The sequence below is a fragment of the Rhipicephalus microplus genome, chromosome 10, assembly GCF_043290135.1.
Source record: "Rhipicephalus microplus isolate Deutch F79 chromosome 10, USDA_Rmic, whole genome shotgun sequence".
In the NCBI taxonomy this organism is placed as follows: Eukaryota; Metazoa; Arthropoda; class Arachnida; order Ixodida; family Ixodidae; genus Rhipicephalus; species Rhipicephalus microplus.
Genome location: NC_134709.1, coordinates 54,369,349 through 54,441,437, shown reverse-complemented (window position 1 = coordinate 54,441,437; position 72,089 = coordinate 54,369,349). Strand labels below are relative to the sequence as shown.

General features: G+C 44.7%; 1 long non-coding RNA gene across 1 annotated transcript; it reads right to left on the bottom strand.

Moving 5' to 3' along the window:
- Positions 1-18,019: 18,019 nt before the first annotated feature.
- LOC119181209 (uncharacterized) lies at positions 18,020-34,457 on the bottom strand. Its single transcript, XR_005111166.2, has 3 exons — positions 34,350-34,457; positions 29,282-29,363; positions 18,020-18,185 (listed from the first exon to the last, which is right to left on the bottom strand). It is a non-coding gene; the product is annotated as an uncharacterized LOC119181209 (long non-coding RNA).
- Between the last annotated feature and the right edge of the window lie 37,632 nt (positions 34,458-72,089).

The following is a 72,089-nucleotide window of genomic DNA, read 5'->3' as shown; positions in this document are numbered from 1 at the left end:
AATAGACAAGGACGAATCAAGTGGTGCAATGGCTCCATTTTCACAACAAGAGTGGGAAAGGGCTGAGAAAAGGGTTCCTAGTAGTACATCAACAGGCCCAGATGGCATTTCAATTAGGCTGATAAAGACGTTAGGTTCGAAGTCTAAGCAGGCTTTGAGAGAGGCAGTGAGCACAATAATAATCGATGGTGAAGTTCTCGATGGATGGAAACTTAGCAGGATGACCATGATCTATTAAGGAAAGGGGGACAAAGCTGACATAAACAACTACCGTCCTATAACAGTGACATCAGTGGTCTACAGGCTGGCGATGCAGATTATAAAGGAAAGACTGCAGGCGTGGATAGAGGATGAGGGGGTGCTGGGGGAACTGCAGAATGGGTTTCGGAAACACAGGAGGTTGGAAGACATTCTGTTCTCACTGACGCAGTGCATCGAAACAGCAGAAAAGAAACACAGGCGCCTGTGGCTAGCATTTTTGGATATCAAGGGAGCGTACGATAGCGTGGTTCAAGAAGAATTGTGGGGAATACTGGACACACTAGGCGTGGAACATGTAGTCACTAATCTTTTAAAGGGTATCTATAAAGGTAAAGAGGCAGTTATAAAGTGGGAAAACAGGTATCTAAGCCTGCAGAGGTAAAACGGGGGCTTAGGCAGGGGTGTCCCCTGTCACCCTTACTAGTCATGATGTACCTACAAGGATTAGAGGCGAAATTAGAGGGAAGTGGACTGGGCTTCAACCTCTCTTTAGTCAAACAAGGAAAACTTATTGATCAGGCACTACCAGCATTAATGTACGCAGATTATATAGTGCTAATGGCCGACAACAAGGAAGATTTGCAGAGATTGATGGACATCTGCGGTAATGAGGGAGATAGGTTAGATTTTAGATTCAGTAAGGAAAAATCAGCAGTCATGATTTTCAATGACAACGAAGGTAGTGAGCTTAGAATACAGGAAGTCACGTTAGAGATAACAGATAAATACAGATATCTGGGCGTATGGATAAGCAATGGAACCGAGTATCTGAGGGAACACGAAATATACGTGACGACTAAAAGTAACAGGAATGTAGCAGTCATGAAAAATAGGGCACTGTAGAATTACAATAGGTATGATGTTGTGAGAAGAATATGAAAAGGGGTCATGGTTCCTGGGCTGACGTTTGGGAATGTGGTCTTGTGCATGAGATCAGAAGTTCAAGCAAGATTAGAAATTAAGCAACGTGGAATAGGTAGGCTTGCTTCAAGAGCTCACGGGAATACACCAAATCAGGGAGTACAAGGTGATATGGGATGGACATCATTTGAGGGCAGGGAAGCTAGCAGCAAGATAAAATTTGAGAAGCGATTGAGAGAAATGGGGGAAGAGCGTGGGGCTAGGAAGGTTTTCAGCTACTTGTACATGAAGAATGTCGATGCAAAATGGAGGAAGCGAACCAGGAAGTTGACTGGTAAATACTTAGAAAACAGCAGTTGGCCAAACCAAAAATAACTATCGGTTAAGAAGAAAGTGAAGGAAACGGAGACTGACATGTGGAGAATGGGCACGATTAAAAAGTCCGCGCTAGAGATCTATCGAACTTTTAAGCAGAAAATTGCCAAGGAAAGAATCTATGATAATACTCGGGGTAGTTCTCTACTGTTTAGGCCAGGACGGGAGTACTGCGAACCAAGACATATCGGGCCAAATACGAAGTGGTAGACACGGTATGTAGTGTGTGTGGAGAGGAAGAAGAAACTGCCGAACATTTGATAACGTTCTGCAAAAGCATTCACCCTATAGTTCAGGATGATGGCGCAGAGTTTTTCAAAGCAGTGGTGTTTAGGGACCGCGAGGGCAAAATAAACTTTAAGCGGGTAGACTTAACTAGAAGGAAGTTATCTGATTGGTGGCTAAAGTCAAGGCGCGAGTGAAAATTAAACTCTTCACTGCAAAGTACGAAACTTCAAACTCACTTTTTATGAAAAAAAAATATAGTTTTTGGTTCATTAGGTATTATGGCTTGGTGGCGCTAGCCACCACCCGATCTAAAGAGTTCAGCCATATCCATCCATCCATCCATCCATCCATGAGGATAGTTCAGTTCAGACTGGCACGGTGAATGAACCTATTTTTAGCGCACTCTATCAACTGCGCAGATAAGTGGTTTTGCGTGTTTTGAGCTTGCCGTTAAATGAATAAGGCAGAAGTTAAAATTTTTGTAGCACTTATGACACTGTACGGCTTTTCCGGGGGTCAGTCACCAGGTGTTTTCTAGTTTGTGCTCGTGTGTGTGTTTGTTTCTTTGTGTTTTTTCTTGCCCCACCATGGGGGAGATGCACGTACATTGAACATACAAACTTTTGTAGTAGAGCTTAGACTTACTCTTTTTCGTATGTCAAGGATCGTGTTTTGTAATTATCGAGTGATACAAGTCATAAGGACAATTGTTGTCATAAAGACATGATTAAAAGGCTGCAAAGTGTTCAGGATGCGGGGTGAGTTCGAAAATGGACCCAAGGGCAGAAACAAATTGAGAGGAGGCTGGCGCCAAGTGCATGCAATGTGAGGTCGAGGAAAAAAGGGAGAAAATGATGTTTGCCCAGAGTGAACTGCTGATGAGAATCACCAAGCTGGAGACTGCATTGGCGACAGAGCAACAGAAAACGAGGACTATGGGAGAAACGCTGAAGTCCGCCGAGGAGACACTAGTGAAGGTGAACAAAGAAGCGGCAGATGGAGAGAACAGTAGGGCACCAGTAACCAGAACGGTGGAGAAAAAAGAGCTAGCAAGTTTGAAAAAAAAACAGGTTCAGATGGTTCAATGGTCGCCAGATCCAGCTTCAGCGAAGTAGTGGTGGGGCAAAAGAGGACAAAGTGGCCGGCGTCACAGGTGCAAGTAACCCCTAGGTGCAAGACACTAAGGCTGAAAAGCCACAGCACGTGATATTTGCGGGAACTCGAATTTAAATCGATGCGCAGAAACAATCAAAATAAGGGTAACAGGTGACGCGAAGGTTGCAGTAGGAACGTTCCTAGGACGCAAGCTTGAAGCAGTCATGAAACAAGTGAGCGCAAAACTCAAAACCACAGCTGATGTATGAAACTGCGTGATAATTCAGGCGTTAAACGATGTCTTAATTTAATTAAAGAAACGGCAGCACTAGCGACCACACTGGCGAAAGGGGTTGATGACATGCGCGCCAGTTCTCCTAAGGTACAGGTAGGGATATGCACTATACCGGAAGTACCAGTGCGTGATGGCAACCTGTAAAGAGCGGTTGTAAACGCAAACCAAGAGATATGGCGGATGAGTCGAGAGAAAGCCTTTAGGTGGTGGAAATAAACAGAGAGGTGCATAGGTTGGGTGGTTTTCAACGAGACAGAATTCACTTCGATGGGCGGCTAAGTCATGGGGTGTGTTGGCGACTTGCAGGAAGCTCAGTATCTTTTTAGGGGGCACGCGGGCCCTTCGGGGAGCAGGATAGCTAGTAAAGAGGAAAACAACCAGGGACACTTTTTGACAGGTAGCATGGACAGATGCGATTCCAAAGTGGCACCAATATCTAAGACAGGAAGAGTCCGGGGCAAAAATAGACGTAGCCACGAGGGCCGAGCCAATTCAGATGTAGAGTACATTAAAATTTAAAATGCAGGGTGGCAGGAACAGGCTAAAGTAGGAAGAGATACAAGACCAGCTAAGAGAGGAGAGGTCGATGGAATACGGTTTTTGAGAAACGCATCTTAGGGACATGGAGCAACATTCTAATATTCCGGGCTACGCGTGGGAATGTTGTAATAGAATAGAAGGCAGCTGAAAGGGGGGAAGTATTGGGGCATTCCTTCATAAAAGTACAGACTGGCAAAAGGTCAAGCAGGAGTGCAAGGAACATATATGGCTAAAAGGGAAAGTGGCAGGCCAAATGGCACTCCTTGGTTTTGTGTACTTGTGGACGGGAGCAAAGGCCAGAGAGGAAAAGCAGGCAATGGTGGAGTGTATATCAAAAGACTTTGAGAAATTAGGAGGAAAAAGCGAGATAATTATACTAGGAGATATGAATGCGCATATAGATGATATAGATGGTATACCAACCCAACAAACAAAGCGATCGTGGACATGTGTGAAAGGTATGATTTGATCATTTGCAATATCACTGAGAAGTGTGAAGGGCAAATAACATGGGATGTAGGAAGGCTGCAAGTGACAATAGATTACGCACTGATGTCGCAAAGGATGTTTGATAGGCTCAGGGGAATGCACATAGATGAATGTGGCTCCAGAAATCTGTGTAGTAATCACAGACGTATCAAGCTAAGTTTTGAAAGGGCAGTGAAAGTAGGAAGAAGACAAGGTGAGCAACTACAGAAAAATTTTTATTCAGAAATGCAAACAGAAATAGCTACAATCAAATTTAAAAATAATCACTGAGGATAATAAAACAGTAGGGACGTACAAGAATCTAATTAGAGTGTTTGAGCTAGAGCTTGCTAAGGCATATGACAAGTCACCCCGGAAACGATGACACAAACCCAATAGTTGTTTGGATGAGGAAGTTAAGAGAGCCATAGCGAAATGGCAAGAAGCCTCCAGGGAACACAGGCATGGCAATTAGCGAGGTTAACCAACAGATGATGTTGAAAAAAATGGGACATATTTCTAAGCTGCAGAAGGAAAGCATCCCTTCTGATCAATGAAAAGATTAGAAGAGAGGGGCTCAGTGGCTGGCAGAAGTACATAGAAAGGCAACTGCGAAATTTTGGAACCATCTAAACTGCTTAAGAAATCAGACGAGCCTTTAGCAGAGGTTTATAAATACAGCTCAAGGTGCAAGGCTAGAAGGAGACGAAGCTATTGAACACATAAGAAAAAGGGTGACAGCAATATTTCAATAAAGAAGTGCCTTATGCACCACAATAGACAAGCATGAATCAAGTGGCGCAATGGCTTCATTTTCACAAAGAGAGTGGGAAAGAGTTGAAAAGAGGGTTTTTAGTAGTACACCAAGAGACCCAAATGGCATTCCAATTATGCTGATAAAGACATTGGGTCTGAAGTCTAAACAGACTTTGAGAGAGGTGGTGAGCAAAACGATAATCGATGGTGAAGTCCCCGACGAATGCAAACTTAGCAAGATTAGCATAATCTCTAAAGAAAAGGGAGACAAAGCTGACACAAACAACTACCGTACTATAACGGTGACGTCAGTGGTCTACAGGGTGGTGATGCAGATCATAAAGGAAATACTGCAGGCATGAATTAAGGATGAGGTGGTTCTGAGGGAACTGCAGAATGGGCTTCGGAAACACAGGAGGTTGGAAGACAATCTGTTGTCACTGAAGCAGTGCATCGAAATAGCTGAAAAGGAACACAGGCCCCTGTGGCTAGCATTTATGGATACCAAGAGAGCGTACGATAGCGTGGTTCAAGTGGGCTTGTGGATAATATAGGACACACTAGGTGTTGAAGATGGAGTCACTAATCTTTTAGAGGATATCTATAAAAGTAACAATGTAGTTATAAAGTAGTAAAAGATGTATTCGAGCCCACAGAGGTAAAACGGGGATTAGGCAGGGGTTTCCTCTGTCACCCTTCTTATTTATGATGTACCTCCAAATATTGGAGGCCAAATTAAAGGGAAGTGGACTTGGCTTCAACCTCTCTCTCGTCAAACAAGGAAAACTCAAGGAACGGGTACTACCAGCATTGATGTACACAGAAGATATAATGGTAATGGCCGACAACAAGGAAGATTTGAAGAGATTGGTGGACATATGCGGTAATGAGGGAGATAAGTTAGATTTCAGATTCAGTAAGGAAAAGTCAGCAGTCATAATTTTCTATGATATTGAAGGTAGTGAGCTTACAATACGAGATGTCACGATAGAGATAACAGATAAATACAAATATCTGAGCGCATGGATAAGCAATAGGACCGAGTACCTAAGAGAATACCAAATATACGTGACGACTAAAGATGACAGGAATACAGCAGTGGTGAAAAGTAGGGCACTGTGGAATTACAATAGGTATGATGTTGTTGAGAGGAATATAGAAAGAGGTCATAGTTTCTAGTTTGACGTTCGGCAATGCCGTCTTGTGCATGGGATTAGAACTTCAAGCAAGATTAGAAATTAAGCAACGTGGAAGAGGTAGGCTTGCTTTAGGAGTTCACGGGAATACACTAAATCAGGGAGTACAAGCTGACATGGGATGGACATCATTTGAAGGCAGGGAAGCTAGCAGCAAGATAAAAGTTGAGAAGTGATTGAGAGAAATGGGGGAGGAGCGTTGGGCTAGGAAGGTTTTCAGCTACTTGTACATGAAGAATGTCGATACAAAATGGAGGAAGTGAACCAGGAAATTCAAGGGTAAATATTTAGAAAACAGCAGGGGGCCAAACCCAAAAAAACCATCGGTTAAGAAGAAGGTGAAGGAAACGAAGACGGACATGTGCAGAATCGGCATGATTAAAAAGTCCGGTTTAGAGATCTATCAAACTTTTAAACAGGAACTTGCTAAAGGAAAGGATCTGTTATGATACTCAGGGTTGTTATCGAGTGTTTGAGGCCAGGACGGGAGTATTGCGAACCAAGACATATCGGGCCGAATACGAAGGGTACACATGGTATGCAGTGTGTGTTGAGAGGAGGGGGAAACTGCCGAACACTTGATAATGGTCTGTAAAGGGCCTCACCCTATAGTTCAGGATGATGGCGCAGAGTTTTTCAAAGCTCTGAGGTTTAGGGACAGGGAGGGCAAAATAGACTTCAAGCGGGTAGAATTAACTAGAAGGAGGTTGTCTGATTGGTGGATAAATCAAGGTACGAGTGAAAATAAATCCTTTACTGCAAAGTACCAGTCGTCAACTTCACTATTAAAAGGAAAAAAATAATTCTAGTTGTTGGTTCACTAAGTATTATGGCTAGGTTGCATTAGCCGCCGCCTGATCTTAAGGGCACAGCCACATCAATCAATCCATCCATCCATTGTAAGTGTTAATGTATATCACGGAGGAAGGAAAGATAGGAAAGGGCATGCCCAGCCGCCGCGCTACGTGAAAAGTGTTGAGAAAATGACATCATGGCGGCCATATTTACTGGGAACAATGGCGCCGTTGCTATGGTTACGTGTTGCGTAGTGGAGCTGGTCTAGCAGTAAGCAGCCGCGGGGGGCGGTGGCATGTGTGCCTCCCCAGGTCTTCTATCCGTGCTCTGCGCCACGATATTGGTTACGCATTGTTCTCCTGGTAGTTTCTGTATCTAAGCAACGCTTAAAAATTCTTTTGTCCATGACGGGGCATCAACAGTGCGTAGAACGAGTGCATATTGATGTGTCGTGTGGCGGATGCCCGGATGAAGCAATTAGTGTTCACCGAAACTGCGTTGGGCACCATGACGAAGCGAAACGACGACGAACGCCTTGCAGCTCAGTGACGGTTGGGCAGTGCTCCTGCTTGTGACAACGGACGATGCTGTTGAGCCCAGCAAGACGCAATGAGGACCATGTGCACATACGTAGTTTCGTGTTGTGTGTGTACAGTAACAACTTGCATTGGCGTATTAAAACACCTTTTTGTTCCGCTTCGTAAGCTCTCCCCCAGCATTGCATGTAATCTCACCGTAACAGCAACCACGTTCAAGTGTCCCTTGCACTATGCTCAAAGTCACCACGGTCGCAGAATGCTGACGCTGGTGAGTTTCACGCGGAACACGCACACAGTGGCTGGACGCTGCGTCGCCCACGTGGCGGAATGCAACCGTAGAAGGTGCACCACCGATCGTGTTGCCTGTACAGTTGCTGAATTAATGACGTAAAAACACTCGCCCTTCTCCGTGCATCTAGCGCGCGTCCCCTTGTACTTGCTTCGTTGTCGGTGAGCTGTTACTGCGCTGTTAATACTCGGATGAAATGGTTACGCCAATGGTGTCGTGTTGTGCTCCGTTCCATTAGTTTCGGTTTGTCACGACACGAGCGCTGCGCAGCTCACGTGCTTTCCGAGCTGAAGAGAGAGCCGTGCCTTCTGCTTTACATTCGGATGCAAAGAAGAGGAGAGAATTAGCCCAGTCAATATGGCCGACTTCCGGCTTCAATGTGGTTTCACAACGAGTGACGTCAGAACCTCTCCTACCTTTCCTTCCTCCGTGATATATTTGCTCCCTACAGGAGCAGAGTTGCGCATAGGTCCGACTATATGGCTGTTACGTGAAGGCACCTGTCACGCACGCAGGAAAAAAATGCGGCGCGGTGGTGTGGCGCGGGTGGCGTGCCGCAGACTTATTCGCGCACGCTGAACAAGATTGCACGGTTGCAGAGGCAGTATGTGTCTATAGGTAGCGAAAATGCTTGAGGCCTGTGTGCTTAAATTAGGTGCACGGTAATGGACCACAGGCAGTCGAAATTTCCAGAGCCCTCTACTACGGCGTCTTTCATTAAAATATGATGGTTTCAGTAAGTCAAACTCGACAATTGACTGATGTGAAATGATTCAAAAGCGTAACTCATTCGTGATAATGCCGCATCGCGGTTTATACACCAGACATACCATGCACAATGTTTCTGCGAAAATAATTTTGTGATCAACTGGTTTCTTTTGCAACCGCTAGATGGCGCTACCTATCCAGTCTGCCTAAGGCCTCTGCATTTTTCGAAGGTAGCGCAAACCGTTGTACAAAAAGCGGAGGAGAATTTCCTCCCCGCCCTCTACGTCTCTCTTCACTCCGGCGCGCGTTTCTGCTACCCTATTGGACCAGGTGTGACAAGTGACAAATGAACCTTGTTGGACCCTCGGCTCCACCGCGCAGCGACGCCATGAGTGAGCGCACTGCATCTCGCTCCCACGTGTGTTGCCTTTAGCCAGGCGGCCTCGGATGCAGCGCAATGCCGACCTGGTGTGCCGTTGGCTGCTCCAGCAGCATTGCAAAAGGCGACAAGCTTTTTGTGGTTCTACGAGGGAAAAATAATGAGGAGCGGAGAGCGGTATGGCTGCATCGCATCGGCAGGAAAAACTTCGATTGCCACCGAGGGAGGCTTTGCGAGGTAAGCACTCACTACAGAACTTCTTCGCGTAGACATGCCTCCGGAATGCTTTCAGATAAAGCTCATCCTTGGTTCAGGTTCATGTTAAACAAAAGCAGCTTGAAGTTTCCGTCGACGCTTTCTCGCACGATTTGAATTACGATGACAGCTCGATCGTTTTTAGCTTGCTCGAATATTCGAATACGGCCACAACATAATTACTGTTGAATGCTTGGCGTTCGCGATTTGCTTTCTAAATGGAACCATTTGCAGCGGAAACAATTATGCTTCTCCAGAGAACAACCACGTCTTTGATCGTTTTTCCTTTTTTTTTCGCTCGAACTTTGATTACCTGTAGGCAAAATGTCGGCGTTTATTGTTGTATTGTGGTTATTTGTGTTCTCAGTTTGTATTTTTTCATATTTATCTCACTTTTGCGCACTTCCATGACCGAATTTTTTGCATGCGTGTACAGCTAATATAAGAGAGTGTAGGGTAAATATAATGCTGTATAGTTGTTTATTTGTGAAATGCATAGATACTTTCGTTCAAATTTCGAACATACTTGCGAAGTTGTACACTTTCGAGTAACAAAGAGAAAGGCATCTACTAAATGCAAGAAAATCATCTGGCTTTTGTGGCTGTTTGCATTTTTAACGTAAGAAGCAAAATATTTTGCTTCGGCAATATCGCATCAGCCAAACTGCAAAAATGCGATAGAGGATGTCGGTATTTTTCAGAAACACATCACGATGGATCAGTATGAGCCAGCAATTCTGGCACAAACTGGGATCAAGAAACTCAAGCCAAATGCGGTTCCTTCTATATTTGCGCATCGGCCTCTTCCGAAAGAGCGCAAGCCACCCCGCAAAAGGGGGAATGAAACGGTTCCTGTTGAGGCCCCTATGTAGTTTCTATTCCTCTCTTGTGTTGTGAATGCGATTATGTTTTGGGGTTTATATGACAATACAGTGTGTTTGGATCGCTGGCAGATAGCATAGTTGCTGCATTTATCTTTATGACCTGTGAACCTGATTAATTCGGCATCCAATTCTGTCTTACTGTGGCAGCAAACATCCCCACCCCTACACTGTACTTGCTCAACTCTTGCTTACAGCTGTATCCTTGGATGAGCCAGAAGCGTGAGTGGGAAGGGTCCTGGACGCTGAACCAGTGGGCAGTTTATTTTGTGAGTTGGCTGCGCTGTGATGACAAATACTCGCACCTTTAGACTGTGTACTTACGCAATTCATGCTTACAGCTGCCTCCTCGGACAACACAGCAACGTCAATAGACCACGACCCTCAACCAATGGGCAGCCCATTTTGTGAGTTAGCTGCACTGTGATGGCAAATGTTCACGCCTCTAGCCTCTGTATTTACAATTCATGTTTATAGCTGCCTCCTGGCAGCTGTAAGCATGAATTGCATTATGCATCAAATCAGAGGCTATCTCTGATCAGATTGATAGCGAAATTGTTTCACCCTGTCGTCGCTCTACTGTAATGTTTTGCAGCGTTCGTGATCATTCGATGCTTCCCGCATTTTATTTGCGCACTCAATAAAATCTACCTTCATCCCACTAAACGTTTGTGGTATTTTATGGATGAATCATTTACACACGTCCCATTATGGAAGCAGGCATGCATGTTACAAATTTCAGTAGGGCTCTGTTGTTCCTGTACAAACTCGAGCTCTAAGAGCACTCATATTAACTTTTCAACGTAAGGCCTCTAGGGGCCTTACTTCAACGCGCCGCGCGACAAAACGAAACCGTCCGGCGGCGCACTCCGCGTGAGTCGCTCCTTCATGGCGGCTGAGAGAGGCGGGCGAGAAGGAAACGGCGTGGGGAAGAGAGTTTGCGCTACCTTTGAAAAATACAGGGGCCTTAAGTCTGCCGGAACCTCACAAGTGTGCGGCTTTGATGTTCTAACCATTTTAGCTTTGGTATTGCGGCTGAAACAGTTTAATCGCTATTGGCGCTCATGCATCAGCTTATTTTGACTGATGCCTGGAGTCACCGCAATGCGGATAACGCGAGTTTCTGCGAACGAAGGTGGATTTGCGAAACAGCGCCGTTTACGTAAAGCCTACCTGTTAGGTAATTTACGTTACGTGAACGTTTACGTTCCCTATTTGATTTATATATGGGGTTTAACGTCCCAAAACCACCATATGATTATGAGAGACGCCGTAGTGGAGGGGTCCGGAAATTTCGACCACCTCGGGTTCTTTAACGTGCACCCTAATCTGAGCACACGGGCCTACAACATTTCCGCCTCCATCGGAAATGCAGCCGCCGCAGCCGGGATTTGAACCCGCGACCTGCGGGTCAGCAGCCGAGTACCTTAGCCACTAGACCACCGCGGTGGGGCGTTTACGTTGCTTAAAGACCCGCGCATCCGCAGATTCTATTCGGTAACAAGGTAACGCAAATCATACACCTACAAAGAAAAACCTTTATGACAGTCACGATGAGGCTGAAGTCTGTGCTGGCAGAGAACGTGTGAGTTCCGCGCCATCGTGCACGTAAAGTTGGCTTGGCCACGTGAATTTGAAAAGTTAACGTCACTTCGCACCACGTGACAGCGCTCGCGGGATAGCGGTGCGAGCGGCGGAAGGAAAATGTATGCGAAACCCTGCTACCTAAAGGTTGAATATACAGTATCTCTGCAAGACGTTAGGGTTCCTCGATGCGCGCGCCCCTTGGAGGGAGGAACCACTCCTTGAAAGGGTAAGTGCCACTTTTCTATGCCGCCATTCGGCTCCCCTCGTCTTGTCACGGCTGGTTGAGCGAGACACGTGCACGGCGTTTTCTCGGGCAAAATATTCTCGTGTTGCATGCCATAGTGCACAAACCACTCGCGAAATAATTACAGAATGTTCAGATTCCCGAACGATCCGGAAAAGGCGACTCTTGTGGCTTGTAAAGATCGAGCGCGACAAGTGGCGACCCACGGACCGTTGGTGTTTGTGCAGCGTAAGTCATGCCATTTCGGCATTTTTAAAGCTATACCTTAAAGCGCTGTCACACGGGCAGTTTCAATCGCGATCAAGCCTGATGTGATTCACTCTCTTACGCCAGCTGCAGAAGGGCGCCAATCACTGTTAAGAAATTTGATCCCGATATGGCTCTACTGCGATCACCAGAGCACCAGGTGCAATACACGTTCGTCTGCATGCTGTCGACATGTGTATTTAACTCGTTAATTTTGGATACCACGAAATGCGTTGTTCTTATTCACTTGTTGTACGCAAGCTGCGATTGCGCGAAGATGTGCGCCTACGTTGTGCGCTTGTTGCTACCGGCGCCTTCAACTGCTTCTAATAGGAATAAAGCCCCTTACGCTATGAGTCGTATGTCCCATGTCGTCGTATTCGTAGAACCAGTGGCATTGCATTGCATGTCAATAAAACAGTGTCACAGCTTATCCACGGGGTGAATGATGATGAGTGGGTAAAAGCGTCCGCCAGTCCGTTCTTCCGTGTGTCCATCTGTCCATCCGTGCGTCTGTCCGTCCGCCTGCGTTCCGTTCGTCCACCCATCCGTCCGTGCGTCCGTCCATCCATCTTTGCGTACGTCCCTGCGTTCATCCGTGCGTCTTTGCGTCCGTCCATCATTCCGTTCGACCGTGCGTCCGTCCGACCGTTCATGCATCTATCCCTGCATTTATCCGTGCGTCTGTCCATCCGTGCATTCTTCTGTGCATCCGTCCGCCGTCCATCCGACCATCCGTGCGTCCATCCATTCATGCGCCTCTCCGTCCATCTATCCCTGCGTCCGACCGTCACTGCGTTTGTCCGTCCGTTCGTCAATGCGTCCACCCATGCGTTTGTCCGTCCGCGCGTCCATCTGTGCGTCCACCAGTCCGTTCGTCTGTGCGTGGAACGCAAAGTTGGAGCGGTGTGCTGCAAAGTGGTGGCCGCTTTAAACACGAATAAACGAAATAGCTTGAAACTTCGAAGCCAGCAGAGAGTCATCGCGTCCGGCACTCACAAAAGGTTTCCGACGATAGCGGAGTACGTCTGTTCCTAAACACCTATGAATGGGACGCACAACAGGAAAGCAGCTACAAACAGGGGAAGAAGCAGGTGGTGCCCTTTGCAATGTTAAGATGCCAAAGGTAAGAAATACTGGGTGGGGTCTGAAGAGGACGTGCTGAATAGAGATTTGCAGCACACTGATCCAACTTTGCGTGTTTTTTTTCTTCTTTTCGTTTCCTTTTTCGACCCACCCTCAGAGAACAATTTCTATCACTGCCACCCAACTACAAACGAAGCAAGGACTGCACTTTCCTGCTTTATAGTTTTTTTTCTTTTCAGGCGTTGATTATCCACAGGTACACGCGCCACCACCAGAAGAGGACGTCAGTACTAATTCCTTTAAATCTAACACGCCAGGAATGGCATGGTGCCTTTGAGAAAGATAGGTCGTCCTATCGAAGCGTTGGCTAGCTTGTCTGAGGCACTTCCGCTGTTCACTTTGTTAATCGCACTGCACTCTGTATCTGTAATTCAAAACAAAGTATTTCTTCATATACGAGATCAATATTCTGGCATGGTATTTGCAGGTACTCTTTGAGCACATGCAGAAGGCCTGCGAAATCAATGCAGGAAACAAACCAAAACTTTTACCTCTCCTAAGACTGCGAAATCTAAACCCGAACCGCTTAGAGAATAGTAACGTGGTATCAGCGCATGCCCTTTGACGCCATGCCACTGGCGCTACCTTGAGGTACCTTTTGCAGAAAGGCCAACAGTCAGAAGATTCACATACAACGGCATTTTTCTTTGAAGAAGTGTTTTAGTAAATTCCCTATATTGACATCTAGAACCAGTAAAACGGCTTTAAGTGACCTAAATTCACACAAGATAGATGAAGCGAAAGCATTCTTCAACAACTTCATTGTCATGTTCAGCGGGTTCAGGATCACTGGAAAAGAAAAGAAAATCATATCGCAAGCGAGCTGTGCTCTGGACATAATGTGCCGTAAAGTTGAGGCAGCCCTATATTGTTGAACTGAACTTCAAATTTCTGATGTTGAGCAGGCTGAGCCAAGATGCGCTAAAAAACTTGTTTAGCACAAGAAAGCTCAAAACACCCATTCCACGTGCAAGGTAGTTTAAGTTCACCTTCAGAGTAATTGTTTTTGTTCAATTTTCACCACCTAGTCGCAGTGGTTCGTATGCCATTGGTCACTCACATGACTTGCTGTCTTTTCTCATCAAAAATAAAGAACTTGTGAAGGAGTCAACAGTTGACGATGTCATAGAAACGAGCTTTGATGCTTTCTTTGAACCTTGCGAGGAAGAGGAGGAGAGTCTAGAATACTTTACGAGGTATTTGTCACGTGCTTTGAGGCACAAACACATACTTTGCAGTCTCTGTCACAGCTGCATCATTGATGATACAAAGCAAGTTCTGAATCTGTACCACTAAGGTGCTACATAAGGCAAGGGGAAAATCTCTTAATGGTCCCTTCAGACAGCCTTGTCGAGCTCCTTCATTTTTGTGAGCAACGTTTCCGCATCAATCAGACCGTCTGCTTGACTCTAAATGCACCTTGGAGAACCTTAAGAATGCTGCTCACGAAAAGTGTGGTGCATTAGGTAAAATTCAATCGCACCGTAGTGTCACTCAAAAGGATGTATGGCACTTCTTCCTCTGTAGGCTTCGCTTTGTCTTGAGCTGGCGAGCTGCCCATCTTATGGCAAAGCAACGTCAAGCTGGCAAATTGGAATGTAAGAGCATTGGAATGCGTGTTGTGTCCTTTGAGAACGAAATGTGTCTGCCCGTGGAATGAAAATGTTTCCTGCAATCAATTGAGATTGCAGGATATGTATCATGGTTTAGTTACTGCTGTTTTGTCTGGTTAAGAGTCGACTGTATATACCATGAAGGGCGGAAATTTACATTTGTTCCTCATTAGCACACCACAAACCTTAGTGCCCAAAACCTGCTTTATCAATTTTGTTCGCCTGATGGTGTCTTCAACTTTTGGTTGTTCTTTGAGTTGATTGAAGATGCATAGAAAGCAGAATTATCACGTTAACTTCAGCCGTGTGCGGATAATTTTTATCAAGCATTATGTACTATTATGATTGCAGTAAAAATGGCCTGTTGTACTTTTAGTAGTTACCAGTTGGCCTTAACGATTCCTTAGACTACCGTCTTCCAAGACCCGGCATTTTTCACTACTGCCAGCAGCTATTGGCCATTCATACTGTTTATACCATTGAAGAAATAAAGTTTTATTGAGAAGCTTCTGTGTCTCTGTCTGTTCCACAGCATTAATTAAGAATCTTAGTTGACATGGATCTTTATTGCATGTTAAGATGATGGCAATAGCCAGCATGAATTGCCATAAAAAATAGCTGTGGTGTTTGTTATGTTCTCAGTTTTTTTATTTGATACTTGAGTCGCCTTCAATTAACTTTCTTTTACCTTATACGCTATGCTTGTATGCATTGTTTTCTTAATTATCTTATTGTTAATTTGCTATAATTTATGTTCTTAGCTTTAGTAATTCCTTCGGAATCGTTTTACTGCAGTTAGACAACATTTAGTTCATATTCGATGTATTTTATGACGTAATTCGAGTATTGGTAGTACTGGTGTTGTTGCCAAAAGATGGGCTTTTGCCTTGATTACTACAATGTGTACTGCAAAAAATGCGCTGTTTACGTGGACTTTGAATGATTTTCAAATGACTTTGAAATGATTTTCTGGGTCAGTTTTTCGAACAGTGCAGCAGTTATGAATGATAGTTAATGACGGTTTGTCAGTGGTCGCCAGCGTAACCGTATGCACAATGATATTTCATCAACGGCCGCCGATCAGCGGGCATCAGCGGCCAAAATGCATTCTGATGGTGGAGCAAAAGTGCGTGAATTTTCTCCAAAGGCCCTTCAAAACTACTATTTATTGCCTTCCGGCCAAAACAGAAAAGAATGCGTGTATGCTGAAAGTAATCGCACCTTTTTTCGTCGCAAATTACTGTTCAGAAAAATGAACTTTTGAGCTGTGCGATCGTACCATGCATCTGAAAGCGGTTGTGGTGGAATCTGCTCACCACTGCAAAACTGCCGTTTACCGCGTCGTTTAGTTCTTAGACGTAATTCGTTAGAACCTATATCAATATATCTTCTCGCTGAAAGCGTGCAATCTTGCTGAGTGCGTGCGAATAAGTCCTCGGCACGTTGCCCACGCCGGAACATCGCGCTGTATGACGAGTGGCTTCATTGCTCAGCAGTTGCTCATAATAGTGGACCTATGCGCAACTCTGCCCCCGTAGGGAGCATATACAGTAACTCTAGTCTTAGTGAGCCACGTAGACACAAGTAATGGTGATATGTTTCCAGCTTTCTTGTCTGGAATTTCACAAAGGATCAGATTGTACTTGGAGCATCACTCTTGTTTTTTTTTAAACGACAGTGTGCTAACATCTCGCCTCCCTTTCCCTCCCCCCCCCCCCTTGCTGGGGCGCTACATAAAAAAGGTGCTTGGTCATGCCATATAAAAAGTGGTTCACCAAACAAGGGGATGCTGCAAACTGCGTGAATTCCTGATTTTGTTCAGCACTGCCTCGCATTTGCGATGCTTATAATTAAGGGCCGAATTCGAGTCTCTTCCTCTAAACAGTGCACATGTAAGCCTGTACTGAACAAAATTGAAGTTTCGGGCAGGAGCCAGAAAAAAATGGCATGCAATTTACATCAATCTTTTTCACATTGAAAGGAATGGCGATGCATGTTGCAGTGATAGCTCTTTGGCGTTGCTCAGGTTGGAAAAAAGTATTTCCTGCAATTTTCTTGTAATATTGAGTGAATATTAATGGCGAAGATTCCATAGCAACTATAGAATAGTTTATTGTATTTCGCAGTTCTTTAAAGAGATTGTAACATGCCAAAGTGACCACCTAGTTGTAATTACTTGAGCATCACGTTAATGAATAACAGTTGGCAGTGTAGCCGCTACTTCTCTTCTTCTAGGTTTCCTGGGCTCGTTCTTCTTTGAGTGGTATATTTTCTCGATACAATGCACTAACTACACCAACAAAGACTGTTTTATAGGGCATCTTAACAGGCTCCCAAAATACAAAAAAGAGCGCAATATTTTTTCCTGATATACTTCTCGTCCTTCTTGGCGCACTACTGTGACGAAAACAGTAATTCCCCTGGAGTCTACAGCGTACAAGCTCTCTATTTCTTGATATAGGTGAAATATCACATGAGGTTTGTCTCCGGCACTGCTTTGTCATGCAGCCACCCATCTGTTCTTCTGTGTCTCGCATGAACACCGTGCACAATAAAGCGATCAAGCCCCGCCGCGGTGGTCTAGTGGCTAAAGTACTCAGCTGCTGACCCGCAGGGCGCGGGTTCGAATCCCGGCTGTGGCAGCTGCATTTCCGATGGAGGCGGAAATGTTGTAGGCCCATCTGCTCAGATTTGGGTGCACGTTAAAGAACCCCCAGGTGGTCTAAATTTCCGGAGCCCTCCACTACGGCGTCCCTCATAATCATATAGTGGTTTTGGGACGTTAAACCCCACATATCAATCATCAATCAATAAACCGATCAAACTTCTGTTTTTGTGTTTACAACTGGGCAAGCGATAACAGCGTGCAGCCGAGAAGTGCAAAATCCTGATAGGCTCAAGCGCTTAGTGCAGATAATGTTCACGTGCATTCAAGAACTAAGGGGCAAGGAGGATGCATCGTGTGTATGAAGGAAAGGAGAAAACCAACCCCTCGTCTTCAAACGCGGGTTGGTGAGTGGCCCGTCAAGAATATCTTCAGTTTCGTATTAAGGAACACTATTCTTTGTAATGTGAGCGAATTATATTGTTTTAACAGGAAGTCATACTAAAGTATTAAAGACTACTGTAATTTTCCTCAACAAATATTGATTCTTGCATGCACAACTAATTCCCAATTGTGGTTCTTGGCTACTTGTCGCATCTACACTTAAGTCAACTCACAGTGCTTCTAGAGACAGAAATAAGGTATACCAGTGACCACTTAATGTTCAGAATGTTTATTTTACAATTCATTTCGTAATGAACTACCACCTCTACCTCGTTTTTCTACATTCATAAAATGTTCTAATATAACCATGGACGACTCGGTCACATTGGCAGTGGGGATACGGGCATTTAGAAGAATCCCCATGATTGCATTGTGGGCTCTGAAAGAGATGTAAGAGCATCACATCATGTGACATCCTTCATCCTTCAAGAATATATATATATATATATATATATATATATATATATATATATATATATATATATATATATATATATATATATATATATATATATATATATATATATGTGTGTGTGTGTGTGTGTGTGTGTGTGTGTGTGAGTGAGTGTGTGTGTGCAACGCTACGGCCAGTCAACCACCTTGCCTTCCTATATATATATATATATATATATATATCTATATATATATATATATATATATATTTATATATATATATATATTTAAGGGAAGAAGTGTATACCTAAGGGCTCGTTTTTCTGTGTTTTAACACATTATTAATGAGATCTGACAGTAATGCCAAGGAATGTACAGGGGAAGTTATTAGAACCAATGGAGTGTAAAATAAGAAGAAAGAAAAGTGGATGAAAAAATACCCAGCCGTGAGCAGGAATCGAACTTACGTCCTTCGAATAACGCGTTCGATGCTCTAACCACTGAACTACCACAGCTTCCTTCCCTCCATCCACTTTTTTGGGTTTATATGTGAATTTAGAAGTAGGAGTGACAGTCAGCGCCATCTATAAGCCAAGCGACGAGTGTTCACACTCGTCGCTTGGCTTTCATGCTACACAAACACACGCGTCATGTATACATGCTTCATAACGTAACATAAAATTTCGCAGTAATAATTCGTGGTCAAATGTTCATTGCCAACGGGCGTCAGAATATGTGATAATCATAATGACTTCAAAAGGCCCACACGCTATTGCGCCTACTTCCTTAAGGCCACGTAGTTGGTGCATAGTCAATTCGAAAAGGTTTCATGCACTATGAACAGGACGTCACTATCGCATTGAACTCCTAAAGGTGCAGCTTTAGCGTCCCCTGATTTTTTCTTTTATTGTCTGCCACAAGCTCACCCTTTAATGAATAGATATTTATAAGCCACCTGAATTGAGTGCTACAATATTCTAATTTCTTGATATCGCATTCATGGTTTGGCACTTGCAGTCATACTGACTTTCTTTAGCTAAGATTCTGCTAAAACCAGACTCGGAGTAACAGAGGGCTGAGCCAGTTTGTAAGAAACCTTCTAATAAAAGAGGGCGTGAAAACAGGAACACAATAAGTAAGTCAGGACCCCACAAACGCCTACTAACAACCGAAGAAGCCTTCAATGGCGGAAAGGAACGATGGCTGAAAACCTTATCTGCGCGTGCTCATGCAATATGCGAACCTCTAAATCTAGCACCCGTGAAGGTCTACGTGAAGGATAACTCTTAATGTATTTATTTGCATACTTATCAAGTTTTTGGGTGGTTGGCTCACGCATGACTGAATTATCAAACGCATTACTTCAGTCCTATGCTGCTACGAAACTGCGTACTGATCCAACATTAGCTGGTTCTTACATTCTCGACCATGTAAAGAAAATTAGGTGAGCCTCTGGTTAATAATCTCTGGCGTTCCAATATTTTCTGGTTAATGCAACGTTCTGTATGTTCAACGTACATGTGGTGGCAGCCAAAAGGGACTCTATTTGTTGCTGTGTTTAAGAAACAACTATCGATATTCTTCATGTCTTTTACTCGCTCATTCTTTTTCTGCACTGTGGCAGAAATCTTACTTAGCTTATTGGTAGTCGCGAAAACAACATAAACGTCCTATCTACTTCTTCTTTTCTTTAGCCTCAAGAGAGAGAGAATAAAATGAGGGAAAGGCAGAGAAGTTAACCAGAAAATGGAGCATCCGGTTTGTTACCCTGCACTAGGGGAATGGGGAAGAAAGATTGGAAAGAAAGCGAAGAGGGAAATAGACGCGCGCGAAAAAAAAAGGGGGGGGGAGCTGGGGTGCTACAGTCTATACAATAGGCCGCTGCCACGCAAAAAGGCCTTCACTGATTTTCTGTGAGCACACAAATCATGTCGTCTTTCCAGCACTGATTGTTCAGACAAAGGTCTGTCGTCAAGGCGAGCTAACGCAGCAGCTAGTTGCCGTCTTTGCACGCTGTAACGAGGGCAGTGACAGAGAACGTGCTCTATAGTTTCATCGCTGCCGCAATGACCGCAAGCAGCACTGTCTTCCATGCCGATTCGGAAGGCGAAAGCTTTGGTGAAGGCGACACCAAGCCATAGTCGGCAAAGCAGCGTTGTCTCGAGTCGAGAGAGTCCAGACGGAGGCCGGAGTTGACGAGACGTGTCCAGTCTACGCAGTCGTGTGTGCCGTAAGCACTCGGTGTTCCACAGGGATTTTAATTCTGCATTAGCGATTTTTCGGATGGTCATTGCAGCATCAGTCCTTGAAAATGGTATAGATTTTTCTTCACCATTTTTGTGTGCTGATCGGGCAGCTGCATCGGCATGTTCATTGCCCAATATGCCGCAGTGACTTGGAAGCCACTGAAACGTGATTCTGTGTCCTTCGTCGAAGAGGTGGTGAAGCAGCTCTCTAATTTCCAGCACTAGTTGTTCATGAGATCCCCGGCGTAAGGCGAATATCAAACACTGTAGTGCTGCCTTAGAGTCCGTGAACACGCTCCATTTCTTGGCTTCTTGGTGTTTAATAACTTGAATTGCGCTACGTAGAGCAGCAAGTTCCGCAGCTGTCGATGATGTCTGGTGGGATAAACGAAACTTCACCGTTGTCGCTGTTGCAGGAAAGATCACCGACCCTGCAGACTGATCCACTTTAGTTGAAGCGTCAGTATATAGATGAGTATGCTCACTGTATTTCTCATATAACAAGAGAAGAGAAAGCTGCTTTAGCGCAGGAGACGAGAGCCGGGCTTTTGGCCTTATGCCTGGAACCGTGAGTTCAACATTTGCATAGGTCATACTCCATGGGGGAGTTGAAATCCTCGATGGAGTTGTATATCCCGTAGGAATGCGTGTGCGATATGACAAGACTGTCTGGCAAAATGAGGCACGAGGTCGGGCTTCTGGCAGTGAAGCTAGATGATGGGCAAGGGCACGAGTAAGATGCCTCACGTGTGCTCTGAGCACTTCCATCATGATATGCGTCTTTAGCGGGTAGTCATTAGCGATCTCGATTGTCTCCGCTGTTGATGAACATCGCGGTAGCCCCAGACAAACTCGCAGAGCCATAGCCTGGATGCTGTCGAGATTCCGCATGTTGGTTTGACAGGTGTTGGTCAACACAGGCAAACTGTAGCGCAAATAGCCAAGAAAAAGCGTCTTGTACAATTGCATCATTGCATGTACTGAAATCCCCCAGGTTTTTCCTCCGAGATACTTGAATAAGTTAGCAATTTCTGTTAGCCTTTTCTTCAAGTGGGCCACATGTGGGCCTCAGCAGAGGTCTCTATCAATGAATACGCCTAGAAATCTGTGCATCCTGACATATGGTATGACTTGGTCATCGATTGATATAGCGTATGGTCTCATTAGCTTTCGACTAAAAGCAATCAATGCGCATTTCGCTGGCGAGATTTTCAGACCCTGGTCCTTGGGGTACCCTGATACCAACGTCACAGCTTTCTGAAGTCTTGCGTGTACCTGAGGTCTTGTCACGCCGAATGTCCAGACGCAGATGTCGTCAGCGTACATGCATAACTTGACCACACTTGGTAGTCGTTCTACAAGACCAATGAGAACGAGGTTGAAGAAGGTTGGACTCAAGACGCCACCTTGCGGGACTCCACGATGCGTTGGGTGTTGGGAGGTTGGACCATCTGCAGTGTTCACAAACAAGGTCCGCGCTTGTAAATAACTGCGTGTCCAACAATACAGTTGCCCGCATAGGCCCACTGACTCAATGGCTTCGAGGATGGCGACATGTAGAACGTTGTCGTATGCTCCTTTTACGTCAAGGAACATGGCTGCAGATAGTCGTTTACCTGCTTTTTGTTGCTGGACATATGTGACGAGATCTATAACATTGTCGATCGAACATCGGTGACGGCGAAAACCAGCCATGGCGTTCGGATATATCTCATAGTATTCCAGGTACCATTCAAGCCTGGCTAAGATCATTCTCTCCACTACCTTTCCTACGCAACTTGAGAGTGCGATCGGTCGGTAAGAGGCAATGTCCACGGGAGATTTGCCAGGCTTAAGAATCGGTACCAAGCGGCTAATCTTCCAATCTTGCGGAACGACGCCGGCTTGCCAGGAATCGTTGAAGATGTTAAGGAGCGCTTCTCGTGCCCGTTTACCAAGGTTGCACAGCATCCTGTAAGAGATGTCATCCGGGCCAGTTGACGATGACTTATTACATAAGACGAGCGCCGCATCAAGCTCCTGTGATGTAAACGGTAGATCCATGCGTGGGTCCCGTGAGTGAGGGATATGATTCACTGTATGTAGGCTTGTGTACGCTGTCTGGCTCAGGGTCATAGCGCAGAAATATTTTGCTACCTCAATTTCATGCCGGCGATGAAAAAGTGCAAAGGCTTTGAAGGGAAAGCGCTGCTCTGGAACAAAACGTAGGCCTCGCACAATTCTCCATATCTGAGACAGTGGTTTATGAGGATCTAGCGACGCACAAATTTTCCTTCATCGTTGGGTGTCTAATTTGTCAAGGCGCCGTTGTATTTTCTTTTGGATGCGCCGGGCTGTCCGTAGATTGTCTGTGAAATTGGTGCGTCGGTATCGTCTTTCGGCACGACGGCGGATCGCACGAAGTCGCTCCAGCTCGAGGTCACATTCAGAGTACTTCGAAGAGCATATTATTGTGCGCATAGTCGCATGTGCAGTTTCCTTAATAGCTTGCTGAAGACCATTGGACAGGCCTTCTTTACAAGCATCCTCAAGTTGAGTTTTGAACACACTTCAATCTATTCTTTGTGTTGTGGTAGAGGAGTACGTGTTCGAAACACCTTTAATCTTCAGGTAAGTGGAGATGTGGTCGCTTCCGTGTGTAGCAATATCCAAAAAACACTTTACCCTTGTAGCAAATTGGCGTGAAACAAAGGACAAATCAAGGCAGCTGCTATATGTAGTGCCTCGTAAAAACGTAGGACTGGCGTCATTCAGAAGGACGAGCAATGATGCTAGACGTCGTCCCGTTGAATTAAGCCTTGAGCTTCCCCAAATGGGATGATGCGCATTGAAATCCCCGGTGATAACCCACGGACCCGGATGTGCCCTTAATATGCCGTCTAGTTTGTTGGCGTCGAAATGACTAGATGGGGATATATACACGCCTAGAAGTGCGAATGTCACCTTTCCTTTTTTAACAGACAAGCACACATACTGATTGCCGTCGTGAGGTTGCACTGGCTGGACGACGTAAGTAAGCTCCCGGCCAATAAATACAACAACCTTTCTACTTTCGATGTCACTTGAAGGGAAAAATGACTCGTAGCCGGATAATCTGAATGGGTGCGATAATTTCGGTTCACATATATTCATGATAGGAAATCGGTACAGATGAAAAAACTGGCAAAAATCAGATATGCGGGATCTCAGACCTCTTGTGTTCCACTGAAAAATCGACGCTTCTCTGACCTCCTGACGAAACGACTTGTGATTGTCGGCCATGGCTTTACTGGAGGCTTGCAAGGACCGGACTCAACACGTCCAGCACCTGTAGACCACTCCTAGCAGTTGGCGTATCGATGCTTGTCAGAAGACTTCTTTTCTTGACCATTTCTTTCAGGATATCCATTTCTCTCTTGAGTCTTGGGCATTCCTTAGACGTGGCTTCATGCGTACCTCGACAATTGCCGCACCTATAAATTGTTGCACAACAGGTGTCTACCGTGTGCGCGTCCGCGCACCGGAGGCATACGGTAGAGTTCGCACAGACGCCCTTGACATGACCGATCTTGAAACACTTGTGGCACTGAAGCAGCTTTGGGACAAAATGCCATACCACATGCCGGAAATGTCCCACCTTGACGTGCGTAGGGATTGAGTTGCCCTTAAAGACTATCTTAACGCAGCGGCTGTTCCCGAGGTGGCTTATATGCTTAATGACCACTCCTTCGTACACCGGTTTTATCAGAATGGGTAGATGCGTGTTTGGGATGGCCAAGTCAATGTCGTAAATGACATCTGCAGTGCAGGTCCCAGTCATCGGTACGACCGCTCGTACTTTGACATCTCCAAACTCTGTCATCATTCGAAGTTTCTCCAGCGTGTCTGCATGTGTGTGTCAACAGCTAAAACGTTCTTACGTGTGTTTAGCCGGACCTCTTTGATTTCATTCTGTGCTATTCCCTCAAGAACATTGAAAATGGCTTGCCTGTTCAATTTTCGAAGGCTGGCGGAAGGATCCACGGGCATGAAGAGAATGGTATGCGGCCAGCGTTCACTCCTTGCCTTCACGGTTGACGTGCTTGCTGGTGATGACGTCTTGATGAGCCTCCTTTTGGCCTTGCGGCTCCTCACAGACACGAAGCTGCCATCTGATGAGTCGTCGCCGTCGACTGAGTAGATGTCCATGCCTTCACTGGAGCTGCACCAAGAGCCTCGTTTCCTTGCGGAGCTTACAAATGTTGAGCTGTAGCCAGACGGGCCAGCAGTTCGTTCTTCGTCCATGGGCACGAGAGCAGGAGCATCTCTTGAGCCGTCACTGGTGATGGTCCATGAGCCTTGAGCCACAGAAGAGCTTGAGGGCGCTGACATTTGACCACGTGGGCCTGTTGAAGTCGCCGCTGCCATCGCCACAAGGCGGGACGCGGAGAGCGTTCCAGGAATCGGGGAAGATATAACGAAAACCAGTTAGTAGTGACAGACGCGTTCTATCACTAAGTAACTTCGTCGTCGTCCCTTTAGCCTCAAAGATACGTAAAGAATGTATTGCTTACCTACTATACACTTCTTCCTATCACGTCCTGCAAACATGTGCGTATAGGGTGCAGCGGCGAGTGTACAGAGTTGCGCGTGCACGTGCACAAAAGCATTTCTATGTATTCATCTTCAGCACGGCCATCAGCCTTGCCTAGACGCGTTTACTCTCACGTATTTTAAAGCATCATCCTTCATTGACAATTTCAATGTTTATTTATCGGAGGTGTCAGTTACGCAGGAAGGGGATTGGGGGGCTTTGCCTACTCCCCATCAACACTTTCAGGGAACTTGTTGATAAATATAACTTATTTTGTCATTCAAAAATACACCGTATCCCGCTAAAGAAAACCATGTGTATATGCGAAAAAGTGAGCGCTAACACTTACACTGGCGGTAACGTTGACGCTGGCGCTCATCGCGGCGTTAACCAGGAGAGAATTAAACCTGAAGAGGCGCAAAGCACGCAGTATTGGACCAGTGAATCCAATTGAGTTTTTAAAATTAACTAGAGGGCACACTGGCGCTGCGATTGTTAAGTGAATTGATCATAGAAATTATCGGTATGGCATGGGATTTATCATTATGACATGGATTGGCCTAGCCTTCATGCTTGCTGGCTGCAAACGAACTTGTGGCTTCATTTAATGCTGCGTTTTGGTTTTGTTTCAAAGGACAGAACAAACCATTTTTCACTTCGTGTCCGCATTTGAAGTGGTAAGCCTAAAAAATTAAGGTAGTGAAACGTCACTGTCGAGCATTTGCCGAATGTTGTTTTGTGACAAAAGAGCTTCAAGCCACGAGATGCCAGAACGAGCGTAAAGAAAGAAGACTAGGCAAATCTATGTCATACCCATAATTCACATGCTCGCTGAAGCGCCACACACTGCAGCTTCCATAGACACTAGCGCCAAACTTCCCTCTAGTGTATATTTAGGAAACTCTGAAGTGTTTTCTTTGGGAACACGCCCAGTGAGAGACAGAAGACTCCGATGGGAAACAGAGAGAGACCCAGAGTCTGCTTTCAGTTGACGCGCACGCTGCGAATATTTATTGTTGAGCAACGCACAGGAGAAATCTCCCTCCGGCCCTAGCTTGCATGTCAAGATCCGGTGCCTCAACATACGCGATGTCCAGTGCACGGTTGTGCAGGGCTAGCAGTTGGTTTTTCCAATAAAGAAACTCGACAGCAGACGCTGCCTGCGTCAGCGTTGTGAGGCGAGAGAGGGGGAGCGTAGGAGAGGAGAATGGACGAGGGGACGCACATGCGCAGTAAGGGAGCTCATGCCGCACACCGGATCTAACACGAATTGGTTTGCAAACACTCATGATTTCCATTAGAAGGTACTATATCAAAAGCCACCAATAAGTATACGATTGCGCGAGATATTATAACCTAAATAGCATTGACTTCAAGGTCGCAAAAGCTGATTCTGTGCTAATAGGCTCATGAGTCGACCCCTTCGAACTCAATAGGACTCCGATCCAACCGTGAGTCGGAGTCTGAGCGAGTCCGGGTCAGTAAAGTTTTGGTGAGATTGAGCCAATGTGATTTTGGGAGAGAAAACGTTTAGTGATTCCGAGTCGGAGCCAGCCCTACTCACGAAAGTTTTGGTGAACTCGAGTGTGAGTGAGCCCAAAGAGTAATAAAATAGGGAATCCTTGAGCTTCACCTTTAGGGGCTGAACGCGATAACGGTGTCCTGTCTCTAGTGCGTGATGACTTTAAAGTGACTTGTGCCAGGGAAGCTTTCGCAAACGGCTGCATTCTGTGAAATGCGTAGCATGCTTTAAAGCCACGGGAAATTGGAGGCGACAAATCCTTTCCAACAAGCCACGCACCCACTATGTGGGCTTGAGAGAAAAGGCGCAGTAACGTGTGTGTCTCTTGTAGTGGATGGTCCACTTTAAAACATCAAGTCATCTCAATCACATTTTCTGACGCCAGATCGCAGTATACGCTTGTACCATGCATTATTACTGCGACGATACATGTTGCAGTGTGAAGCATGAATACAGTAAGCGTGTGTTTTGAAAGAATGCAAGTTACTCTTACTACAATTCCCAGCAGAGAAACTTATTTTACCTGTGTTTCATAGCAGCCGCATAGCCCTGTACATTGTATAGCGGAGGTCAGGAAGAAAACGTCCTAAAACGTGTGAAACGAATGCTGGTGCCAGGAGGTGTGAAAACACTCTTTTTTAGGCTCCATACTAATACCTTCTTTGGTAAAATGTTGCTAAAAGAAAGAGGGGGCATCTATAATTGGGTCCTTGTTTTTTACATTGTACGAAACCTGAATCTATTGAACATATTTTTCCGGACTGCTGAAGTGTGGTTTTCTTTTGGCATATTCAGCAAAGAGTACTGAAAAAGAGATTACCGCTAACACCATATGGTATTCAGGATTTCACTGCAGCCCAAGGCATTATACCTTATGACATGTTTTTTTTTCCTCCTTGGCTTTGATGGGCTTTAGAGAAACCGTGTAGCCGTTTGGAACTGTGATGTAAATATTAGATCAGTGAATTCACACTTTACCAAGTATGTAAATAAACAATGGGAAGTGTTTCGGAAGTTGGAATATAGAGAAGTGTTTGTATTGTTGGATTCACTTTTGAAAATAAAAGTTCGGTAATAAGAGCCGTATGCCAGAGTTGCTGCGTTGGCAAAGTGTGTCAATGTCTGGCGGTGAAGGAAAACGTAAAGACGCATGACCCCGTCGTAGAACACCTGCCAGCCGCACAGACGACTTAAATTCAATCGTCAATCTGACCCGTAATTTCTGGTTATTTATCTTTTTTTTTACTTTCCTCTATTTTTCGGTCCTGCACAAGATTTTTCTTTCACAATTGACTATGCGGACGCTGACACCAGAATATCTGTGAAACAACCTTTTTAACGCTCACGCATTGAAATATTTCTTGTATGAGCCCCGCCGCAGTGGTCTAGTCGATATAAGGTACCCTCTTGCTGACCCGCAGGACGCGGGATCGAATCTCGGCTGCGGCGGCTGCATTTCCGATGGAGGCAGAAATGTAGGCCCATGTGCTCAAATTTGGGTGCACTTTAGGAACCCCAGGGGGTCGAAATTTTCGAAGCCCTCCACTATGGTGTCTCTCATATTTATATAGTGGTTTTCGGATGTTAAACCCCACATATCAATCAATCACACAAAAAGGTGCACAATTTACCGCAACCTATGCATGCGTCATTGTATGAGCGGTTTTGCAACAGTCAATTCTCATTCAATGGCGGACTTGTCGCTTATCGGCCGTTTCTGATCCGCCAATCTGATCTTTTATGTTCATGTCGGTCGAGAATCATTTGTCGTAGCCACGTTAATTAGAGTCTTTCACTGTTAAATTTCATTGTTTTAGGCATGAAATTGATTGATTGATTGATTGATATGTGGGGTTTAACGTCCCAAAACCACTATATGATTATGAGAGACGCCGTAGTGGAGGGTTCCGGAAATTTCGACCACCTGGGTTTCTTTAGCATGCACCCAACTCTGAGCACATAGGCCTTCAGCCATTCCGCCTTGATAAGACAGATGATTAGGCTAGTTGGTGATAGGGAATCAACATATTTACGCAGCGTTCTTTCTGTCCTTGTCTCTTCTTCTGTAGTTACGTCGTTGATTGATTGATTGATTTGTCGGGTTTAACGTCCGAAAATCACCATATGATTATGAGAGACGCCGTAATGGAGCGCTCCGGAAATTTTGACCACCTGGGGTTCTTTAACCTGCACCCAAATCTGAGCACACAGACCTACGACACTTCCGCCTCCATGGGAAATGCAGCCGCCGCAGCCGGGATTTGAACCCGCGACCTGCGGGTCAGCAGCCGAGTACTTTAGCTACTAGACCACCGCGGCGGGGCCTCTAGTTATGCCGTAAATACTCGTGGTCTTGCGCTGTGCAAACATGTTGAATTCCGCCTCCATCAGAAATGCAGCCGCCGACGCCGGGATTCAATCCCATGACCTGCAGGTCAGCAACCGAGTACCTTAGCCACTAGACCATCGCGGCGGGGCTGCATGATCTTCATTATTGCTTCTGGCCACAGTATAGTACAGCGCTAAGAAGCACATCGTCGAAGGTGCTTTTTTAGCAAAGAGAAAGAAACAAGAAAGAAGCGTTGTGCAGCGGAACGCCAACGCCAAACTTTGGTTTCACCATTATTCAAATAAGTAGAAAAAGCTCGAAAATTTTTGTACCAATCGCAAGCAATTTTAATTTCCTGCTTTTTTCCCACATCTTGACCGGAAATACCATATTTATGAAGGAGATAATAAAGAATCATCAGCAAAATACTTACAAATTGCTTACAATAACCAGAGTCCGTTGTATCGTTTATTTTAGACTCTTCTGGGATATCACTCGGATAGCCGCAGTGGCAACTGGAAATGTACGAAGAAGTTGTAGGTGCCAAGCATTTTTTGCGTACTCCAGGCACTCTGAGCATCTATCTGCGTATCTATTTATGTATCTATCTAGCCACCTTCATCTGGGAGCTCTCGTGATTCCTCCCGCTGAACTTGGGCCAATTCAAAATTTGTACGTAAGGGTAAGATGGTTCGATGAATACGACTTGCAGGTCATGACATAACCAAAGAAAAATCCCGTCGCATACGTCATCAAACCCTTTGCGCAAGGCGTGTGGCACATGGGCGCGGGTGGCTATGTGCAACAGGTACGCGGATTTGTGGCACAGGAGCTTGACAGTTTATATTTACCAAGAAACGATGAGAACAGACATTGGTAATTTTAATTAGTGAGGGTTAAGAAAAACCCAACAAATGTAAAGAATAATTGTCAGGGCCAAGCAGGAATTGAATCGCAGCGTTGTGCGTGACGATCAAGTATTATACCACAGAGCCACGATAGGTCTCCGAACAACTTTCAACTTTTCAAGTAGACCCTAATTTTCGTGAAATGTACCTTGTGGTTTGCAGTGCCGGCTATTCATATTTTTAAATATTGCCTATTGTAATCGCGAGAAGTAATAGACCAGGCTTGTTCAGTTGGCTGGCAGGTATTATTCTGATGATCTTTGTCTTTTTCTTCTACATGCTAGCCGAGACCATTCCCGAGCGTCGCTTTGTCCATACTAGATGCGAAATGGCACATGAAGCCAGTGTGGCATACCAACTCTTTCGTAAGCAGGGAAATATATATATATATATATATATATATATATATATATATATATATATATATATGTGTGTGTGTGTGTGTGTGTGTGTGTGTGTGTGTGTGTGTGTGTGTGTGTGTGTGTGCAGAAGAATAACTTCATAACTTCGGTTGCCGCAAGATTAGAGGTATAAAAGTGCACCGCTTTCACATAACTTGTTTATTCACCCGACGTTTCGACGGAAGCACCATCTTTTTCAAGGCATGATAATTGACAGTTATAGTTTAGCGTTAGCGTGATAGCTTAGGTTAAGGGAATGGCGTTACCGTGCAGCAAAAGTTCGTTGTGGGCAGCGTCTTATAGTTTAGCGGGATAGTGGTTTCGTGGTTTACGTGCCCCAGCTGGGATGGTGGCGCCACCTATTGCATTGGTAGAAGTTTATTTTAGTGATAAAAAAGTAAATAATTCTGAACCACGCACCAAACGCGAAAACATCTATGTTGCCGATTTGTTTACATTGATCTTGTTGTTAGGCCTAGACGCGTTCGAAATGGGAAGCTATCTAAAAAACTACGCCAACTCATCCGTAATACTCAGTCATCGAAGTTAATTGAAGGCAAGCGAAGCCACTTTGTACAGCCGTTTGCTGCGAACAAGGTGAATCTTTCAACAACTACGCCGAAATTCCTTCAAAGCGGGCGTACGAGAGCGCCGCCATGTTTACGTACACTACGTACACCTACGCTACCACGGTAACGTGAAATCGAAAAAATACCGCGCGTACGGGAAGCGGTACGGGTGACGTACGTATCTACGCATGCGCACTTCTATTCTGGTATCACGGTACACCTGGTGACCCGGAAAGCCTGGTATACTATAACTCTCTATTATTAACACATTTCCGTGTCTTCTCATAGCTTCTCAAGACAGGAAGGAAGGAGACAGAAGAAAAATTTTAACAACAAAAAAATAAGAGAAGGAGGGGGAAACATTAGAAAGAAGCAAGAGCGACACGGTAGGATTAGGAAGAGAAAGGATCTCAACAGAGTAAGGCGACCGTAAACGAGCAGTGCCATCTTTGTCAACAATACCACCCAAGCACCCACCCTTGCCCCGAGTGGACATTGTGCCCACCGTTTCTGTATTTCACCCTCCTGTGCATTCCACTAGTGGCTTGCCCTCTTTTGATGTTTACGACAAATTGGTGGGCAGAGCTTAAGCAGTGTTTACGACAAATTGGTGGGCAGAGCTTAAGCAGCTTAAGTGCATGTTGGTAACGTCGCAAGATATGAAAGAGCCGACTAATTGTGGCTCTGCCATCAATATTCATTATATGCATTGGCTCCTGTCAATGAAGGAAGTCGCATTATAAGTCGTAATAACGCGATTGCTTTCCTGACATCAAGCCTGCCTAAACAAGTTTGCCAACAAGTCCCAAGTACCGGCGTGGCTCAGTGTTGGAAACTGGGCTAGCACGTGGCGTACCCGGTTTGAGCCCCACTTTGTAAATGGTGCTAGGTTGTTTTTTTTTCTATTTCGTGCAATGTGGTTAGAGACATAGCAATGGCAGCGGCGGTGGGGAACAAGTACGGCGCCTCGGGTGACTTGAGTTTGGATCTCATAACAGCTCTCGCTGTAATGAACAAATCAATAAATATACTTTAGGTGACCCATGCGCTGCTTCGCATACTACTCGTTGCACGCTTTGATGGGATTAGTGTAATTGTTTTCTACCTTGCATCCATAGAAACTTCAATAACCTGTTAAAGGAGCACTGACATGAAATTTACTTATGCCAAGATTTTTGCGTGAGTGAGTAGCTATAGACCCCGTAGCAACAATTCGCGACCTAAAACGCAACTGAGGGATGAATGACTATCTCTTTTATTGATTTAAAATACTGGGATATAGCACTATTCAATAACGGCCGGCCATCCCACCATTTTAAACGCTGGGAGCCCCAGCAGTGGCGCTACCTCGCGGCCACCTCAAGATCCCGCCACAGCTGACCACTTCTCCGCAGTAAAGAGTGACGTCAGGCTCAGCTGCTCCGCAAACATTTCGTCTGCTAGGCGTACACATTCATTCATGCTTTGTCACCTGCATTGTGGTGGTCGCCCTACAAAGTGTCGATTTGGGTTCAATACGATAGTCTGGAGCTTGGAATCGCCGTGATTCGCGACGTCGCAAATTATTTTTGCAGAACAGTGATTTCGAAATGAACGCCATTCCAAGCAGCACTGCAGAGGGGCCCGAGGATGCACGCTTCAGCCATGTTCGCTCGTGTTTCTCAGTTAGCTATTTTGGGGTGTTTTAGCGTGCAAAGCATTCAGATATAGGCAGAGGGGTCAATGCAGTATAGCTATCGCGAATGAGCATCAGCGGAGAAACAGAATACGTTTCCTGCTTGTCAGGTTCTTTTTCGCGCCTCCAGATGCCCCCCCCCCCCCCTATCCAGCCTTTCGCGGTTAAGACGGTATTACCACTTTTATGTGGATGCAAAGTTTACAGATGAACTAAAATTCAACAATACCTGCATGTTACTAGTTAGCGATGATATCTGACTACACGCTCTTCCACTTTGGATAGCCTGTGGTCGTGTTGATGTGTAACACATACGTGATATGAAAAGACACCCTCATCGAGCTTTTTCCGTGCTTCGAACTAGACGACTGCAACTCACCTGCAACTCACAACGATTCCCCGACATGCTGATTGACAAGCACACGTTAATCATGCTCTTTCGCCATTCTTTTAAAGGTGGTTTTTATCTTTGTAATCACACGAAATCATTCAAACCGGTGCGATGATGAACAGACGCGACGAGCCAGGGCAGGGCTAGACTGCACCTGCGCGCTAGCCCAGCCATGAACGAGCGAGTGCGTTTCTGCACTTCGGCGCCAGTCAGCGCCACAATAAGAACACTAGGATCGTACACGTCATCGCTACTAGGGCATCGTCACTCAGGATGGTATTTGTGGAATGTATCACACCGAATTCGTAGCACTAGTGTCGATGTCGCAGGGCAGTCTATTTTTCTTTTTTCTCCTTAGCTTTTATACGCTCTTTGACATCGAATTAAAACAATTTCCAAGCGACGGATGCCGTTCGAATTTGGCCAAGACTTATGCATACCAAGTGATCGAATGATGGGCACATCTTGATCTTGAAATTTGATGTCAGTGCTCCTTTAACGTCTTTGTAAGACACGTGTTGCGTGGGAAATTTCTTATTCTCTTATCGTTCATTAAATAAATGTGGGGTCCTCGTGTCGTTTTGCCTTTACAGTAAAACATGACGGCGATGTCAACGGCGGAAACTGGTCGAAAGTCTTATATGATATTTACTGCTTTAAAATCATCCATATCGATGGCTCATTCATGGCATCATAGGAACAACGTTCCTACACGAAGCTTAGGATGTACAGCTTGTTTCGTTATAGCATTCATTGAACATCAGCGGAAACCCCGAATGGAGTGACGTCATTTTAAATTACAAAAAAAAAAGTTGAAGGAAAGGCACACGACTATTCCTTGAAATTTGCGGGATAGCATGCGAATTGCACTCTACTGTAACGTGCAACAGAACCAATGCAAACATTTTTTAAAATTTTTTCACTGCTAGGCTGCTTCCTTGAAAAAGACTTGAGAAAATTATGAAATGGTTATTTTGTATATTGACTTTTTAACAATTTCTTCCTATCAGCAGTTACTATTTATGTTCAGGATTTGGAATTGTGACACCGAGAAGACTTCGCCAGTGCTTGTGTCACCACGGCGAACTTCACGACAACTCCTTGAATTACATTCGCCTTAGTACGGTTGCTTTGAATACCCTGGTGTGAGGAGGAAGAAAAAGGGCAGCAGTTATTGGTGATTTGCTAGCGTGGCAGTCCACGGCAATGACAACAAAAGTTTAACTGATTGGGTTGGTAAGGGAGACGTTCAGGCTTCTTTCGCACATTCTAATAATTATTCTCATATCTGGGCATACTCAGACGTTAGAACTTTTGACAAGTTTGTGCCAAATTACGGAATACAATAAACTTTTGTCGCCGAATTCTCTTATTGAACTAATCTGCAGCCCTCCACAACAGCAGCAAGTACATTTAAGGCGCTAAACTCTACAAACATGAAAATCATCTTGAAATCACTACATCCTGAAAATTCTATATTGCTGAGAAAAAGTACGGTATGTATCAAACTATACAATATGCCCAAAATTGAAAAAAAGAGGAAAGTATTTCACGTACCCAGAAAAACAGAGCATGCAAAATAGCAACATTATTGCATATCTCTTCATGGTCGGGGTCTTAATGAAGCCACACAGTGAATGTGAAAATTACCCGACTGATTATTCCACCATTTATAGTACCCTTTTCATTCATCGCCTCATTGCCTAATAGAGAAAAGTTTGAAGCCGTGCGTCACAATGTAAAGCTGCCACCTGAATTGCCGATATCATTGACGCATGACTTTTGGCACATGGCTCATAACCATAGACGACAGGACTTTCATTTAAAATATTTCTGGAAACAATACACGAACCGTTGAGGCTGCGAAAATTTCGATGGTGGTGAAATGTGAGAGGTTGGGCACTAACAGTAAGGCACACAAACTTTTCTTGACTTTCACTACAGCTTCCCTGATAATTTTATCGTCGTGTTGACACGTACAGCCCCAACAATCAATACGATACACAAAAAAATGTAGCTGAAACAGGAGAATGAAGTTTCATTTACCTTATGCAACACGGCCCACAAGGTTCAATTAGGAAGTAGGATTTTGTCCATAATACGCCTGTGGTATTTTTTAAAGGACAAATGAGTGACAAAGGGAAGTATATTTTCATTTTGACTTGACTCACTGAAGGTCTCCAATAATTTTGCACCTCAGGTCTTCGCAAATATCAAAGACGCCAATGATCAAGTTCCTCATTTTATAAGAAATTCAAGGTTTTCGATTCAATAAACCCTTTTGTAGACATAAACATCAGTAAAGGTGCTATGGACACGATGTCGGCGCACCACGCAGCCCACATTTATTTATTTATTTATTTATTTATTTATTTATTTATTTATTTATTTAGGAACACTGCAGAGTCGCTTGACTCCAAGCAGGAGTGAACAAAGAAAAACAAGTTCATCAAATGAACACATCAACAAAAAATTATCAACCAAAACAAAATCAACGCATCAAACACTGCAATTCAAAGAATACAGCGATGCGAGTTGACTCCAAGCATTAGTGGACAAAAAAGAAAAAGTACATCAACAGAACACATCAACGATTGAATAGCAACCGAAACATGAGTCATCGCATAAAACACTGTTATTCAAAGAATACAGCGATGTGAGGATAACTTTACCGACGCTTTTTCCTCAAGTGTGTAATAAACACTTCTAGACTGGGGCTATCTACGACTTGTTTCGGTAGTTTGTTCCAGGCGCTTATGGTTCTCGGGAAAAAGGAATATTTGAATGCATCGTTCCAAGAGCTCTATTCCTGTATCATTTTCCCGTTATGAAAACGTGCACTTGTGCGCAGTTTGTAATGTATTTCTGATTGTTAATTTGTATTAAATTGTTTTATAATAAAAACAATTACTTTAATATATTTTCGGCATGTCTCGCGTGCCGAAAATAGATTAAAGCAATTGTGTATTAAGGACAATATAATTCAGCATCATCAGACTAAAAAGTGTATCAAGGCCAATATAATTCAGCATCATTTCAACTTCATCACACTCGACGTCTGGCCGGTCTTTTGCAGACAACGCTCGCCTCATCTCGCAGGTAGTGTACGAGATGTCTACAAGACGTGGAAGTATCACTGCAGGGAAATACAGTAAAAACATGATCACGATTATGATTGCATAAACGCATGACTCACATCCACTCTGTGATTTGCACAAGAAATGATTATTCAGACAGTGGATTACATAATACTTTTAAATGTATTGTTTTAAAAAAATTAAAAGAAATCAAATTTTACTAATTGAAAGATTTGCAAATAAAACCGCCCTGATTTGATTAAAAAGGTTTGAACAGCAGAACAGATATTCCGGTGACAATGACCTATTAGAAGACTCCCAAGGATGCAATGTTAGAAATAATCAGATCGAATCTAATTCGATAAAAAACAGCTTCAAGGATGTTGTTTTTTTTTTCCTCGGTGACATGAAGCGACTACACCATAAAACCTAATGCTCGATTGTTTCATCCTTTTTACAGAATGAGCAAACAGGGGAAACAGCCAGACCAGCTCGGCGCACGTAGTAATCAAGTTTTGAAATTTTACAGCGCAATTTTGTAAAAATAATTTGCCTGTTGACCAGGACTTCCTTCGCCAAAGGAACAAAAGGTGTCGATATTCGTTTAGGGGAGTAAATATTGTTTTACCAGAGCCTTCAGGCGTGGCACACCTTCTAAATCTGTCACGTATTGCCAATCTACCGGCAAGCTTGATTCATTACCTGTCCCGCTGCTTATAGACGCACATATCCACATGAGCATCAAGCCTCTTCTGACTTTTCAGTGACACCTGTAGTGAGAACACAACGGCTTTATTTTTCAGCACCGTATCCATCTGCCGCTGTCGCTGATCTCCGTAACCGCTATTGCGCACAATGAAAAGCAAAAACAAAGTAAATGAAAAAAACTCCCGCCATCTCCACGAAGTGCATGATGATGGTGGTGCTTGCTCGAAATTCATCGGGATAACCTGCAAATTTTCGTACAAGTTCGCAATCATCATATAAAGACGTGACACGTTGTTGGACGGGCGGTTGTATATACACTTATATATACGCTCAATGTAATCATTTACATGTCGATGCAGTTATATACGCGGTTTACATTACTGACTACGAAGAGGTGCCATGCGTTTTCCTTAATACGCTACAATATGGCGGGCGGTGAAGTATGGGGCGAAATAATCTTGAATATTGTATAAAAGGTTCCAGTTTACAGTTGCAGAAGGCAGTGTCGGTACTAGATCTCACGCCGAGGTCTTCTTGCGGCCACTAGCAGGCCGCCTCTGCTTCAGGGGCTCCCAATTCGGGATCTTACTGTCAACAAACTTACTGCGCAGCACGAAGTGTGCATAAAGCTTCACAGATGTGTGGTGAGTGCCTGTTTTACCAGCAGAATAACGGATCGCATAGTGGCACAATGGGTCCTGCCATAGAATTCCCTAAAGATAAGTAGAATAAACTCTGGCGCTGCAATCGCTCAGCGACAAAGAGAATAATGGGTAGTACACTCGGATTTTCCGAGTCTTCGTATTTGAAGGTGGCAAATTGCACTTTTTGCTTCGTTTATTGCAGTGTTTTCGCTTTGTTTTGAAAGAAAGAACTAACGCTTTTGAAATTCGTGACCCGGGCTGCTATGCAGAATGGCCCGAGCTTCTCAGACAGGCAAGTTATCTTCGAGCTCGCTCTGTGGCGGCTATGGCATGACGACAGTGCGAAGAGCATGATAGCAGAGTTCGTAAAAATGGCCACAGGATCGCGCGTGACGTAGTAAACACATGTGGGACACCTGCTGTGGTTATCAAAGAAACACCGCGTACGAATACGCAAGCGCCGTCACTCCGTCGACATTTTAAAAGAGCAGCGCCATCAGAGTGATTGTAGCGCGATCTTTTTGCCAACCCAACACGCGCCTCCAAGAAACGTTTTCGTGGGCGTATGTCTTCTTTCGGACAAGTTATTTCGTTCCACCTGTAGCGTGGAAATTTCCACTCTCGAAGGCAGCAAGGGTGCACACGCAGCACTCTTGTGCAGCTCGTTTAGCTCCTATCAAATATTGCAGATTAATATTAGGACAGGTGGTCAATAGGGGCGCTCGCAGTTGTGACGCAAATTTGATTGGATACATCGAGAGCGCGGTGAAATGGAATGCGAGATATCGTAGCCGCGAGGTGATATCACGTTTACATGTGCGTGCGTGTGTGATTAGTCTGCGCGATAAAGATGATAGATAAATCGTGCCGCTCGACGTAAGCACCGCTTCTCAGCAAATGCAACTATGGTGGGCGTATCCGATCTTCACCGCGGGCGTCTGTCAATCTAACTGAGTGACGCGTGAACTCGGATACAAACTCGTTGATTCTGAGAAGGCGCGAGTTCAACTTGGGAATGTGATGGTGCCGGTCTGACTGCCAAGCGTTTCAAGCGGTTAACGCTACGCGGCCGCTTCTTTCCATATAAAATAATTTGGTGAGCTTACACTACTTGGGCACGGCTGGAGCCTTAGAGGAACTTGTGATGACCTAGCTTCTTGCAGCTTCTTAAGTTGGTCGTCTACTCATGTGAGTGGTCACCTTTGAAGTGAAGACAAATCAGTTCTGTCTTAATTTTATTTTACTAATTGGCTGAGGTTTAACCATCAGTACACTGAGCTGTCTTGTCCTGATCGATAAGGCTTCAATAAAAAGGCAATTATTCCAGGCGCAATTAGCAAGGCCATGACCAGTATGGAGCTAATAAACGTAATCCTGATTAGCAGATTACTAATGGTCATCATATTAGTAAGGCCACACCGTGGTGGTCCAATGGCGAAGGTACTCGGCTGCTGACCCGCAAGTCGCGGGATCAAATCCCGGCTGTGGCAGTTGCAATTTCGATAGACGCGGAAATGCTGTAGGCCTGGGTGTTCTGATTGATTGATTGATTGATATTTATTTATTTATTTATTAGAATACCCTCAGGGCCCGTAGGGCATTACAGAGGTGGTGGGTACAACATATATAACACACAAGAAAAAAAGACAAAATAAAGAAACAAGTATCACATGCGCAAATCAGGAAGGCAACATAAGTCAACTAAAAATGTATAAGAATTCAAGCACATACAGACAAAGATAGATAATGAAAACTGCGTATAGTTACAAGCATTGCTGAGAAATTGCAGTCTTGAATAACAAAGGGTCCGTTATTGATACAACGGAAGAGGGAAGGTGGTTCCAATCGGCGGCCGTTTTCGGTAAGAAGGCTGCTGAAAAGAATTTGGTGCGGCAAAACGGAATGGCAACCTTATGCTGATGATGAATGCGCGATGAGTGGTATGACGATTGTGAAATGAGGTCTCGCTTCATTGATGGATTGTGAAAAAATATCTTATGAAAAAAATGCAGTCGTGCCCGTTTCCTCCGGACAGTTAAGTTGGGTAGGTCAAGGTTAGATTTCATTTCTGATATGCTAGCAGTACGGGAATAATTAGAACAAATGAACCGAACTGATCGGTTCTGAACAGATTCTAACGCGTTAATTAAATTTTGCTGCACGGGATCCCATATAGCGGACGCGTACTCAAGCTTTGGGCGAATTAGTGATCGGTATAATAGAATTTTGAGGGACAGCGGAGCGCGAGAAAAGTTGCGGCGTAAGTATCCTAGCGTTCGGTTAGCGTTATTACAGATGTAGGTAACATGCGTGTGCCAAGATAGATTGTTGGTAATGTGAACGCCGAGGTACTTATATGAAAAGACATGCTGGAGGGGAACGGCGTTAATTCTGTAAGTACAGGGGGGGAGAAATAGATCGCCGGGTTGTTGACATGCATTTAGATTTGTTAGAGTTGAGAATCATAAGCCATTTATTGCACCAGGTTGAGACAGTGTCAAGGTCTGACTGTAGAAATTGGTTATCATATTCATATGTGGAGTTTAACATTCCAAAACCACCATATCATGATGAAAGACGCTGTAGTGGAGGGCTCTGGAAATTTCGACCACCTGGGGTTCTTTAACGTGCACCCAAATCTGAGCACACGGGCCTACAACATTTCCGCCTCCATCGGAAATGCAGCCGCCGCAGCCGGAATTCAATCCCGCGACCTGCAGGTCAGCAGCCGAGTACCTTAGCCACTAGACCACCGCGGCGGGGCAGGTTGTCCAGATTTTGGTGAACGTTAGAGAACCTGAGGGGTTCGAAATTTCCGGAGCCCTTCACGACGGCGTCTCTCATAACCATATGGTGGCTTGGGGACATTTAACCCTACATATCCATAAGTCAAATTAATCATAATATTAAGGGCTACTTAGCTTGGTTTAACTTAGCTTGCTTATGAATAAAGTCGCGTTAATTAGCATAGTTTAGTTAGCTCATCAACTAGTATGCTTTAGTTAGCCTAGTCCTACCTATACACTGCTTCATTAGCACGGTCTTCTTATTGTAGCGTAATTGCCTAGTCCTTGCCATGAATTGGCGTAATTAGCTTGGTCATAGCATGTCCTGGCCTAACAAGTATACCGTCCAGCCAAAAAAATCACAGCATGTCCACACAGTGAATAACGATGAGTGAGCCGAAGCCTCAGGGGGGTTTTATTGGTAAAACGTGAATCGCCCGTCCATCTGTACATCCATTCGTCCGTCCGTTCCTCTGTCTGTCTGTCTGTCTGTCTGTCTGTCTGTCTGTCTGTCTGTCTGTCTGTCTGTCTGTCTGTCCGTCCGCACCTGCTGGGTCAGCCACCGAATGAGGTGGTCACGTACCATGACCTAGGTGGGACAGACCCATGGCTTTAGGAGCTTCGACCCTAATAGCTAATAAGCCGGCCGCACGTGCTCGGGTGCCAGCGGGCCATGACAACAAAAACGACGCACACCAGCCGGGCAGCGCGCTAGAATGTACAGGCTGAGCATGATGATTAGCATTTGGCCTCGGTTTTAGCCGTGGTCGCGATGTTGTAAGACGCTCGGCTGGTGCTGATCTCAGAAGCCACCTTGCTGATTATTCTAAAACAGATTTAGTGTAGGCAATAAAAGCTTCAAAATAAGTTTAAACACCCCGTGCATCTAAAAAACGTCACCACAATATGTTCCTAACACTTTTATTGCATGGGTGCAAATCTGCACTGAGTGGAACGACAAATAAATGAAAGAAGATGCCTCTGCTTTGAAAACACCACCCAAATTAGTTGACCGTCCTCGGCGCGATGACCGCTTCCATCATAACCAATGAAATACAGCGCGCTGAGGGGCATATTTCACTTTTTCCTACTGTTGGCTCAATTAAAAGGGGGTGTCGCCAGAGTTCCCGAGTTTCGAGAAAATCGGCCCATCCTGCATAGCGCCCCTGTTTGAAAAGGTAAGCATAAACGAATAAGCTCGCGAAGCACAACCGCAGAACATTTGCTGATTTTTTTTTCTTGAAGAAACAGTTCCAAGGCACACGAACACAGACGGAGCCATAAGTGCGAATTTTAGGCAAGTCCGTGTACTACCCGTCATTCCCACGTTTGCTCAAGCACCGTGCGTTGCAGCTCGCGTAGACACTAGCGCCAGAGTTCCCTCTAGTGTGTAGTTTGGAAACTCTATGGGTGCCGGTGGGCATGCAGTAGGAACATTGCACAGCTGCGCCGCTAGCATACACACCAAGTGTCATGTCCCGAGCCTAAGAAGCTTGGCGAGAAAGCTCCTAAATTTTTCATATTGAAACGTGGTTCGAACTTCGGCACATTTCGTGGCAGCCCAGTGTTCTGGTCCATAAGTCGGTGGTTTGTGGGACTATATACTCACTTATACTCACTCACTACAGTTTCTCAGCCTTCGCACTCACTCATGCTCCTACTCACGTCTGCTCACACTCAAAGGCCGTCCCTTACGTTCATAATCAAGACTAATCACACTCATAAGAACTCACCTCATCCCACACCTGCTTACACTGACAAGCACTCGAGTTCACACTCACGCCAACTCACATTGGACCCACACATGTTCAGACTCACGAATACTCATACTGATGAGTACTCAGTCATATCATACTCACGATTACACACACCAACAAGCAATCACTCACGTTTACACTCACGTCTACTTACAATCGCTCACTTTCATACTTACGTTTACTGACACTCATTGGTCTTCCCTGGCATTCCTATTCACGACTACTAGCACTCATAGTTACTCAGTCACGTTCACACTCACGCCTACTCAAGATCATAGGCACTGACGCCTACTCACGCACATCAGCCCTCACGTTCATACTCACTGCGGAGCTGAACCACGAAATTGAAGTAACTAGAAGAATAAGAATAGGGTGGAGCACATTCGGCAATCATTCTCAAATCAAAAATGATAGATTGCCACTATCCCTCACGAGGAAGGTATGTAACACCTGCATCTCACCTGTACTTATCTACACAGTCAAAACGTGAAGGATTACAGAGAGGTTTCAATTCAGGTTGAGGACGTCACAGCAAACAATAGGTGTCAACAAGAGAGCAGAGTGAATCGGGGAAAAAACGAGTGTTAAGGTCGTCATAGTCGAAATCGAGAATTGTTCATGGCAGGGCACGCAGCGCGAAGGCAATATAACTGCTCATCAAGGATTACAGACATCTACTCGCACTCAAGAGCATCACCTAACGTTCATACTAACGCCTACTATACTTATTGAGTGCTCACTCACGTTCTCACTCACGATTACTCCTTAATAACCACTCACTCACGCCCACACTCAGGTCATTTTACACTCATTCTCTCACACCAACTCACACTCATTGGTACTCACTCACTTCAGTTCACTGGTGAGTTAAACTGGTGGCGTCGAAAAACTTGGCCCTTGAATTTCAAAAAACAATGTTTCTGAAATAGCGTGAATGCAATAGTCACATATCCTAATTTTACACAAAGAAGGCTAGTGGTGAAGTCTCTTTATTCTGATGTCACACAAGTATTAAATATTGGTGCATGGGAATACTGTCGCTCCAACGAGAGGTTGCTTTCATGCAATTTTTCGCATCAGTGGTGACAGAGAACTAAGCAGACGTTACAACACGCAGACTGGCATACGAGCCTTTCACTGATGTATGCGAAGATGGCGATCCCGCTCATGTTGCCACATGGTCTGCTTGGGTGAGATCCATGAGTGAAAGAGGACGAAGACGATCTATCTAAGCTGCTGCTTGGCTAGTCAACACAACGAACCCATTATATCAAGTTTGTCGGGAGAAACGAGACAAGATTGGTGGAGGTGCTGGGTACAACGTTTCACGATCCGCCCGATGCCCAAAACCCCGCCCAGCAGTCGGAACACAGGGCCTGCACCCGTGCACACTCCTGTTCACAGCGTAATCCACCACCAACGAGGCCTACCGCCTGAGACACCAACTACTGACGCAGTGACTATGACTTCTACACAAGATCCCGTGCAAGCTCTGACACCTTCCACGCTGATCTACTGCACCGTCCAGAACCCGCTCACGCCTGGCCCCTTTCACGGGGAGCAGCATTGAACCTGTTGAAGCGATCAATTACTGGAATGATGCCGTGAAGCTCCGGAACGTGTACACTTGCCTAAAGGACGATGCCAAGACGTGGTTTTTGAAAAGGGATGATGTTCTGACATCATTGAGCGAGTTACAGCATCGCCTTCTGGAGACCCACAGGAGTCCCGATTGCCGCGAACGGGGGGAACGTGCACTACAATCACGCATCCAGATGCCAAACGAGACCGTCGCGATGTACGTCGAGGACATCACACGACTTTTCAAGCGAGCGCATCCTGCTATGGCACAAGAAAAAAAGCTGCGCCACCTTATGCGTAGTGTGAAGGAACAACTTTTTGCTGGTTCGGTGCGTAGTCGCCCCAAGAGTGTTGCAGAGTTCCTTACTGAAGCGGCAAAAACGGAGCAAGTACTGCGCGAACGGTCTGCCCTGTGTGACCGTCAAGTGAATGCTGCCTCGACTTCCGAAATTTTCGCCACCCCTGGGAGCAAGAGTCCCGAATAAATTCGCGAGGTCATCCGCTCTATTATCCGCGAAGAATTGGAAAAGATGTACGAGAGGAGACAAATCGATGTCGGTTCTATCACCAGTGTCATTCGCGACGAGTTACAGCAGGTCCTGCACGCCCATCGTTTTCCGCTGATGTCAGTTGATTGGGAAACGGCTCCTGTGTCTACTGACAGTCGCCGTCGTACGTACTCGGAACCCTTACGATCTGCCACGCCTCTTTCTGGTCAAGGAGTCTCGACGCAGACAATGCCACACGTCCCGATCTAGCCAGTGCTCCATGTCCCGATACAGACAGTGCCGCACGTACCAATACAGACAATGCCATACGTTCCGATCCAGAGAATAATGCCGTAGGTCGCGATTGAGTCAGCGCACCCTAATTTGGACATCGATGGTCGCCGTGCATCGACCCACAAGTCTGATCTCTAGCGTACGCCAGACAGATGACCCCTCTGCTCTCATTGCGGTGAGGCTGGTCACATTAACCACGAATGCCCATACTGACAACTTGGGCTGCGCGGATTTTCCGTCGATTCACCTCGTCCCCTAATTGGTAAAATACCAAGAGATATTGAAAAGTATCTCGCGCAACAGCGTGCACCATTTACACGACGGCAATCGTGGTCACCATCTCCGAGGAGACCCACAGCCACTGAGCCACCTTTCGAGGTGAAGGCACGGGAACGCACCCCGAGCCCTCGTCGGAAAAACTGAAGGCAGCGGCCTTCGGGGGTAAGGTACCTGTGACTCAAAGTGTGGAAGGCCTCCCATCAACGCTCGCACGCAACGCCGAAGGAATTTCGTCAGAGATTGATCGCAGTACGGGAGAAACGCCGACATCCACACCTGAACACAGTGACCGCGTGTCACTCGACATACCTGGGCTGATTGACGGTTGGTTTTCAGGTTAATGCCTTGGTAGACACTGATGCAGACGATTCGATTATCAGCGGGAGGCTAACTAAAGATCTCAGGAAAGTGGTTACGCCGTGGAATGGAACGCGAATCGGAACAGCTGGAAAACTCGTTGTAACACCGCTAGGTGACTGTACGGCAAGAGTGAAACTTTTTGCGTCAACGTTTGTACTGAGCTGCCTCGTTCTTTGCGACTGCTCACGTCAGCTGATTATCGGCATAGAATTCCTTCGGGAATGCGGTGCCATCAAAAATATCCGTGAGCGCATCGTTCCCTTCTCGACTCAACGACTCAAGGCGCAATAGATCGAGACGCTGATAACTGCCGTAGAACTGCACTGCGCGTTGCTGACGACAGTGTGACGCTACCGCCTCGAGCGACTGTTCCCATTGAAGTCATTGTGAAGACCTCCGAGACAGTGATGGGGTGGCTGAAAGCAACCTATCGCTTCTGCTGCTCCAAGGTGTATGCGCTGCCCGAAGTGTTGTGCGTGGTAGTGACGGATCGTCACAGATACTAGTTACGAACTTCAACTACGAGCACCCGCATCTTTTCCGTGGAACCCCCGTAGCCTACGGAGACCCTGTTGCCGACGTCATTGAGTGCTTCGCGTCCGAGGAAACGCGTGAGGATGAGGCATTTCTATATCACATCGACATTTTCTCGACGCTGTCAGACGAGGGAAAGGCTGCACTTCATGACCTTTTAAGGGAGTTTCAATCTTGCTTCGCCTCTTCTCCCAAAGTCCGTCAAACACACCTAACAAAGCATCAAATTATCACCGATGATGACGTCCGCCCCATTCGGCAGCAGCCTTATCGCGTTTCTGCCAAAGAACGCGAGGCTATTGAGACACAAGTAAAAGATGCTCGATGACGGGATTATTCAACCATCCAGCAGTTTTTGGTCCTCGCCACTCGTTCTTGCGAAGAAAAAAGACGGAACGCTGCGATTCTGTAATGACTACAGGAAGCTTAATTGCGCTGTGAAAAAAAAGACGTCTACACGCTTCCACGGGTCGATGACTCTCTCGGCAGGTTACGACGCATGAAGTATTTTTCGTCCATCGATCTAAAGAGCGACTATTGGCAAGTCGAAGTGGAAGAACGAGACTGAAAAAAAACCGCGTGTGTGACTTCAGGTTGACTTTACAAACTCCGAGTTCTTTCCTTCGGCATCTATTCTGCCCCAGCCACTTTTCAGAGGATGGTGGACACTGTTCTCGCTGGTTTGAAGTGGCAAAGCTGCCTTATTTACCTCGATGATGTTGTCATCGTTTCCGAAAGCTTCGAAGAACATCTGAAACGTCTGAGAAAGGTTTTGGAAGTCATTCTTCGCACAGCTAAACCCACGCTGAAACCTCAAAAGTGCCACTTCGGCTATGAATAGCTGAAATTTCTGGTACATGTCATTAGTGAGGAAGGAATGTGACCTGTGAAGACAAAACTTCTGCCGTTGCCACCTTCCCTGCTCCATCAGAAAAAGAGCAGTACGCCGTTTCCTCGGCTTGTGCGCGTTTTATCTCTGATTTCTCGCCAACTTCTCGAAGATAGCTGGACCTCTTACGCGACTTACCCGAGATGAAGTACCCTTTACTCGGAGCGCAGAACAAGATACCACGTTCACAGAGCTATGACAGAGAATGCAAACAGTCCCTGTTCTTGCCCATTTCGATGAAGACGCTGGTACAGAAATTCATACAGATGCCAGCAGCGTCGGACTTGGTGCTGTCCATGTACAGCGACACGGCGGCGCTGAGCATGTATTAGCTTACGCCAATCGTACTTTTTCTCGTGCCGAGACCTACTATACTGCATCAGAAAAAGAATGTCTCGCAGTCGTGTGGGCGACGACCAAATTTTGGCCTTACCTCTACAGTCATCCCTTCAAAGTGGTGGCTCACCTTCGCTCGCTCTGCTGGCTGGCAAATCTCAGAGATCCATCCGGCCGTCTCGCTCGGTGCAGTTTGAGTTAGCATGAGTTCGACATTACGATTGTGTACAGGTCCGGGCGTAAGCACCAAGATGTTGACGCGCTTTCTAGAGCACCTGTAGGACACGCTGTCAGGGGCTCCGAGGATGAAGTTCGCTTTCTCGGAGCAGTTAGAGATTCCGAATTCATGTCAAAACGGCGGAAAGACAAAGAATTAAGCCCAGCTATTGATTCCCTGGAAGGCCGGAACTCTCAGGTCCCTCACCCCATGAGCGTTTCAGCGCTTCCGGCGTCCATCCGTCACGAAAAGAGGGAGACGCAGTGTTGTCTGTGTAATGCACTGGCACGAAATTCAGCATGTTACATTTGGCGCCGGTTGCCGTCGGGCCGCGCCGCCGGACGCTGGTCACGCCGATCGCGCCTGGCGTCAGTCTATAGAGTGCTCGCGTTTTGCTAACGTAGCGTCGCTGTGCTCAGCGTGCGTGGGCGTCAACGCTACATTGGAGTATATTGGACCCTTCAAGATGCGCTTGCGGCCGTTTTGCTAGCTCCACGTATACCAAACTTGGTGTTGCGTTACGTCAATGGATGACGAAATATATACCTGGTGCAAACATGATAATCCTGACACGCGTGTCATGTAAGAACACCACAACACACCACGCTCATAGCGTGCTCCCGGCCGTCTCGCTAGCTCTATATATACTACATTTGTTATCACGTGACGTGAATAGATGACAAAGGTAAACGACACATCCGAACATGATAATCATGACACGGAAGTCATGTATGGCATCATTTACCTCCACCTCGTAACGTTGTGCTGATTTTAAAGTGAAATATCAACATTTCTCGTTCGTGCTTCGTATATCATCGATTCCTACTGTACGAGGGTTCTGTCAGTTTTTTGTTACGCAGTGGGGCGAGCAGTGTCCCTGTGGCTGTGGTACCTACCAATGGGGGCACAATTTCAATGAAAAACCCGAAGGCAATTCAAGTAGAGCTTCTAAAAGCCACTTCGCATTTTCCGGAGATCATGATGATGATGATTAGTGGAGTTTATTGGCGCAAGGGCCAGATGTGGCCAAAGAGCGCCAGAGCGATGATAATGAATTGTGCGATGTGCCGTGTAGATAAAACAGATGTGACGTGGCTGTATATGGGCCTAAAAACAGTCACTGTAGGTGCGTAAATATATATATATAGTAAACTTAAGGCAATGACAAATGATGTGTGCTATTGAGACATAAATTGGTTTAAAATTGATATGTGTGTGAAATAAAAACTTGGCATGGAGCACCAGTGCCTCGACAGAACACTTAAAACAAGAGCATGGAGGCCTGGGCTCATTGAAAGCTGCTATCACAGCGGCATCCTCTGAACAGAGGATGCGCTATGAACCTGTTGGGCTAAAAACATTCGATGTTGGGCTAAAAACATTCAATACTACATTCTTTAAAAAGCTTAAAACTGATTTTCCATCAAAAAGCGGCTTTTCACCGAGAAACATAATCGGATGTAAAGGAAGATTATAGCGGTATGCTGAAGCGAAATATTTCTTTCTCTCACTTTCAGCTTCCGGACACTCCAGGAAGACGTGGAGGATGGTTAGGCTCTCACCACATCTACCACAAGTAGGAGGTTCATCGCCAGTCAGCAGAAAGCTATGGGTACCATAAGTGTGTCCTATTCTGAGGCGACAAAATAGGACATCAGTTCGCCGTGTTCTTGTAGTAGAGGGCCAGTAACCCAACCGCGGCTTAATCAAGTGAAGCTTATTATTTATTTCTCAGTCCCACAAGCGTTGCCAGTGGTTTCGCAGTTTCTTACGTAGGAAGGGTTTTAGATCTGTTGCAGGGACAGGAGCGGTGGAGTTAATAGCGCGCAATACAATTGACGTGGCCATTTCGTCAGCTAACACATTGCCCTCGATGTTTCTATGGCCAGGAACCCAGCAAATAGTAACATGTTGGTTGGACATATATGCTGTACACAGAACGGAATACAGCTCAATTATTACCGGATTTCTGAATCTGAAAAGGGATCCTAATGCATTTACGACGCTTAACTAGTCTGTGAATATAATTGATTTTTGTATGTTTGATTTCCTTATATGCTTCACAGCTGACAATAGTGCATAACCCTCAGCCATAAATATACTTGTTTCCGGGTGCAGCACACCGGATTCCAAGAAGGATGGTCCGACGGCTGCATAAGCCACCCCTGCATGCGACTTAAAAGTGTCAGTATAAAACTCTACGCATGAGTAATTAGACTGGAGTTGTCGGAAATGCATTTTAATATGTGCTTCTGGTGCATGTTTAGTGATCTCGGCAAAGGAAGTGTCACAATGTATGAGCTGCCACTGTCACGGCGGTAAATGTTTTGTTGTGGCCATAGGACAAAGTTCTAGCAGCGGAACACCCATTCCCTCACTTAAGCTTCTCACACGCAAAGAGAACGGCTTTCTCGCTGTGGGTCGATTATGGTAGAGGGTGGCATTGGTCATATCGTTTATAGCTGAATAAGAAAGATGCTTTGTGTTTGCGCGTACCTTTATAAAATAAGCGAAGCTGCTATAGGATCGCTGTAGGTGAAGTGAACACAGATTCGACTCTACATAGAGATTCTGGATCGGTCGTGTCCTGAAAGCACCGGTTGCTAGTCGGATACCCAGATGGTGAACGGTTCTAGAATTTTCAAAGCACTTGGCGTTGCAGAATGATAAATTATAGAGGCATAATCAAGGCGCGACCAAACAAGGCTTTTGTACAAGTTCAAGAGACACTTCCGATCACTACCCTATGTTGTACGTGATAGCAGCTTTAGGAGGTTCATCGCTTTCAGAAATTTCATTTTTACATGTTTAATATGAAAAATAAACGTGAGCTTAAAATCTAAAGTTGTTCCTAGGAATTTATGCTCGCTGCTCACAGAGATTTGGTCTCCCTTGATCGCAATATTTGGTAGTGGCATTACCCCTCTTTTGTTGGAGAAGAGTAAGCAAGTACTTTTCTAGGTGTTTATTTTAAAACCATTCTCATCCACCCATTTAGGGAATTGATTTATTCCAAGCTGCACTTGTCGTTCGCAGATAGACATATTGCATGATTTGAAACTCATCTGCACATCATCAACTTACACAGAATAAAACATCGCGCTTGGAATGACTGAATGCAGGGAGTTCATTTTTACAAGAAAGAGTGCGCAACTAAGCACGCTCCCTTGCGGAACACCAGTCTCTTGGGTAAATGATCTAGAGAGATCATTTGCCACTTTTACGCGATAGGTTCGGTTAGACAGATAACTTTTAATTGTGTTTAGCATGTTCCCATGGATGCCCATGGCGGCAAGATCGCGTAGAATCCCGAATTGCCATGTGCTTTCGTACGATTTCTCAGGGTCTAAGACTACCAAGAGTACAAACTGCCTATGAATAAATGTATCTCTGATGTATGTCTCTATGCGAACAAGGTGGTCTATTGTCGACCCCCCCTCTCTGAAACCACACTGAAAAGGGGCCAATACTACTGTTACTTTCTAGGAAGTGGATTAAGCGCCGATTTAACATTTTCTCATATAGTTTGCATAAACAGCTTGTTAACGCTATTGGCCTGTAGCTGGCGGCCAAAGACGGGTCTTTGCCTTGTTTAAGTACCGGGATGACTATCGCTCCTTTCCATGACAATGGAATATATCCAGCTTCCCACATGGTATTGAAGAGAGTTAGGAGCGTTTTTAGTGCTTCTGGGTGAAGATACTTGATCATTTCATACGTAATACGATCGCCACCTGGCGCCGAGTTGTTGCAGTACTCAAGAGATGCCTCAAGTTCAGCTGATGAAAACGGGCAGTTGTAAGCCTCCCTGGATGGACGTTTATATTTAAGGGGTTGCCGCTCTTCGCGTTTTTTGAATCTTAAGAACGTTTCTGTGTAGTGCGATGCACATGAGATGTATTCAAAGTGTTCGCCTAGGCAGTCCGCCTGCTCCTCCAGGCTCTCCCTTCGGCTACTTACCAAAGGTAGGGGCTGTGACTCCCGACCCATTAACTTGTTTACCCTATTCCAAACCTTCGTTTCGTCGGTGTAAGAATTTATACCGGAGATGTACCTATTCCAACTTTCTTTCTTTGCAAGACGACGCGTTCTTCTGGCTTGGGACTTAACCTGTTTGAAATTGTTGAGGTTTTCAGTCGTTAGGTAATTTAGTAGTAGTCTCCAAGCTTTATTTTGTCTATTGCGCGCTTTTCGACAATCGTTGTTCCACCATGGGATGCGACGTTTATTGGTCATTCCGTTGGTTTGCTTGATACGTTTCAGTGCAGCGTCAATAATAAAACCTGTGTCTGTGTCCTCTCTGAGTGTGTGTATTTTTTGCGCTTCTCTCATCCTGAACCATTACCAACACACCCAACTAGCAGTCATCCTTAATAAAACCTGTTACGTATGCTACAGCATCGTCTATATTAAAATCAGCAATCTCATCTCCGTCTAAAATGTAATTTCTCGAAACAGTTCCCAGATGGCTGACTTGGTGTTCCAGCGAGGAAAGTCAGGCGAGCATGTATCTTCTTTTGTTAACTTCAACATAATCGGCAAGTGGTCACTCCTAAAGGGGTTCTTGAGAACAAACTACTCCAGATATGGAATTAATGTACTCGAGACAATACTCAGGTCTATAGAAGAGTATGTGTTGTCTGTAGTGCTACAATACGTTGGCTCTTTTTTGTTTAGTAGACATGCACCTGTCGAAAACAGACATGCACCTGTCGAAAACAGAAAGTGTTCTCTTAGGCGTCCTCGCGCATCTAAACGGGAGTCGCCCCATAGAGGATTATGTGCATTTAGATCACCAACGACTATATATGGTGGAAAGTTGATCAATGAAGCTTTGAAATTGTGTCTTTGAAAGTTGATAGCACGGGGGATTGTAAATAGAGGTAATTGTTAGTAGCTTCCCGAACAGCACTGCTCGGACAGCAACTGCCTCAAGAGAAGTTCGGAGGTTTAATTGCTTACAGGCAACACCTTTATCAACTATTATAGCGACACCACCCGACGAAGCGGCAGCGTCGTCACGGTCTTTGCGGAAGATGGCATAATGCTTTAGAAAGTTTGTTTGTGTGGACTTGAGATGCGTTTCCTGAACACACAGCACCTTTGGAGTATACTTATTAAGAAGTTCTCTAATATCATCGAGGTTATGGAGAAGTCCTCTCATATTCCATTGTAAGATCTGTGTATCCATTTCAGATGTGTTTTGTGCTGTGTGCTCAAGGATGGAAAGTTAGCTCACGGACCCTCTCCAGGGGCCATGACACCAGATTTTTTTTTTGGATCGGTCGACGGAGTCGCGCCGATTTTTAGGCCCTGGCTGCGCCTTCACGCTCGGTGTTGTGTCCATTGCCTCTTGCGAGACGCTGGACACAGGCTCTTGCGAGCGCTGCGTTTGTTTTGAGAGCTTCGCCTCAAAAGACGAGACCTTCACGGCCCCCAGCCCGGAGGTTGGTGGGTTTTTCTTGGATGGTGGAGCAGCACTGGCTGCAACCGCCGAGGGGGCGAATGGAGTCACCGCTGGCTCACTATGCGTGTGCCAGACGGGCGCCGGGGGCCGTCGTGGCGCTGCCCCCTGACGCGCCACTTCGGCAAAGCTGGTTTCTGGTAGGCAGGACACCTGCCTTCGTGCCTCCTTAAATGAAATGTTTTGTTTTACTTTAATTGTGACGATTTCCTTTTCTTTTTTCCAGCATGGGCATGACCGTGAGTACGCGGCATGCTCCCCATTACAGTTCGCACAGTGAAGAGAGTTTTCACAGGCATCGGATGTGTGTTCTTCAGCACTGCATTTCGCGCAAGTTAGGCGGCCTCGGCAGTTCTGTGAACTGTGGCCCAACAAATGGCATTTGAAACATCGAAGAGGATTTGGTATATAAGGCCTCACTTGAAGCCGGATATACCCAGCCTCAACGGAGTCGGGCAGTACACTTGAATTGAAGGTGAGTATCAGGTGCTTAGCCTGGACTTCTTTGCCATCACGCCTCATCCTAATTATTTTCACGTTGATGACCTTCTGTTCGCTGAAACCCTCCAGGAGTTCAGCCTCCGTCAGCCCTAACAAGTCATAATCTGAGACAACGCCACGGGTGGTGTTCATGGTTCGGTGTGGGGTTACTATTATTTTAGTATCTCCAAATTTCACTAGATTTGGCAGTCTCTCATATTGTTTCTGGTCGCGGAGCTTCAACAGGAGGTCACCACTTGCCATTCTCGATGCTTTATATCCTGGGCCAAAGATTTCCATCAAAGACTTTGATACTAGAAAAGGTGAAAGTGTTCGCATTGATTTACCGGGTGTGTCAGCGTGGATAACATGGAATCGGGGAAAAAATACTTTCTGGTTACCAAAAAACTGGAAGACTTCACCGCTGCGCCCTCTTTTCTGAGGGCGATCAGGGAGTGGGAGGAAGGAACTAGCCATAAGAGAAGGTTTATTGTCGGAAGCTGCGCCAGCCACCCACCATGGAGTCCTACAAGGGGACGCTGCAGGGTCTCTAAGCACAGGCCCTGCAGACGCCAGCCGTACAACACCACTATAACCGAATATGGTGTATCCAAGGTAGGATAGCCACAGAGGGTTAACCCTTGCCGCCAGGAAACATGGAAGTGAACGGAAGAGAGTAGAGGACAGGAAAGATTTAAAGTAAGAGAAAAGACGAAGATGTGAGGGGGAGACGGGAAAAGGCGACTGCCGATTCCCCCCAGGCGGGTCAATCCGGGGGTGCCGTCCACGTTAAGCCAGGGCAAAAGGGGTGTGTTGCCTCTGCCCGGGGCCTTAAAGGTCCAATCACCCAGCGTCAGCTCAATCCCCAGGATCCCCTTTTCCCCGGACACGGCAAAGCCACGCACGGCTAGGCGTGGGAGGGAGTCAAAACTGCCCCGTTAGCTCGGTTTCCGGAGATCACCGAGGTCCGCCAGTATGGTCGTGGAGGCGTCCTGTGCTGTTCCGCAGATCAGGAATGCATTCGTGAGCTCCTGCATTGTTCCGAATTAGTAGCGCATCCTGTATGCCAGTTTATTTCAGCACACCTCGCATGCTCGAAAAGATTAGTCCCAGGCGTAGCCACAAGCCTGACACCTGCAAAAGTGGTCGATTTGTTTTCGGTGGCGCGTGTAATATCAATGTACAGGTGCACCCGTACAATCGACAACATAAAATGCCCAACAGAATCAGTGATATAGGGACCTTTTTAGGAACATTCCAACCATCCGAAATTAGGGCATGGCCACTGATCTACAAGGGAGAGCCACTTGCCTCCAAACCCTTGCAGTGTATCAAATTTTGGCGACATGGACATAGCGTCAGAAGGTGCCGATCAGTTCTTAGATGCCATTGGTGGGGAGAAAACCATGACAGCCGCAAGTGCAGCTCTGAGAAAGAGTGGTGCTGCTAATATAACGAGGCGCACCCTGCAGACACTGAAGACTGTGCAGCAAAAGAAAGGGAGCTTGCTATATTGGATATTGTGGAACGCAAGTGGTGCTCTCGGAGAGAAGCAGTTGCGGAAATACAGGAGAGGTCCAAAGGATATGTAGGTGTTGCAGCCCGTATTACCACCGCCATGGATGCATATCTCAACACATCTATCGCAGAAGCCATAGAGAAGGCTACGGAATATGCAATGAATCGCCTCGCAAACAACAGTTTTGAAAACTTGGCCCAATTGGCTTCATATCAACTGTCCCAAATTCTTGGTTTAGCACATACAAACAAGTGGCATCCTCAGGCGTCAGTGGTATCGCAGCGTACGGAGATAAACAGTGCAAAAGCACGTCAGCGATCGGTTTTTCCTGAGGCAAGGACTTCCAAAAGAGCGAAAGAAGACGATCCAGCAGATGATGCAGAAGCGTGTGCAAATATGCATAAGGACTCTCATAAGGGTCTCAAGCAAACCCGATCTACCCCATCAAAAAGTTCTTCGCATACTTCGAAATAATAATAAATTATCTTCCAATAAAGAATATTTTATGAACATGTCTAGGAAAGACATTTTGCGGAAAGACATCTTGGACCAAGTAGTTTCTGCTTTGGTTCTGTCATCAAAATAGGTTCACTAACCATATTTCAGTGAAATTTCAGGTCAATTATTTCTGCAGCCACAGACCTATCATACTTTTCTTCACAACTTTCCCCGGATATTATATCACTGCCAGAAACCTGGCTTTCAATAGGCCAGAAGTTCTACATAAACAAGTATCGGCTATTTAGATTCTATGGAGCTAGCAGAGGTGGTGGACTTGCTGTCTTGATAGCAAAAAAGTTTAGTCCCAAGGTTAAGATCTCTTATCTGTGAATGGGTTCAGATTGTGAAATTTTGATAGTAGACATAATGTTACTCGATGATTCTCCCTTTTCGTTTGTAAAGGCATATTTTTCAGCCGGGGTGCCAGACACACGAAGTTTGGACGACATGTTCTCTGCCTGCAGAAAGGATATAATAATTACTGGAGACTTTAATTCACATCATGAGGCTTGGGGTTTCAGAACAGATTTAAGCGCAAAACGCTTGTGGGAATGGGCTATTGAGAACAATTTATCTTGTTTAAATTTGCACGCTGCTATTTTTGTAGCAGGGTGCGTATTTGTACAGCAAACTATGTACAGCAAAATATGGCTATATTATGAAACGATATGGTTACCTTTCTAGCGCTAAAAACAAGAAAGTGGTCTTCAGATCTTTAAGATCGGAAAAGTGGCTAACACCCGCTGAAAATATTGACTCTTCTGTTCTTTCCCCCCGTGAACTCTGTGATTTAGTAGGATATATTACGAAAAGGCTTCCTGATAGATTTATGTCAACTATACCACTGCACATTGTGAACCCAACGGCGGGCGAGTATTTTTAGGAGGTTACTTTAGATCAGCTAGCAGCGATAATAAGGCACTTATCTCGTTCAGCCCCTGGACCAGGCGGTGTAACAAATGAAATGATAAAAGCAATATTCGAGATTTCTCCAACTGAAGTTTTTTAATCCGGTGAATTTTTCTTTGATAAAAGGCTTGAATACTTGCGGAATGGAAGCTGTCTAAAGTGATTATACTTCTTAAAAACCAGGAAACAGAATTTACCTTAGACAATGTAAGGTCGATATCACTCACGTGTGATCTGGTTAAGCTAATTGAAAGAGTTTTGAATGCCTGGGTAATAATATTTAATAATAATAACGCAATCTTAAGCCCCAGTCAAATTGGTTTTAGATCTGGTTGCTCAATGTGGTGTGCGCATGTTTATTTAGAGAGCCGAATACAACTGGCTAGTCGTCGGCACTGATACGGTGCATTAGTTACTCTATTTGACTAAAGCGTACTACAGGGTTGAGCATTTTTTATTTTTTTATTTAATACATACTGCGGACCACACTTCGGTCCAAGCAGGAGGGCATGGTGTAATGCAAAGAGAAATACAATACACGCAAAAAAAAACAGTGCACAGTTACTCAGTATTGCAAGTACTACATTCCATTGTCTGGTTCCAGTCTGAAATGGTGCGTGGAAAAAATGAAAATTTGAACGTGTTCGTTCTCGCGAAGTACGGAGTTAGTGCGTTTGGTTGGCGATGTCTTGTCGGTCTTGTGTTTAATGAAGAAAGAAAGGGGGTTGGATCAAGGGAAAGTTTGCGATTATATAGAAGAGACAGAAAATCAAGGCGAGACTTCTTTCTACGATCCTGAAGGGAAGGAATATTATTAGCTAGCATTAGGTCTGTGGGGGAGTCTGTTCGCAAAAACCTAGAATAAACAAACCGAATGGCTTTCCGCTGAATCGTTTCAAGTTTTGTAACGTTTTGTTTAGTATGGGGGTCCTACACGATACTCGCATACTCCAGCTTCGGCCTAACGAAAGTGAAATAACTAAGAAGCTTTACGTTTGGAGTGGAATTTCTGAGCTTATATCTTAGGAAGCATAATTTCCGAAAGGCAGACAAGCAAATATTATCTATGTGCATGTTCCATGATAAGTTGTTTGTTAGCGTAACGCCGAGGTACTTATAACTGTCAACCTGTGTGAGAGAACATGATCCTAATTTATACACGTGTTCTCTAGGGTTTTTCTTTCTCGTTACACAGAGATATACACTTTTTTTCCAAATTTAATTCCATTCCCCATTCTACACACCACTCCCGCACGTTTTCAATGTTTTTCTCGAGTTCGTTCTGATCATTATTACATGTGACTTCCCGAAACAAAACACAGTCGTCAGCGAACAATCGAATTTGAACAGTAGGGTCAACAACAGTTACTAAATCGTTAATATACAACAAAAAAAGCAATCGTCCCAAAACACTACCTTGTGGAACCCCAGACGTGACAGGAAGACACCGAGATTCTTCTTCGTTAATTTTTACAAGCTATTGGCGGTTGGATAGGTAGGCTGCAATCCAGGAAACAAAAATATCCGGAATGTGGATGTTTTTATGTTTTGCTATTAATTTGTCTGGTGGTACCTTGTCGAAAGCTTTTTTGAAATCTAAAAATATAGCATCAATTTGGCCGTTATTGTCAAGACACGCTGCTAACGAATTAATTATTGTCACCAATTAGGTTGCCGTGGAATTACCTTTTCTAAAACCATGTTGAAAATTTGTGAGTATGGCATTTTCGTCTAGAAATTCAAAAATCTGTTTGGAAATAATATGTTTAATGATCTTGCAGCATTGAGACGTTAAAGATATCGGGCGGTAATTTTGAAAGCTGGACCGGTCACCTTTTTTTAAAAACGGGAACAATCAGAGTCATCCTCCAGTCACTCCAGTCATTTAATTTTATTAAAACAGATGGAATATCGCCACTGTACCAACTACATCACTGCGTGGGTTTCGGAGTGTTTAAGACGGAGAGATTATTACTGCTTTAACGATGGGTACTCATCGAATAGATAGAAGCAGACACGTGGCGTACCACAAGGGGCTGTCCTGTCACCAGTTTTATTTACCATCATCTTAAGCTCCATTCAATCAACTAAGGATAGTCAGTTATATGTGTATGCGGACGATATTGCCTTCTTTGCAAGTAATACCGATCTCCAATTCCTATAACAGAGTCCACAAAATTATCTCAATATGGTAGAAGCATGGTTCAAAAACATTCATTTGACGCTGAACGTAAAGAAAAATGCTCTTTTTGCATTTTCTTTTCTGTAGCCTATCAACATCTCGTTAATATATAGTAATGAGCTCATTATGGAGGCAAATTTCCTTAATTATTTGGGCATCCTATATAATGATACATTAAATTGGAGAAGCCACTACTATGATGTGTACTCCAAGGTAACACGAGTGATGGGGCGGCTATGGAAGCTCGCAAAGTGTAAAGTGGACTTAAAAAGAGATGCGCTAGTATTGATATATAATATTTATGTGCGGCATTTTATGGAATTCGGGTGTGCATTGTTTTCTGGCAGTACAGCTTGTAAAATGAGACCTCTAGTACTGCGGGAAAGAGAGGCGTTGCTCTTGTGTCTGGGTCTTCCAAAGATTGTTGCGAACAACGTGTTGTATATGGAAGCTCGCCTACCTTCTCTGCTAAATGGGTTTGAAGTTCTTACCCTCCAAGCATACACAAAGATGTACAGTTCACACCAAAGACACTCATCTTACGTTTTCATTCAAGAACGAACTTTATTCTTCGAAAAACATTGGTTGCGACTACACACCCCCAAATCATTATTTGCACAAGCGATACTCCGGCAACTGAATGTAAAAATAAACATATTGGTCCAATAATGAACTTAAAGTCAATGCTTAGCGTACGATTTGATAAAATACTTCATGATAACGCGAACAAATTGGCACATAGGTACTTAATTGACCAGTTAGCAGGTTATGTAGCTCACTTGGAGATAAGCAATATAACTGCGACTGATGCATCTGTGTCAAAAGAAAAGGCTGGGGTTGGTATCTTCTCTCCTTCTTCTGACTGGTCCTTTTCGATTGGACTCCCAAATGATAACCCAGTATTCATGGCAGAATTATTCGCTAGTGTTCTTGCCCTGCTCAAATTGCCCTCAACCGAATTATCAGCACTGATCATTACAGATTTGTTATCAGTATGTAATGCACTTTCAGTGGCAGCAAATGCACAGCTGATGAATATGTTTCGTCATTTAATACCAAAAACGTAAAAAGCTACATTTCCTATGGTTACCGGGCCACCGCGGATTACATTTGAGCGAAATGGTGGACTCTTTAGCAGCAGTATCCCCGAGTGGGCCCACCATTCCAGTTTTGCCAGATACGGCCTAAGTGACAGCGCTTATGTTCCAAAATTCTTGTTTGAAATGGGGAGTATGTCATTTGGATAAATTTAGAGATTTCGAGCATTTAAGGTATTGCTCAAATATATTGGAATGTGTATCTCGCCAGTTTGTAGTCACTTATACCAGATTGCGCTGTACAGTTTCACAACTAAATTATTACCTTAACAAAGCTCGACTCAATGCGTCACCACTGTGCATTTTTTGAACAATTGAACATTTCTTTTTATTCTGTCGTCGTTACTCTTCTCAGAGAAAAAGATTTTTAGAAGCCCATTACAGAAGTTAGGAATGTAAGTAAATGTAGAAGTACTTTTATCACTTGGTGGCACTTCATTTGGTTACTGCCACTGTGTTTGACTACATCAATGCATCTAAAAGATTACCGTGCTAGTGAACCCTAACCTTTTCATATCTTTAGTTTATAACTCATAGCTATGTCTGTGAGGAACAAGAGTTGGTTTGACCCCTTGCTCAGCGAGGATTTTTTGTTTATTGGCAGTTTTTTATCTAAAGAAATCTTGCAGATTGGCTTTAATTTCACTTTAGTTTCATTTAGGTATCCTGCCACCCGCTTCATGGCCCATGCCCCTCTGTGGGTGAGCGCCGCCCATCCTAGGCCATCAGCAACAGCATCAACATTAAAACGGGTGTTGCTTCTCATCTGAATTTCTCACAGTAATTACAATACACCACGCTTCCCGTGTCACGCCTTTATATGATGATCGAGCGGGTGTACGGAGAATTCACTCGTATCACATTTAACATTTATAACAAGGTCCTACGTCCTCATTCGCTTTTCGTTGGTATGGTTTTTGCAAAAAAAAGTCACAGCTTTGCCGCAAAGGCGAAGCAACGAACGCAATAGCAACAATTTGGAAGGTCACCCGCAAAATGAAAAGCACATCGAAATGTTTCCCACGTTTCTCACGCAAAAATCACGCATAAAACGTGCTCACAAGTACAGATGCACGCGAATAAGCGTCTCAGTTCTTACTTCACTGTGTCGGAAAAGCACGCGCTTTTCGCAAACTGAGACTGCGATGATTGCAGTGACCTTTGGGCACCGGGTAACTACAACAGAATTATTCCAGGTAAAGCCCGAGGACAGCCAAGACGTACGGTCTTCCCCCCCCCCCCCCAGCGCGAGCCAATAGTGAGCGAGGGAGCATCGTTCCCTTCCTCTATGCGGGGCAAAGTACGCGAGGGAGATTACAGTGTGCACCGCAGCGCGATGTGGTGACGCGCGGTCATTGTGCCATCTTGCTAGTAATACTGAAAACAATTATTTCCTCCGAGATTCCCATGAGCTGCGGCAGGTGGTAGATACAAATAACTTGCCGTTTCAAGGTTGATGTACGTGCTCTTCAGCGGCTAACAACTGCGAGGACCCTAGTTCGATTCCGTGCGCCAGAGTCCTTTTCAGGTTTTTTTTTCTTTCTTTTATTTTCATATATATAGTTACGTATACATACACGGTGAGTGACGCCGACTTCGATGCCGACGCTGGCGGCAAAATCCATCCGAGAGTGTCTATATAGTTGCTATCGCAATAAAACAAGGTTATGTGTCATGTTTTTTTGAGAACGATAGTCTTTCTTGGAAAAACTCAACGCAGATATTTTGGTCTGTCTGTCTGTCTGTCTGTCTGTCTGTCTGTCTGTCTGTCTGTCTGTCTGTCTGTCTGTCTGTCTGTCTGTCTGTCTGTCTGTCTGTCAAACTGTTAAGATTACCGGCGAAAGTTTGGCCCATGCTAAATGCCAGCCCATCCTTAACTGGTAGCAGCGTTCATATTTGCGAACATTGTCAATGAGAAAGAAAATATTATGCATATTTGAGGCCTGGCATCAATACGTAAATATTACGTAGTGTGTTTCTTTGCTTATTACAGGCGTAGATACGGGTTTTTTATGGCCGCAGTGTTTATTGCGCTGCGCGCATGATTTGAATTACACTGCGTTGAGAAATTTGAGGTTAAAAGTGTTCATATAGACACAAGTTTTATAAAGTGCGCCTTTGTAGGCACTAATTGTAACTTAGGCACAAACGTTAAGATAGCCATTTGCAGGCACTATAAAAAGTTGTGAACATCCTTTTTATTCTTAAATTCATGGTCATATATCAATGTGACACAATAGGAACACGAAGAACAAAATATGCATTTGCCTGAAATTCGGTCTCTGCTCATGAGAGTACGCAAAGTCGGCATATTATGATGGTGAAATAAGGAAATGTCGCGTTTTGTAATAAATGTATACAGGGAGAGGTTGGTGCCAATGCGTAGCGCCAGCTACTCCTCTTCTCTTGCACAAAAGTCGACATCGCACTTTTTGTAGCAAACACAGGGCCGCACACAAGTAGATAGCACAACATTTACAAAATGAGTTCACGTTTCTCACCACTGAGTGTCCACACCACACAGAAATGTGTTCACACTACATATAATTGTGTCCACACCACACTGAGTTTGTAAAAACAAAAATAATCACGCCAATTTAGGTGTTCACACAAAACGTCGAAGCTCAATAAAATGCCCAAGGTGATCTTGTCACTTAAATACTGAACTGTTTTCAGAAATGTTTTCCCAAAAATATCCTAGTTAAACACGAAAATACAGTTTTGAAACATATCGCGGTTAACACTGAAGTACATTTGTTTTTGTTTTCTTTGTTCAATATTTTTGAGCTATTTCTGATTCCTCCAGAAAGTGAACGACTGCACGCGCTGCAAGGGCTTGTAGCTTTTTTTCTTGGCATGGACCCAAAATTTTTGCCCTTGATGGATGTCGCTAATTGAAAGAATTGAGTTTTTGATTCTTTGCGCAGAGGCGGTGTCGTGCTCAATGAAGTCAAAAGTCGCGTGAAGGTCAATTTGGCTCTTCATCATTTCTGAAAATTTTTCCGTCTGCCTGTCATCCTTCAATAAATAACTGCAGATATGGAAGCACAAAAGGTCATCCAATACGCGAACACGTTTTTTCTTTCTACTGAAACAAAGACAATAAATGTAGTCTTCATGGCGCACGGTATCCAGCTGGCAATAAGACGTCTCTCTTGTTTTATTATCATTTTCAACATAACCAATTATGGGTGCACATTCCAACGCTTGAATGCTTTCACATGCCCATGGTAACAAATAGTTTGGTTCTGCAATGCCGAAATCGTCCTTTCTGCAGGCTAGCACTTTCAAGTTGAATGAAGGCCAGTTTAACGCCCACGTCATTGTTCAGTTCTCCAAAGAGCCGGCTTCTGTGGAATGAATGTTCCCGGCTTTTAGCAACGTCAAGTACACTTATTCCATCATGCATATTATTTTACATGCCGCAGCGTTGATACGCATATGTAGTGACGTTAGTAAGATTTACCAAGGAGGCGAACGACTTCACATAAATTTTTAATTAGGCAGGGCGAGATAACTCTTCCCGGCATCATCTTAAAACAATTGCATGTCGAGCAACATCCGTCATTTTCAACGTGCAGACCTCCTCAGGGAAACTCTATTATTTCGAAAATGCCAAAGGAAGAGATTTGCATTCCTAGTGTCTATATTGCTACGTGCTTGAACACATCTTAGAAAAGGAGAGAAATTTAAACCTAATACCTGTACTTTATTTAGGTGCTTCTTAAAGAAACCCCAGGGTGCTCCAAATCGCCAGAGCCCCCATTATGGCATCTCTCATATTGATATCATGGCATAAAATTGTCAAACACAAATAATTATATTATTCCCTTCTTCAGATTGTTTAGCCCGGAGGTGGTCAGCAGCGTCTGTCTTGGAAGTCGTGAGCTTGAGCCGATAGCATAGCCTTGTTGACCAGCTGTAGCTGGTGCTCTAGATTTGGTTTTGTCAGCCCTGCCGCACGCTAGGCTCTTGGTGATGACTGGATAGGTGTTGTTTGGGTATTTTCCTATGCTTATTAGACTTAAGTGCATAACCTTGGTTAACTGCCTGTTCTCGAGAAAATATGCCGCTAGACGTAACCAGGTCTATAGACTCCTACTAACTTTCCTGAACAGACATGGTTTGGCCTGAAGCTTATAGCCATATTTTCATGTAGCTACTCAATGTTGTTTATGACTGTAGTCTGTTTTTAACATTAAAGTGTTTTATGCCAAGGTTCACCAAGATTTCAGTGACGCTTTTCCTTCCCGGAAGTGACGTCCAAAAATACGCCCGATCAGAAGACAAAAAGATGCGACATTGTGAGTCGAACCTATTACATCTGGGTGCGCCACAACAGATGCCAGGGACGCTTTCCACTGCAACATGGTTGCATGCTTTGAACGCTTTACAAAATACGCTTTTATATAGTTCCGACACCACCACATCACCATCGCGAAGTGAGGGAAGAAGATAAAGAAGACCTATTGCTGTTCTGGCAGATAGCGGTTTTGGTAGATAACGAATACCCAATTTTACTAAAGAGGATGCGAGAGATTGGCTTGCTTCACTTTTTTATTGCATGGGCGACTGAGTTCTTGCTGTACAGGGAGTTTTACTGTTTACAGGGCGGGATATCACTAGCGAAATTCAGACAGACACGTGGTCTCCTCCACGGAGTGGTTTTGTACCCTCTACTATTTAATATCTTGCTTAGCTCCATTCCTCGTCATCAAACAGTGAACGTAGATGATATAGCATTTTTTGCTTGTGTGGATCACATTAAATCACACTATGCCCCTTTACAAGAATAGCCATTGACCTTAAAAGCTTCGTTAGGCAGTGTTTTTTACCCTTTATATACGCAAGTGTGCAGTTCTAGCATTCTTACCGCAATACAATACAAATTTATCACTCTCATTCCACCAAGCAGAATTTTCCCAAATGCAAAGAGTCCAGTACCTCGGAATCAGCTGTGATGAAAAGCTCAACCTGCGTATGCCTATATTGAACATACAGTGACGAAAGCGTAACGCGCAATAGGCCCACTTAGAAGGATTAGCAATAGTCGTGTGGGCGTGCACACAGACGCCTTATTATTGGTTTACCGGATGTCCATACGCTCTATACTGGAGTTTTGGTGTGCCTTATTTTCTGTCGTACCAGTTCATACGCCCTATACTGGAGCTTGGGTGTTTCTTAATTTCTGGCGTACCAGCATGAAAGTTACGTCCGATAGTTCTAATTGAGCGCCAAGCACTTCGCTAGTGTTTGGGGTCACCCAATATTGTAGCAAACTCTGTTCTGATAAGGAATCACGAATCCCTTCTGTGCCTGTTAGACTCAAATTATTCACAGCTCGAACATTCTTAAGAGTCTATTAATCACCGATAATACGAGCCGAATATATAATCATCAGTGATCTAGCTATGTATTTTAAAGTAACTTTGACTCGTTCTTCTCAGATATTACTTACCCAGCAGCTATTGGACTCATTGCTGATTAGGCTTAATGATATAGTAACTATGAATTACAGGTTGCGATAATTAGGCTCAAGATATAATAATATATTCCCTAACAATGCGAAAGCGAGATTACTACCTATTAATCCTCTGAATGGCATGTCTAAGAAGCACTTGAGTTAAGTTTCTTCTACGGTTGCGATAGCGAATGATGCTTCACAGTGTGGAGAAAAGGTCGGAGTGGAAATTTTTCCCACACTATTAGACTGGTCATATTCAGTAAGGCTTCCTCATTACACTCAAATATTTAGCCGAGTTTTTAGCTGTTATATTATTCCTACTTATAATTCGTTTGAAAACAACTTCTGTAGCTATAGTTACACATTCATTGTCATTGCGTTTGGCCCTAACTCAAAAAATTCAAATATTTTAAGGTTATTGCGATTACTTTTTCCTCATCATCTGTGAAACCTACGATTAATTTAAGTGCCGGGAAACAAAGGAATTGTACTGGATGAAGTTGCGGATTCTCTAGCGAAAGCTTGTCTGGCAGGTTCAGTTCTCTCTCTCCTTCTAGTTACTGTGTTTGTTGCTGCGGCAAGATTCGGAAAGTATGCATTATCTGTGCTTAATCCAAATCTCCATTCATCACCAGACTTCTTGCACCTACTGTAGTTCCCTTGGAGCAGGAAATAGTGTATAGGAAGACGGGCTCGAGTTTTCATAGCCAGAAGGCGCTGTAGAATTCGAACTCTTTATTTTTACATGAACAGAGCGCGTTTGGCAATTTCTCCTTTTTACTACCACTGCAATGAATTCGAAACTATCGTCGACTTCTTGTTGAGCTGGCGACCTTTTTTCTTACACAGAAAACGATGCACCAAAATTCTAGTGAAGCAATATAGTCTACCAGTTACGTTGGCCGTTATGTTATTATATGGGCCTCTGCGCTGGGATACTCGGACAGGGCTATTTTCAAAGCTGTCGAAATGTTTTTATGGTTGATATGAAAAGTTTATATAGGTTCGTAAGTTACTTTCGAATCACTACAACGTTACGAGGTGCAGGTAAATTATGTGGTACAAGACTTCGGTGTCTTGATTATCATGTTTGGATGTCTCGTTTACCTTTGTCATCCATTCACGTCACGTGCTGCCAAACTCAGTATATGTGGAGCTAGCGAAAGGACCGCAAGCACGCTATTAGGGTGGTTAGTTGTCATGTTCTTACATGACACGCGTGTCATGATTATTATGTTTGCACCATTCATATGCATTCCTCATCCAATGAAATCACATAAACCCAACTTTGGTATATGCAACGCTTGCCCGAAAAGGGGAGTGTTTCAAGCGCTTTGCTTAGACGCGACGGTGGTGGCACCTACCCGTCGCCTTGCTTTCTACGCCTTATCACCTCCGAGACGGGCGTGCAGGGCGCGCGCGCCCTGTTTTCCAAGATAACTGCCATGTAGCGCTCATGTCTCACGTGTGACGTGACTTGGTGCGCTCGTTCGCCTCCACTGCACGATCGAGGTACTCTAACGCAGCGCCTCCAGAATACCATTCACCTACTCTCTTGTGCAGAACATTAAATAAACGTTTTGTTCAATCTCTCCAGATGCAATACCATCGTCTTTCGACGACATTCGCAGAATCACATGCAGATACGGTGCCATTTTTTTATTAAGAGCCTTCATGTGCATGCGTCTTTGTGTTTTAGGGTGCTGTCAGCCTTTGTCCCACCACTTGCCGCTGCCCGCTAAAACACAATGTTGCAAGCCTCGGTTTCCATAGTAACTAGCGCCATTTTGGTTTTCACGGCCAGGCGTTTCGGCTCCGCCGCACTGCACCGCAGCTGCATGTTGGCGCGGGGGTGCAAGTTGTGATATGAGCTGCGTTTGACTACACCGTTGACGTAGCTTCCCTAACGACGCCATCCTCGCATTAGGCGCACCTATAAGAACTTTGAAGTGTAACTGCCAGGGTGCTGTGTGCTGTGATGCGAAACCGTCTGGTGTCTTTCCCGCTTCCCGACATTCTCTAACCAACGGAAACGCTGGTTTACACAAGTGACACGAGATTGTTTAAAGCCGACTACTTCTCCCAATGTTTGTGAAATGAGTACCCGTTGTACTGCGAGTGGGTTGAGTATATCACCACATATTTCGTGAAGTGGCTGACTCATTTATGCGACAAAAAGCAGTTTGACCAAAGCAAGCACGACAACTGGCACAGTTGTCGTGTTTGAATCAGGCTTAGTTCGGCTGCGCCGGGCTATGCGAGCGAAAACTGGTTGACTTGAGTATCCTTGTTTTTCCTCGTAGTTAAAGCACAGTTCACTAATATGAGTAGTCAAATTTGCGGTCCTGCATGCATTCACTATCTGCGTTTCATCGGTTTCCGAAGTCGTCGCCACATTCGTCGCGGCGAAAACCAGGATCGTAAACCACCAACAGACGCGCACGATCACGTTTTGTTTTGCTGGCGGATGTTCTTGTTCCGGCAATTTCACTTTGGTCGCTGAGAAAGGGCATATGGAGAGGTAGACAGAGGAGCTGACGAACGCGTTACCTGTTGACTCTTGAAGTCTTGCGCTACACAACTAAATCTTGTGCGACTTGCCATAGGTTATTCGTTCTTCCCTTCAATGACATGCGGAACCACGCCGCAACTCGCTCGAAAATCGCAAAAATGATTTTTCTTTAATATAGAATGCGACCTGTTTACTGTTCGTGTCCGTTCATCTGTCTGTCTGTCTGTCTGTTTGTCTGCCTGTCCGTCCGTGCGTCCGTTTATCTGTCTGTCTGTCCGTCTGTCTGTCTGTCTGTCTGTCTGTCTGTCTGTCTGTCTGTCTGTCTGTCTGTCTGTCTGTCTGTCTGTCTGTTCAGAATGGTGCAGTGTATGTGCATTGAGAAAGTCGGTTGTTGGCCCATAACTCAAATATGCCCTATGTGCTGCATCGTTATTTTTCTTGTCTTTTTGTTTCATAACCAGCCACAAAAATGATTTGATAATGTCAACTCAGTTTTTATTTAGTGCTTGTAGAGAAAATGTGCATGAACACCATAAATGTGGTCAGCGCCGTGTGCGAAAATTCACCCTTATGTTTTATTCTAGGCCCACTGCGAGGACACCAACTTTCCAGGAAAGGAGGCAGGATGGTTGGGAGAAATTCAGGTCAGATGCTGTATGGATGCTGTATGAAATTAAACCGGGCTTGGAAAAACATTGTCTGTACCTTGTGTCTCCCTTTGGATTTTCATCTACTTTAATGTACAGGCTTGCAGGAGAAGGAGGAGGGTTGCTTTATTAGGATTGAGTGTCCTACTATTTTTTAGCAATGCTTACAGCTTGCAAGGTTTTTAAGCAGTCCGTTGTACAGATCCGTTCGCATTAACTAAACTGCTGAACAGAAAATTATATTACGGACAAAAGTAATATTTAGGGTATGAGAAACAGGCTAGCTTAGTTATGCGAGAATATCTCGAGCTACCCGGGTGTTTGATCTGCCTTCCCTGTCGTTATGGGTACCATCATAAGGGGCTCGGTACCACATCGAAAATGCCGTGTTTACGGCTCATGTTTTTGCAGGTTGCTCTCATTTGGGCCTTCTGTTCTGGTCTGTTAGATGCTTTCTGATCTGCAGCTGATTCGCCACCTTTCAACGAGTCATTTTCGACATCATTCTTGCCAGATGTAAACAAAACTGCCCACTTTGGCGAGAAGCCATTGTCAACTACAGTCACCTGGCCTATATGTCTTGGTGGCATTGACTCTGGCCGATTCACTACTGCTTCACTTGAGCTGAAAGAGCCACCTCAAAAGGGACCATTGCCAAATCTGGGTGCCACAGGCTACTTCGTCTTGAAACTAAAATCAAGAACAGCAACGGTGAAAGTAAGCGCCGCAGGATATAAATGCCAGCCTGCCGCCTCCCACATCGGACTCGACACCACGCAGAGAATTTCGCGTTTGCGGCCAATGTTTTTGTAGGTCATTTATCTCAAACATGCTGCCAGCATAAAAAGCTGCAATTGTTGTCTTCTCACGGTGTCGTGCCCACCTGAGTGTAGTGAGCTATCTTAACGCCTGTCATTTTGTCTGTCTTTTGCATGTTGTACTTTATCCAACCTTCTGTTGTTGCTTGCGGGTGACGTCGAGGTAAATCCTGGGCCTATGTCAAAGGCGGAGGCTGACGCATTCACCCAGGCACTAGAAACTGCACGTGAACTTTAAGATGAATAAGCTTCTTTGGTTACTTAACATAATATATTCTTCGACGGAGTGAAGCAACTTAGGCTAAAGGACGATGCGGTAGAAAAGACTCAGGCCACCGGACTTACGCCTGGGGACAGCACAGAACCAGCTCTTCGCGACATGTTTGAAAAGATGAAGTCAACTGAACATGAGATCAAATGCCTGAGTACAAAAATGGTGTCTCTTGAACAGCCACAGTCTAAGGCAGGTACCAGTTCTAAGGCTACACCTGCAGACGCACTGTGATTATTTACGGATCAGCTCATATCAATTTCTTCACGATGTGATTGAAGCGGAAAATAGGATGCGTCGATCCAATCTACCGTTTTTTTGGTTTGCAAGACAATGCTAATGAGGATTGGGCAGCTTCTGAACAGAAAATAAAGTAGGTTTTGTTCTGAAAAAATACAGCTTACACTCACTGGTACTCAGTTTGATAGAGTTCATTGATTGGGTAAACATAATAAAGAAAAGTGTCGACCAATCATTGCCAAACTTGCCTTCTATAAAGATAAGGACCCAATCCTGTCGCGTGCCCAAAATCTGAAAGGCACAACGTTTTCTATATGCGAAGATTTTTAATAGCAACGCGATAGACTCGCAGAAGGCTAACAAAATTTGCCAAAACTCAAAATGAGCTATATAGGCTTGTAGTAGAGAAGCTGCACATCGAGAACACTACTTACTTCTAGGGCACCGTCACCAAGTCAGTTATTCGCTCATGCAGATAGCTAGAAGCGAACTTACAAACGTTTAGGAAGCAGGAGCTGCATAAGCCCTGCACTCCTTCATAATTTACAGTACCATACACTAACATTAGAACCATTCTATCCAAACGTGACATTGTCTCTTCTTATATGCATGATAGCCTTTCTGATATTCTTGTCTTCATTGAAATATGACACTGAAAGTTCTACGGTTGCTAACAAATACAACATCTATCGATGCGATCGTCCAGACAGAAGGGGTGGTGGCGTTATCATAGCTGTCGAAAAATCTGTCGAAAAAATAACGACCACCATGCTCTATGCTGGTTGTCCTCGCTGAAGAATTAGTCTGGGCGCCTCGTTCTTTGTATACTTCGTTTGCAAGAGTACATTTTTGACGTGTACAAGTCTGGCAAAAAGCATCAGGATGCCTACGCTATCTTTCGCTGCCCTCTGCCACTTTCATCTCCAGCCATGCATCCTCAATGCCCCTCATGTGATCAAGCGGCTTCCTTTTCCCTCACGTCATCACCCCTGGCAGTTGCTGGGTCACTATCTTCAAATAGCAGTGCTCAGTTTACCACGTGCCAACGGGACGACCCCTACTGTCACCGCATCAACGAATACTTGAATGGCTAGCCTTCCCCACTCAATTCCAGACTACATCTTCAGCTATGGCAGTTCAAGTTAGAGAACAATGTCCTGTAGCGCTATACTTACAGTGCACAAGGGCATCGGTGGGTGCCAGTACTTCCCCGTTCACTGCGGAAAAAAGTTTTCGAAGCATTGCACGACGATTTATCAGCTGAAAACATAGGATTTCAGAAAACCTACAACCGCGTTAGGAGCCTTTTGTTCTTGCCTGGTCTTTCTACATTTGTGGCCAACTATGTCGATTCTTGCGCACTTTTTCAACGCCGAAAGCTCAGAACTTCAGCTTTTACTGCCAATTAAAACCTATTCCATGTCCCGATGCACCATTTGTCTTTGTCGGAATAGACCTCATCGGACCACTTCCCGTAACGCCAGGAGGGCACCGCTGGGTCGACACAGCCGTCGACCACCTCACACCATACGCGGAGACTGCTCCTCTACGCACTGGCTCTGCCTCAGACGTTGCCGCCTTCCTTTTAGAAGTCATTGTGCTGCGTCATGATGCACCTCACGTCTTGTTGAGTGACCGAGGCAAGACCTTCCTGTCCACAATTCTGGACGAAACTATAATAACTTGTGGCACAGTTCGTAGGAACATATCAGCTTACCAGCCGCTAACAAATGTCCTGACAGAGTGATTCCACCAGACTCATACACATCCATGTACATCGGACCGAACCACGATAACTGAGACAAACGTTTGCACAAAACACCGCTGTTCGACGAACCACTAGATATTCACCTTTCTTCCTCGTATACGGTCGTGCGCCGACATTCACCATCGACGCCTCTTTCTTCATTGTAATGACAGAAACATCCACAACTTCACCAGAACATTTCATCTTCAGGCTCGCTGACACGAAAACGTGCTCAACTCAACACGGAAGCCAGTCAACAAGACCACAAGCAAAGCTATGACAGCTTTCGTCGAGACGTCACCTTTCGTCCTGGAGATGAAGCACTACTTCAGACGCCTGTTTGTACACCCGGAGTGTGTAAAAAGTTTCAGTCACGCTCTCTCGGACCTTACGTGGTTGTAGAACGATCGTACATGTCCTGTCAATTATATTGTCACTCCCATTGAAGGTTTCTCGAACCGTCGTTACCATGCCTACGAGATAGTCCACGTTTCACGTCTCAAATCCTTTGTTCGCTGTACCTTTCCCGCCTAAGTCTCGACCGGGCCGGGGAAAATGAATGTGAGCATTATTTATGCGTCCCATCTTCTCATCTGTACATACTCATCCAGTTTGGGTTTTGGGGCACATACTCGAGAAAATGAAGAATCTTGAGGGTCCTGGACGCTGCCTTACTATATATGTATATATATATATATATATATATATATATATATATATATATATATATATATATATATATATATATATATATATATATATATATATATATAATATATATATATATGTGTGTGTGTGTGTGTGACACGTGACACGTGAGGAGACAGGAGAACTGATGCTGCTTGATAAATGCGAGTATATGAAAATATACCTCAAGGGCCAAGGGGGAAGGGCTTTTTTTGGAACAACCAAGGTTGCAGCCACCTTGTTATATAGCCGTGCAACTGATTTTCTTTCATATATAACATGAAAACTTTCCGTATGTTAACGAAACCATTCTTCGTCTTACTTCGAAAACAAAGAAGACGAGTCATATCCACAAAGTGAATGATCATAGGGAGCGAAGCAATGCGATGGTTCATTGTTACTGTAAATTACCCATGACATTGACGTCTGACTCATGCCATTTTTCCTCATCTTCCAAGCTCTCCAAATTACAAAAATTGCCTAATAACGATTCAAATACTCACTTTAGAGAAAAATCATTTATAAAAACCTCATAGCACTAATCAACAGACCATAAAATTTTCAATCTGCTGAAAGACAATGGCGCTGCCTGATTGCTTTTCCACTTGGCTTTATTATGCGTGAATTTGAAAAAAAATTATCACGTGATGGCCGACAAACGCGCGTCGTTTTTAAGGACCTCAATAGTAAATGCAAAGAATTATCAAAGTCTCTTCATGCACCAAGGTCGTTTGAACAAGCTCACTCTGACTACGACGAACAATGATCGATCGTAGAATGGCACCATAGAAAAAAAAGATCTTGACATA